The sequence below is a fragment of the Lethenteron reissneri genome, unplaced genomic scaffold (genome assembly GCF_015708825.2).
Source record: "Lethenteron reissneri isolate LAM-NWPU_2019-01 unplaced genomic scaffold, ASM1570882v1 scaffold_1563, whole genome shotgun sequence".
Classification (NCBI taxonomy): Eukaryota; Metazoa; Chordata; class Hyperoartia; order Petromyzontiformes; family Petromyzontidae; genus Lethenteron; species Lethenteron reissneri.
The window spans coordinates 11,941-84,029 of record NW_026891293.1 but is presented as its reverse complement, the minus strand read 5'-3'; the positions used below and the strand labels follow the sequence as shown (position 1 = coordinate 84,029).

Below are 72,089 nucleotides of genomic sequence, written 5' to 3'. Positions count from 1 at the left end.
ATCTAACCACGCTACGGCAGAACTAGACACGGTTCGCTATCCCGGCCCAGACCACAAGCTGGGTCCCGGACCGCGTTGCTAGAGGCTTCTTTTCCCCGACGTGGATCTTCTTCACACCAGCACACGAAGAACCCCGAGCCCCTCACAGGGCCCCCATTATATCCCCCTGGGCTGGGGCTGGCTCCGCCCTTCGCCCCGCCCACCTTCTAGATCTCTCGAGCTCTTTCTCGAAGGCTCCCGAGAGCTCTTTTAGACCACGTGACCGCCCAGCGGTCCCGTCCAATGGTGGCACCCCTCCAATATCATCCAGTCACGTGTCAGCAGGTCAACCGGCGTATCATGCCCCAACGTAACCCTGGCTGGCTGACGCTCCCTCTCGCTCCCTCACCGGGAGCCCGCACCGCACACTGCTCGCGGTGCCTCCGCGCTGACCAGCGCTCACCCAAGCCCCGCTAGGGCTGGTACTACGCCCCGCAAGCGGGCTACACATGTCAACACATTATCCTCCATGGCTTCGTAAGCCCGGCACCACACAGTGACAATCACAGTCACTACACATGTATCGATATTATTATATTATTGAGGGATTGTGCGTTGTCGTGATGTGGTATGGGACTGTTCTTGCTGTTGTTTGTGCTGCCTTGCACAAGCTTGGGAATTGTAAGTACGTACGTATGCTGAACTTATTTTGCGCCGTACATAGCCAACTCTGCAAATCGGAGGTGTGGGACTTGGTGTACTTATGCAATTGGAACTTGTATACTTAGAAGTATATCGTTTTATCGATTTGCTTACCTTTCCTATACTTTGCACTCCGATCGTTATTTTTGTATTGTTTGTTGTTGCAACTTTCTGACCCACCCCTACTGGACATCTGTGAAAAAGAGCTTCATCCACACCTCCAATCAGCACAGTTGGCTACGTACGATCAGGATCTTTATTTAGGACTGCAGATTTTTGCAGTCCTAAATAAAGATCCTGATTCTAATAACCAGGGTTAATCGGGTCGGCAGGTCCACACATATCCCTGACCTCTTCGACTGCGTCCTCTCCACGCTGTGCCTGGAGGCTGCGTGCGACTCGGTCGAAGGCTTCGGCGCTGCGCTGGGCCGGATGTGCGGGCGCCTGCGTCCGGGCGGGTAGCTCGTCATGGCCACTGTGTTGCAGGAGACGTTCTACCGCGTCGGCGTCGAGACCTTCGGGGTGCTGCCCGTGGACGAGGGCAACGTGGTAGACGCCGTGAGGGCGGCGGGGTTGACGGTCTGCCGACTGACCAAGCACGGGGCGCCTGATGTCGCTGGAGGGGAGAGGGCCTCTGACTTCAAGGGGTTGCTCTTAATCGTAGCGCAGAAAAAATAACGTCCGTATTTTTTGTGTTTAATTTAGTTTCCCCCCCCCCCCACGCACCTCCGATTAGCATGGGTAGCTTTGTACGGTGCAAAAGAAGTTCAAACTACATCAACTAATTTCATTAGAACTGCATATTGTGTTTAGTTTGCTGTACTACCCTCGCAACTTCGATTAGCACGGTTGGCTACGTACGGTGCGAAAGAAGTTCAACATACATATGTAGAGTAGTCGGGGACATTACTTCACGCTCACCTTCCGGTGTGATGACGTCACAGGATGTGACGTCCTGCACAGGGGGTGGGGCGATGATGTCATGTTTCCCTGGGGTACTTATTCTAGAGCCCGTGACGTGAGCGTAGTCGTCGCAGGAGCCCGAGAACGTGAAGGGTGGAAGTTAGACCCAGGGGTAGGGCTGATGGAGTAGAGAGGAACCCAGCACCTAGCGATAGGAGTGGCTGCTTTACCCAGTCGGCCGATGTTGGTTTATCCCTCGGCCGGCGCAGTGGGAAGAGCCCAGGAAGCTAGTTGGGCTTGGGAGCCTAGGACCCCTAACCCTGGGAACAAGTGTATTACCACTTAGCCCATTATTGGCGTAAGCCCCTAATAACCCCTGGCGTACACCCCTAATAAAACCCTGGCGTAAGCCCCTAAAAATATCTGCCTCAGAGTCGTCTTTCCACCGCAACACATACATAAACTAATTTCTTTAGAACTGCTTATACTGGTAGGAACCTCCTGGTTACACCAGCCCACAGGGGATTATTGTGTCCATCCGTCCGTCGTGCATCCAAAAATGGGAGGGGTGTGGCTGGGTGGAGAGGGGGGGTGGGGACGGGCTGAGTGGGGAGGGTGGAGAGGGGCTGGGTGGGGCTGGGGGGGGGTGGGAGGGGTGGGGCTGGGTGGGGAGGGGCTGGTCACCCTTAAACGTTTAACCTACTCACGCCGGCTTGTGCCTGCCCTCACAGTCGGCGATATTTGCGGAATACACCACGCCGCCGTTGACCCTGGCCATTGACCAAGCAACCCAACGTTCCTACCAGCTCCCTCCGCAGGAATGTGTTTAGTTCGTTGTCCTCGCATTGTAAATGTTGTGGCTTGGCTCCCGAACACACCAGTGTGCTATACTAGTGACTTGCTTGGCATGTTCTGTTTACATGACAACCCTTACTAGTTGGCTGTGTTGAGTGGTGGCTGGTTTTAATGACACATTTATATATGTATGCCTTCTAACCCAAAAAATCTCTGTTATGTTTGTTGTCCTTCCCCCCGCACCTCTGATTAGTACAGTTGGCTACGTGCAGTGTGAAAGAAGTTCAGTATACATACTGCATGTCAGTCATTGCGCATCTCCTTCATATGGCTCATGTTCATGTAGAGCAACAAGTATGATTTTACATCGGGGTGGTTAATTAACCAGACAATTGCGTCCGGAGTAGCGGAATGTGTCGCTGCGATGCTTCCTTATACATTTGCGAATCGGATCATCGAGTTCCTTGGTCTATCCTGGGTTACCACAGTCGCACACTACAGAGTTACACCATATTTCTGTTTGCACACATTCACCATGGTTTTGTGAACTCCATTCGGCTTTGCAAACAACGTCATCAGGGTTGAAGTTGCATTGTTGAAGGTTGTACGCGTGCATGGGTCCAAAAAGGGGGTTTGCGTGACTTCGAGTGGAATCAGAATCTTTACTTTGGACTGCAGGAGCAATTCCCATGAGCTATGAAACTCTTATTTCACAGGTGTCCAGTATAGGGCAGGGGCTCGGAAAGTTACAACAACAATACAATACAAGCGGTGATGAGGGACGTGATTGAGATCCTAGTGGATGGGGGAGATGTCGGTTTTGTCAGCACACGAGTGAGGACGGGGCTTCATCTCATGTACATGCGTAGTGACACCCGATAGAGTAGCGTCCTCTGGTCTAACACCGTTTGAGATGAAGCTCAAGAGAAAGCTGTCTCTGGTGTGGACCAATCAGTTTCAAGGACAATGCATATATTATCAGAGTATTTTTTTTTTCATTCCGACCACAAGCATTGTGGTTAATGTAGACATGATTCCTTGTGAAAGGGCTAAGTTTGGTGTTGTCAACATGACTGCTGCTTCTGCTGACTCGCTGTCAGCCAAATGCAAAGCTAATCTGATCTCTAAATTCAACCTCCTATCAAAGAAGAAACCAGAGCCACACATCACAAAGCTGGATGTCAACAAGACCGTTATTAATCAGAGTAACATCCCAATTTCTGACAATTTGAAAACGGTACTGGCCAAAGGACTAAATTTCGCTGTCACCCTAAACATATACCAGTAGAGGATGTGATTTCTCAGGTTGATGTAGCCCTCAGAGGCATATGACACATCCATGCGGATATAGCAAGAGCTGAAATAGCCACTATCCTTAAGAGCGCTAAGAAACCCATTAGCAACATTAGCAAAAACGAACGCTCTGAACTCGCGAACCTAAAAAAGAGAGATATAGTCATCCTCTCGGCCGACAAGGGCAATGCTACGGTCATCGTGGATAAAGGCTCATATAACAACACAATCCTGGATCTACTCAATGATGGGAGTTACTCCAAAATTAAAAGCGATCCTACTAACAGCCTAACGACAAAATCATCACGAGTTCGACTTCCCTAATCGAACCAACCAAACGTCCCTTCCTAAAATCCTCGGCTGCTAGACCTCCCAGATTCTATGGTCTTCCCAAGATCCATAGAGAAGGCACCCCACTATGGCCCATCGTGTCCATGATCAACTCTCCTACCTACAAACTAGCCCGTTTTCTATCAGATACTCTGCTTCCCTTCACTGGCAAGACTTCTTCAGCAGTACTTAACTCAACCCAATTGGTCTCTATGGTCAAGGACATGACACTATCTCCTGACGATATCCTCGTTAGTTTTGATGTGATATCTCTGTTTACCAAAGTCCCAGTACCTGACACCCTAACAATAATTGAAGACTTGGTCCAACATGGATTGAATTCGGATGTACCTGTACTGGTTAGGCATTGCCTCACCAACACTTATTTTACCTGGAATGGCACCTTCTACAAACAGAATGAAGGTACCCCTATGGGCTCCCCCTTGTCACCAGTGATAGCCAATGTGTTCATGGAAAAGTTTGAATCAGACGCCATCCAGACGTCCACCCTGCGTCCTTCCTTGTGGAAGAGGTATGTGGATGACACTTTCGTCATTTGGCCACATGGCCTCCCAGCATTGAACCACTTCCTGTACCACATAAATTCCAGACACCCATCCATCAGATCCACCATGGAAGTGGAGAAAGATGGCAAACTACCATACTTAGATATTCTGTTTGAGAGGAGACCTGATGGATCCTTGGGACATTCTGTCTACAGGAAAGCCACCCACACAGATTCCTACTTGAAACCTGATTCCCACCAGCACCCGTCTCAAAAGAATTATCTCATCAAAACACTATACCACAGAGCTCATGGCATTTCTGACCAACACCACCTGCCAGTGAATTAAGACATGTACATCGGGCCCTCAGGATGAACGGATACTCTGACCGCACCATCCGCCAAGCAGTTTCTCCACACATACAGAACAGCCACTTGAAACTCCGATCAAAACTATCACGTTGCCATACATAGCAGGCGTGACCAAAAAGATCTCCAAAATTCTAAACGAACATAAGATCCAAGTCCGATTCAGTACAGTACATAAAATACGTGATTTAATTCCATCTGTGAAGGATGTATTTCCTGACTTGCAATACCCTGGAGTCTATAAACTGAGTTGCAGCTGTGGTGATTGTTACATTGGGGAAACGAAACGTCATATCTCTGATTCGTGTCCGCGAGCACAAGTCAGATCTGAAACACGGCAAAATTGAGTCTTCTGCCGTTGCCGATCATTGCTACAACGCTGTCGGTTCCCATGAGATTGTCTTTTCCGAGACCAAGGTGCTCTGCAATCCTTCTGGCTACCATCAAAGGTTGTACACGAAGCCATCCAGATATACAAAACAGACATAACTTCAACCGTGATGATGGGTACAAACTGAGTAATCATTGGAAAGATGTTATTAACCATGTGTAGAGGTGTAATTGCGCATGGTTACGAATGTTGAGGTGTGATTATGCATGGCCACGGATGGCCAACAAACACAAGGGGCGGGGTTACGGCCGTAACACAAGGTGGCGCTCGCACCGACGTCCGAATGTGCGTCCCCCACGGGCCCCCCCTCTGGGGGAGTCCTATAAAAGGTGATGAGCTCGAGGGCTCGAGGTGGGGACTCAGCTTTAACCAGAGAGACAGAAGACCTGCTAGTGTAGGCCCCAGAGCTCCCCTGGCTCGCTGTCCTTATAAGGGCCGACCAGGGCAAGCCGGTGGCGTGGCCCCGAGAGCCCAGACGAAGCTGGTCTGGTGACTCAGGGAGCCGGGATCCCAGCTTAACCAAGCTGGGACAGATAGCCTCCCCTAGTCCCGTAGTGGAGGAATTGGTATAGGTTTAGAGGGGTTAGCTGTCGAGAAATCCCTGTAGCCCAGTGACCTGTAATAACTTGTGTTGGTGTAATAAATAAGTGTGCCTCCGATCCTGTCGTCAAGCCTCCATATACTTACTACATCTGGTGTCAGAAGTAAAAACGTCCAAACGATGGACACACGAGGGACGACACGTACCAAGGAGTCGGAGATGGAAGACGCCGCGGCCGAATCAACACCAGAGATGGCCGGGGTCGGATCGGAGCAGAGCCGGGGCCGAGTACGGCCCGCGCCGCTACGACAAGAGGGGGGGATGCGTCGGCTGAAGGACTCCGGCTGGCCCACTCCCGCCTGGCGGAACTGCTCTACGCCGCGGCCGCCGCGTTGGAGGAGATCACGCGGCTGGGGGCTGGAGGGGCAGCGCGGGTCGACGACAGCAGCCGGCGCGCGGCGACGTTTCCCGCCACCCCCGACGCGGCTCGCGGTTAAATTTCCCGCCATCTCTACAGTGCGAGCGGACGGCGGGGCCGGCCCGCGTCACGTGACTGCTGAGCGCCAAGCACAAGCCGTGACATCATCAACACCGGCCGGCGCGTCAACATCGGAGCGACCGGCGATGCCATGCGCACAGCCCGCCCACACTGTATCATCGGCGGGGAGCGACGGAGAGCGATCTGCAGCCACGGACGTCGCCTTGCAGCAGCGTCTGCCGCCTCTGAAAGAATTCGTAGGCGCAGACGGAGACTGGGGCGGCTTCAAGAGGCGGTTCATCGCTCATCAAGAGATGGCGAACTGGACGGACGCCGAGGCTCTACGCGCGCTGCCGGCGATGCTGGACAACGACGCTCTGGCTACCCTCACCTCGGCGCCTAGGGAAAAGCGCGCCACTCTACACCTGGCGTTGCAGCTGCTGTCGGCCGTCTATGGGCCGCCTTCGGACTGCAGGCAGCTGTTCCACGATCGCATCGGGGCGCTAACGAATCGCCCCTGGCCTTCCGGACGGCTCTCCTAGCCCTGGCAAAGGCTGCTTTTCCAAGGATGGACGAGGAAGGAGTGGATGCCATGGTAGCTGAGAAGTTGCTGCTACTCGCTGATGAGCTGGACGTCAACGTCCTGGCTCAAGACGACGCGGAGATGTCGTCCCTGCTGATCGCGCGCCACATACACGGGGGCTTGCGGTCCCTACGTCGGAAGGCGGCAAAGGGAGCGGCCGGCCATGCCATGGCGGCCACCGCCCTCCCGTCGGAGGAGGTCTGCGGGGTGGAGCGGCTAGGGGAATGGAGATCGGCGGCGCCACAGGCTCGGAATGGACCGAGCCGCCAGGAGCAGCCCAGGACATCTGGGGCGCTCACACGCTGCTACAACTGTGGCCTGCAAGGCCACGTTGCGTCAGGATGCCGGGCTCCCCGTCAGCGCGGGGCGACACCTCGCCAGGACGCCACGCCGTCTCTCCCAAGCTCCAGCAGAGAAATACGGCGAGTCGCGGCACCTCACACGTTTGGCCCACACACACATCCGACACACACTCACGCGCTCAACTAAACAGGGCTCCAAATTCCCCGTCCGTCGCGCGCGATTGTTCGGTAATGCGGCGAGCGCTCCAACCAGGTCAGTGGTCGGAGCTCGCCCATCGTGTCGTTGCTGCGTCGGCGGGATCATCGGTTGTGGTCGGTCACATTGATGGGGTAGAGGTGCGGATTTTAATTGACACAGGGGCATCGGCGACCATTATATCTGATTTGATTTATAACATCCTTCCCATTCAAAGTCGTCCCTTGCTCCCTGTTGACGTGCCATGCTATGCTGCTAACGGGGGCTCGCTGGGAATTATTGGGCAAATCCGCGCCACTATCTGCATCGGAGACATTACATTATCCGGCCCTGTTTTGGTTTCCTCCTCACTCGCGGTTCCGTGCCTGTTGGGGACGGATTTCTTGGCCAAAATGCCCATCCGTATCCTGATTGACCAGGGGTGCATTGAGCTCCCATCGGGCCGACGCGTTACTTTTTTGTCTTCCCCCACCACGGAGCGTCGGGCGTTTGCCACTGTGCAGGCGCTCGTGACAAAAACTGTGCGCGTACCTCCGGGGGCTCAGATGCTCGTCCCCTCTTAGGTTGCGTCGGCCGTTTAACGAAGGGGTTGCGGATAGGGGGGTCTTGTTGGGACCATCTCGGGCCGGGGTCAATGGACCCGATTTGCTCGCGGCTCAGACCATGGTGAGAGGGGATGGGGACCCCTTCATTGCAGTTCTTAATGTGGGATCGCGAACGGCCGTGGTTCCTCAAGGGACCGTGCTTGCACACGCAACGCCGGTACCCTATGAGGAACCACTCGTGGGTCAGGTATCCACCGATCCTCCGTCGCGACCGCATTCGGACTGTGATGACGGATGGCTGGATGCGCTTTGCGCGGGTTCAGTGGACCTGTCCGACTCGCAGCGCGCGCAGCTGCGAGTTCTCCTGAGCGAATTTGCTGACGTTTTTAGTCAACACAAATTTGATATTGGTTGTACCAAATTGCTGCGACACCATATTGACACGGGTGACAGCGCGCCAATCCGCCAAAATCCCTTTCGGTTGAGTCCCGCCGAAAAGGATCATGTCAAATCGGCTGTTGATGACATGCTAGCCGCCGATATCATTTCCCCTTCCAACAGTCCGTGGGGCGCGCCGATCGTTTTGGTGAAAAAACACGACGGCTCACTGCGGTTTTGTGTCGACTTTCGCCGTCTGAACAAAATCTCTGTGGCAGATGCGTACCCGCTTCCTCGAATGGATGAGTCGCTCGATGCCTTGGCGGGGGCGCGATTCTTTTCCACCCTCGATTTGCTATCTGGATTCTGGCAGCTTCCTCTGGATGACGAATCAAAACCTAAGACTGCTTTTCGTACGCCGCAAGGTCTCTTCCAATTTAACCGCTTGCCGATGGGTTTACATTCTGCGCCGGCAACTTTTCAGCGGTTAATGGAATTGGTCTTGGCAGGTTTGCAATGGGATTCGTGTTTGATTTACTTAGACGATGTCATCGTCTTTAGCAAATCCTTCGAGGAACACCTCCAGAGGTTGCGTGCTGTTTTTCTCAAAATGCGGGCTGCCAATTTGAAATTTAAACCGCAGAAGTGCCATTTACCTCCGCGAATCGGTGCGATATTTGGGTCACATTGTTGGGCGCTCGGGGATATCCACTGATCCCGCCAAAACGGAATGCGTCAGCTCCTGGCCGACTCCCACCTCGGTGGGAGAGGTCAGGAGTTTCATTGGGTTCGCATCGTATTATCGACGATTTGTGGCTGACTTCGCTACGATTGCGAAACCATTACATGCCTTGACGTCCAAGGGAGTCAGGTTTCATTGGGGGCCGGAGGAGGAGGCTGCTTTTCGCGCCCTCCGGAATGCTTTGGTGGGGGCTCCGCCGTTGAATTACCCCGATTTTTCACAACCCTTCTTGCTCGATACTGATGCGAGTAACACGGGCATCGGGGCGTGCTGTCCCAGCTCATTGGGGGCGTAGAGCATGTGGTGGCTTACGGTAGTCGGGTACTGTCTCCAGCCGAACAGCGGTACTGCGTTACCCGTCGGGAATTATTGGCGATTGTTTATTTTATTCAGCAGTACCGCCCGTATCTGTACGGTCGGCGATTCACCGTCCGTACAGATCATGCGGCACTACAGTACGCCCTGCGGGTTCAACAACCATCGGGCCAGTTGTCTCGATGGTTGGAGATTCTCCAAGACTATGACTTTGTCACCACATATCGTAAGGGTGTCCGCCACACGAACGCTGACGCCCTGTCACGATTGCCACCCACTTCGGAGTGCGCGTGCCTCCTGGGTTCGGGGCGTTGTAGGCCCCCGAACGTCACCACCGATTCGGTCCTCGTGGCCGCTACCGATGCGCCTTCAGCTTCGGGTCCTATCGAGCAAGAAGGGAGGGATTCGTTGCTAGGGTTGTCGGTCGCGGAATGGGGACGCCTCCAAATGGAGGACACCTCCCTCCTCGCTCTGCGCCGTCGCGTCGGGGGGGCTGGTCAGGGGGTGGCGAACGTTGACTCGTGGGGGTTGTTCCAGGGTCTTTTAATGCACTGGGATGGGAAAACCCGCCGCCAGCGGCTCGTGGTGCCTGCAGCATTAAGGGGTAAGGTGGTATGGGCTGTTTCATGAGCGGCTTCTGCACTTGGGGGTTCACAAGACCTTTGCCACGCTCCAGCTAGATTTCTTCTGGCCGGGCATGGCAAAGGACGTGGGGGATCTCCTGGGGTCGTGCGCGCAATGCGCGCAGAGGAAGCCACCTGCTAGGGGGTCCAACCCTCCGCTGCAGTCCATAAAGGTTTCCCGGGTTAACGAGCTCGTCGCTCTGGACATACTCGGCCCATTTCCCCGCTACGCCAGGGGCAATAGGTATTTATTAACGGGGGTCGAGTACTTCACGAGATGGCCTATGGCCTGGCCCCTGGCCAACCAGTCGGCAGCGGCCATCGCGGAGGCCTTTGTCCAGGGCTATGTCCTCGACAAGGGTGCTCCGGAACGGCTGCTTACTGACCAGGGTAGGAATTTTTCTGGTAAACTCCTACGCGAGGTGTGCGACCTCTTGGGTACGGAGAAGGTTCGGACCTCTCCGTATCACCCACAAACTGACGGGATGGTGGAACGGCTGCATCGGACCATCTCGTCTATGCTGTCCCAGCAGGTGTCTGTATCCCAGACGGATTGGGACCTTCGTATAGCCGGGGTGTTGCAGGCCTACAGAATGGCTCCCCATGCAGCCACCGGGTTTTCCCCTTTCTTTTTAATATATGGGCGCGAGGCAAACCCCCCTGTGGCGACCCAGCTCAAGCTCTCGGCGCCCCAGGCGAAGTCTAACTTGTCCGAACACGTTTAATTTAACATCAGCAAATTGTCTGAGGCGCGGGAAGCGGCCGCGCAAAATTCTGATCTCCGCCAGAAGGCGAACGAGAGGCTTCGGTTGGGGCGGGTACAGGTGGTCAAATGGAAACCGGGGGACAAGGCGTGGTTGCACTGTCCCCAGGTGCCGCTGGCAACCTCGTCGAAATTGGTACGGCCGTGGCGGGGGCCAGTGGAGGTCGTACAGGTCTTGCGGCCGCAATGTGTTCGCGTCAAGTGGGGGAGGCGCCGGTGGTATGTGCACCCCTCAAGGTTGAAACCATTCATCGCGCCGCCCCGGGGTTCACACGCACACACGCATGGCCAAACGTGTGAGGATTCCGCCGACTCCCCGGCGTCGCTGCGCTCGCCTAACTTGACATCAACTGTTCCGTCCCCAGGTGCAACAGGAGTAACGGGTCCACACCCACCAACCCCTCCCGGAGGGGTCGGGGGTCACTCGGCAGCGACGCCTGATTCTCTTGTACCCGGACCGTCAACAACCGTCACTGAGCGTGCCGGGACGGGCCCTTGTGACGGGCCCGCCGCGAGAACGCGCGCCAAAACGCGCAGACTGTTGTGAGGTCGGCCGTTGGGGGGCCTTGGGGACAATGGGAGGGGTGGCGTCCGGAGTGTGTATATATGTTGGTTTTGGGGTGTTATTCGGTGGGAGCGCGTCGGGTTATTTTTTTTCTCTCTCTCTCTCTTCCTGTTGTTATTCTTGTTAAGATTCTCTTGTTCTTGTTAAAAATTACGCGAGGCACACACACGGGGTTTTCGCGAGGAATGCACCTTTATTCACGTTTTTTTTGCAGCCAGGGACGGCTGCGAGCTGTACAAGGGGGGGGGGGTGATGTAGAGGTGTAATTGCGCATGGTTACGAATGTTGAGGTGTGATTATGCATGGCCACGGATGGCCAACAAACACAAGGGGCGGGGTTACGGCCGTACACAAGGGTGGCGCTCGCACCGACGTCCGAATGTGCATCCCCCACGGGCCCCCCCTCGGGGGGAGTCCTATAAAAGGTGATGAGCTCGAGGGCTCGAGGTCGGGACTCAGCTTTAACCAGAGAAGACGGAAGACCTGCTAGTGTAGGCCCCAGAGCTCCCCTGGCTCGCTGTCCTTATAAGGGCCGACCAGGGCAAGCCGGTGGCGTGGCCCCGAGAGCCCAGACGAAGCTGGTCTGGTGACTCAGGGAGCCGGGATCCCAGCTTAACCAAGCTGGGACAGATAGCCTCCCCTAGTCCCGTAGTGGAGGAATTGGTATAGGTTAGAGGGGTTAGCTGTCGAGAAATCCCTGTAGCCCAGTGACCTGTAATAACTGTGTTGGTGTAATAAATAAGTGTGCCTCCGATCCTGTCGTCAAGCCTCCATATACTTACTACACATGCAAAAATAGATTTAACTGCACATATTTGGACCATCTTATTTGACAGGCACTATTCTACTTTACCGAGTGTTGACATCCCCAGCGTTTAACAGCACTCTGCTCTCCTTTTTTGTATTTGGATTGTCAACCAACATCGGGTAAAATATCAACAAGATGCACCTACTGTTCTCTTTTAGCCCCGCCCACCCCCCCAACACGTTCCACTCATTGGCTTCCACATTCAGCAAACCCCCTCCCCCTTTCCTCCCCCCTTAAACTTGTATTTAAGAGCTTGACTCTTGGAAGTTTGCCTCACTTGAGACAGTAAATCTAGTTGTGACGGTCCCACCTGATGATGGAGATTTCTGTTGCCTCCGAAACTTCGTGATTTATTATTTTATTTCTATTATTTTTACCTACGTGACTTTACCGAAAAACCTAAGAGTAGGAACCACCTGGTTCCACCAGCCCACAGGGGATTATTGTGTCCGTTCGTCCGTCCGTCCGTCGTGCATCCAAAAATGGGAGGGGTGGGGTTGGGTCGAGAGGGGAGGGGCTGGGTGGGGAGGGGAGGGTGGGGAGGGGCTGGGTGGGGAGGGTGGGGCTGGGTGGGGGGTGGGAGGGGTGGGGCTGGTCACCCCGTGGTGCCCTTATAAAACTCAACGTTTAACCTACTCACGCCGGCTTGTGCCCGCCCTCACAGTCGGCCATATTTGCGGAATACCCACGCCGCCGCTGACCCTGGCCATTGACCGAGCAACCCGACGTTCCTACCAGCTCCCTCCGCAGGAATGTGTTTTTGGTTGAATAAAAATGGTGACTGTGCAGTCGAATAAAGAATCACTGGTTGAATAATGATTAATAATAAAAGTGTTTTCGGTTAGATTGCGTTATTTATAAATGTGTTGTAACCCTCCACCACAAGACATGGCCAAAAAGTAAAGAATGTGTCACGTTTACAAAAGACAAGTAGTTCATTACTTTAGCCCACCGGTGTGTTGAAGTGTGAATCAACATCATTTACAATTTTTGAGTATGACGTTTCTCTGGTAATTACATCCAGCATCATCGGGCAATTTGCCAGAATGGTGAAGCCCTCCACTTGCTCCCGGTCTTAAATAGACCATCATTTAACCCAATTAGGTGCAGTGATTTGAGGCAGAGAGGGGAAGGGTATTGTAATTATATAATAGACTAGCTTTACTACCCGGCTTCGCCCGAGACTTGGATTCTTGTCTTGGATTAATACACGGCGTGAGGGGGGGGGGGATGCGTGATGTCAGCAGGCACACTGCGTGACGCTGCCGCATGCGGGTGTCATCACAGATGTGACGTCACCGCTCACTTGCCGTGCAAAATATATCCATTATTGCGCCCCCCCCCCCCCCCCCCCAAATAAAATTAAAATCTATTTTTATACTTTTTGCATTGTGTACAGTCTGGATGCTACCCGCATGCCAAATTTCAAGTTTGTCGCATGTCGGGAAGTATGCTAAACATTTCGAACAGACACACATTCACAAATTTATCTTTTTTATATATATAGATTGGTAATTATTCAATTGTTGTTAATTAGTATTTGTTTCCCCTTTAAGGAATTGTAATATATATTGTATTTAATAATACGCTTCCAGGCCGCACTAAGCCTGTATCTGTCAGAGCGATGAAAGTAATTTGTATTTCTCTCAATTTCAATGGATTCTCTAATTAGTATTGGCCAGTAATAATTAGTTTTACACAACACTTCAACGTTATCAAAATCAATTGAGTGTCCTTGTTGATGTTCTGCCACTGCCGACAGTTGTGTTTGAGATAATTTAGTATTTCTTTGTTGTTCTTTTAGTCTTATGCTGATGTTACGTCCCGTCTGACCAATATAGCATCTGCCACATAAACAATTAATCCGATATACACCTTCTGTTAGTAATTTAGGTAATTCGTCTTTAGTGTAAGATACTAGTTTTTGAATTTTGTGTACTGTACTAAATCTTTCTTTAATGTTTTGCTTTTGCAAATCACGGGCTAATTTGTCAGTTACTCCTGAGATATATGGTATTTTGATTGTTTTAACAATCTGATCGCTTTCAGCAGTGTTGCTTTGCGTTCATGATTTGGCATTCAGTGCTCTGTAATGTGAGCATTATTGTAGCCACTCTGCCGTAGTGCTTCTTTAACATGTTTAATCTCTCTCACTAGACTTTCACCATCTGACACTGTTTTAGGCCATTGTATGAGTGTCTTGATAAGAGAGGATTTCTGAGCTGGGTGATGATGTTAATCTGAATTCAGATAGGCATCAGTGTGCGTTCGCTTTCGGTAAACGCTGTGTGTTATTTTGCCATTTAGACCATGTCCAAGCAAAATATCTAGGAACGTGAGTGTGTTACTCACCTCCATTTCCATGGTGAATTGGATGGCCGGGTTTTGTGCATTGAGATGATTTAGAAAATCATTAAGTGTATCTTTACCATGTGGCCAGACAACCAAAGTGTCTTGAACATATCTAAACCAAAAATATGGTTTTAATGTACGAGGCGAGTGCTCTTGTTTCAAAGTTTTCCATGTACAGATTTGCTACAGCAGGAGATAAAGGAGAGCCCATTGCAGCTCTTTCCTTTTGTTTAAAGCAATCACCTCTCCATAAGAAGTGTTATTTAAACAATGGTCAGCGAGTTTCGGGATGTCTTTTGGTAAACCTGTATTCTTTACGAGTGTATCAAGTAATTTAAGCGACTCGTTCACTGGAACCTTTGTGAATAGAGAAATCAAATCAAAACTTACCAGAATATCATTAGGGTGAAGTTTAATATCTTTAATCACATTCACAAGATGTTCTGAATTCCTTACGAATGAAGATGTCCTACCGATGTAGGGCTGTTTTGTTTAGTCATATATGTTGCTAATGTATATGTGGCAGAGCCAATTGTACTGACTATGGGTCGTAATGGGATGCCGGTTTTATGCATCTTTGGTGGCCCATACAGTCTCGGTGGTGTTGAGGCCCTTGGCTTAGTTTGGTTTTGCTCAGTCTTAGGGATTAATGCATTTGCAGTGATTGTAGTAGTCTTACTTTGAAAATTTTAATGTAGGTACTTTCCTCTAGTAAATCTTTAATTGTATTATCATAATCGGCTCGTGACATCACTGCAGTAGTGCGGCTCTTATCAGCTGCCAGGATTTGAATATCTTTATTTAATCGGAGCTCTCTTAAGGCGTTTGCTTCGTTCGAGCTAATATTTTCTTTTGCTACTTTGCTATTCTCAATTATTTTGGCAACCTCGTGTCGAATCATCTCTGCCTCGTTATGTGGAAGGAGTCTTACCGCTGATTCCACCTCAGCAATGATCTCATCCACTGGAATCGTGCGTGGGGTAACGGCAAAGTTAAGGCCTTTGGAAAGGATGGAAATCATGTCACTGGTGAAAACAGTATTAGTTCAGTTCCTTCCGGTTTTGTTTTTAAATTGTTCGTTTTTAGTAGGGAATAGTTTATTATGAAGTCTAGAAATGTATTCATTTGGCTAGTTTTTGTTAGATTAAACACATTATCAGCCGATTGTTGTTATAGTATCAATTATATTCCAATAATGCATGGATACACTATTGCTTATATCTAAGTGCAACTTGCCTTAGAAATTCCGAAATATATGACAATTCACTCCTGTTGTGCTGTATTCTCTCTAATTATAATAATTCGATAGCTTTGTGTAGTAGTTGGTTAGCTTTAGCATACTTTGTGTGATGTTATTTAACTGCGTTTGGTATTACCTTCGAATCTCTGCACCTTTTGAGGAACGCGAGTGAATATATCAATTTCATCCGCTTGATGCGGAGCTTCTCCAATTTCTGGTTTTAAGAAAAGTATCCTCCCCATAGAAGTTAGTCAGTTTAACACGTAGGCTTTCGCGACCAATATTATTCATAACACTGGTCAACACACTTTTTCTGGCATAAGGTATTCCAACGGTTTTAATGTAATTTTGGGGTGCTAATCCAAATCTGGCATCAGTTTTTGTCTATCACATCAGGTTTTTGAGATATCAAATATAGCATTTTCAATAAAAACAGCAAATTTATGCTCATATACGAATAGCTAAACAGACATCCATACAAGATAATATACAATAACTAGATTGACTACCCGGCTTCGCCCGGGTCTTGGATCCACGACGCCAGGCCGCCTTTGTCTCCCCAGTGAGGATGGTCACACACGACACCAGTTATGCGTTTGAGGCTGAGTCTACCTAGGGGAGGCCCAGGTCGGGTTGAAATAATCGTCACCGGTGGTGGCCGTGAGTGGGAATCGGCGTACGTGTTACAAATTGACTAACTTTACTTCATAGCCAGGCTACAGTGTACATTCTAGACTGCCAGTACACGCAGCCAGCTGAATAAGCAGGCTGCAGTCTACATAATAGACGGGCAGTACGCTAAACCAGCTTAATGACTATTTGTACAAATAACATTTAAAGAATCGATTATAATAACCAGGCTACGGTCTACATTATAGACTGCCAGTACACCCACTCAGCTTCATAAGCAGGCTAGAGTGTACATGATAGAGTGGCAGTACGCTCACCGAGCTTAATAAGCAGGCTACAGTCTACATTATAGACTGCCAATACACTCAGGCAATTTAATAAACAGGCTACAGTCGACATTATAGAATGTCAGTACGCTCACCCAGCTTAATGACTATTTGTACAGTGACCATTTAAAGAATAGAATGTTGGCGCGTTGGGTTTAAAAGTAATATTAATTGCACACAATGTGGTGGGGGGGGGGGAGTGAAGAGTATGTGAAAGTTTGATGAATTTACCTCAGAGTAGCGTGGTGGGTGTGGAGGCCTAGTAGCGTGCAGAGCCTCCGGCCTCGCCCAAATTGGCCACCCGGCAGAGGCAGGGTACGGGTGGCGTTCCCCCCCCCCCCCGCGCTACAATAATACTGTGTAATCGCTATTATTTAATTATCTACGGAGCGTATAATAGTAATTGAAGACATTGGGGTGGGAGGGGAGTGAAGAGGACGTGAAACTGTGATGAATTTACCTCAGAGTCGCGTGTTAATGCGTGCGCCTATTTTTAACGGGAATTAAAAATGGCGAATGCGTCGCTACCCGTTGCCAGGGGCAACGGCCGGACCAATCGTGTGTCGCAATGCAGGGGCAACCGCCGGACCAATCGTGTGTCGCAAATCCCTGACATTTCGTCCAATGAAAGTGCGTATGGTCCGGCGACACACAGACACACAGACAGACAGACAGATTCACGATTTTATATATATAGATAATGAAACAAACATTTAATGAGCCGTAGCACAAAGTTGTGAGAGTGACTGCATATCAATGTGAGTGAATGCATATTACCATGTAAGAATTGAATTGTGAAGATACGAAAAATATGTACAAAAAGGTCATTCACAATAGTGATGTTACATCTGAAAAAACGACCTCTTTGTTTACAATCTCCGATGTACAGCTTGTGGAATGTCTCTCATCAAAGACCAGCAGTAATCTGCCATCATGTTTGAGTCCCGTCAGCCTTGGTAACGTTCTTCCATAACTTTAATGTCTTGATGAAAGCATTCACCTTGCTCTTCGCTCACGTGACCCATGTTCTCTGGAAACTGGGCCAAGTGAATATGTAAGTAGTGAACCTTGATGCTCATTCTACATCCAAGTGCTTGGAAACTCAAGAGCAGCTCCTCCACAATCTCTCGATAGTTGTCCGCTTTCCTGTTCCCAAGGAATTCCGCACCACATCAGAGAATTCATTCCAAGCTCTAGCCTCTGCCGCAGTCATTTTTGTAACAAAGTGTGGATCCCTGATGAGTGTTCTTTTTTGAGGGCCATCAAATATTCCTGCCTTTTTCTTCTCGGCACTGAGACTTGAAAAGGTTGAACATATATAGCTGAAGCAGTCTCCAGTGTGATCAGGAGCTTTGAAGAATTGCTTCATTAACCCAAGTTTTATGTGCATTGGGGGAAATACAATTGTATTCCTATCAACCAGAGGCTCATTCTTGATGTTCTTGTCACCAGGCATCAAACTGATTCTTGGTGGCCAGTTATTTTTAACCCAGTGTTCTAATGTAGCCCTACTCTCCCAGTAGCACAGGAAACAAGGGTATTTGGTGTGACCTCCTTGCTGACCCAGCAGAAAATTAACCATTTTCAAATCAACACAAATTAGCCATCCATGAACATGGTATTCCAATCTATCCAGAACAATCTTGATGTTGGCATACTCTTCATTCATTTTTACAGAGTGTCTTATTGGGATTGAACCATATATATTTCTGTTGTGAAGTAACACACATTTCAAACTCCTTTAACTACTGTCAATAAAAAGTCTCCATTCACTTGAATCATATGCGGGCAGTCCCATATTGAGAAGAAGCCCTTCAACATCTTTACAATAAACAAGTTGACCATCTGAATGGAAGTACTTTCGCAGTGCTGCTTCTCTGTTACGATAAAAGGAGACACTAGTGCCAGGTCTGAGTAGTCCTTTCTCTTGCAGCCTGGAAGCCAACAATTCAGCAGACTGCTTTGGCAAATACAAATCTCTTACAAGATCATTCAATTCAGGCTGACTAAACAGAGACATTTTATCACAATCTGCATCAGATGGCGTATATTCGATCTGAGCATCATCATCTGTAGAAGCAGGTAAATTGAGGGATTCAACATCAATCTCTGGTAGCTCAGTAAATACAGGCACAGGTGTTTCCTCACAGTGCTCAACTGGTCGTCTGGCAGATGGGATATCTGGGTATTGTAAGTGTTGTTTGTTTTTCTTATTGAAACCTTTTACATTGACAAGGCAGAAGTAGCAGTTATCCAAACGGTTGTAGGTTCTCTCCAAACCATTGGCACACCAAACTTCAGCTTAGCATTTTTTCCTTTAGACCATGATCGCAAAGTTTTAACACAGGGATTACACACTTTGTGAGGAGCCCAATTTTTGTCTTGGTCTCCAAGTCGTACTTTAAAGTAGGCAAGATAAACCTTCTTGACAAAGGTATTGATGTTGCGCCTTTGATCCTGCAAAGTGAAGCTGCCACAGATGTAGCAGAAGATATCTGGGTCATTACTGCATTTCCTTCTTTCGGATGTTGTGGCCATTGTTAGATCACGCCCTGCAGAAGAAAAAATATTAAATAAATGTGGATATCTACATAAAATGATATTATAAACACACTATCCTAAAAATAAAGCACCATATTTTAACACTAAAGCAGTCACTGACTCGCAACAACTTCATAAGTTACAGAGTTAATTTCGGGTAAAATCAATGAAAATGGGGTTTGCCGATAGCATAAAAATGAGATGTGATAGAGCAAATCTGAGATCAGATTTGGAATCAGCACCCTGAAATTAGTCTAAAATAGCTGCAAAAGTCCAGGCCAGAAAAAAATAGTTGACCAGTGTAATAAAGTGTTTTTTTGGGTTAGATCGCGTTATTTACAAATGTGTCGTAACTCTCCAACCCTAGCCGACACGGCCAAACAGTAAAAAAATTGTGTCACGTTTACAAAAGACAAATAGTTCACTACCGAATAATGATGCTGACTGGTTTGAATAATGGATGACCAATTGCATGTAGGATGATTACTGTGTGGTAGAAAAGGATAGTGACGGGTTGAATAAAGAATGGATATTATGTGGTTGAATAAAGTATTAGTGACCGTGTGGTTGATTAAAGGATGGTGGTGTTTGCGTGGTTGAATAAAGGATAGGGAGTTTGGTTGGCTAGAATATGACCGGTTGCATAAAGGATGGAGACTGGGATGTTGAATAAAGGATGGTAAAGGATGGTGGTGTTTGCGTGGTTGAATAAAGGATGGCTGCGGTTGATTAAAGGACGGCTGCGGTTGATTAAAGGACGGCGACCTTGGTTGAGGTCCAATAAGGGACGGCGGCTGTGTTGAACCGAGGCAGCGCGCTGCTGGAACGACGAATGCGGTGGGATCGAGGGGGACGACGCAAAATGTTCCTCCTGTAAAGTTGTCACCTGTAGGGGGGTGGGGGTCGAGGTTGCGGGGGGGAGTTGAGTTGGCGGTGGTTGCGGGGGGGGGTGTTTGGGGTGTTGGGGTTGGTGGTGGTTGGGGAGGTTGGAGGGTGGGGGCGTTGGGGTGGTGGGTTGGGGGGCTTGGGGGTGAGGGGGTGAGGGGGTGGGGGGAGTTGGGGGAGTTGGGGGAGTTGGGGGAGTTGGGGGAGTTGAGGGGTTGGCTGGTGGTTGGGGGGGGGGGTTGGGGTTGTTTGGGGGGGGGGTGTTGGGGTTGGTGGGTTGGGGGGTGAGTGGGTGAGGAGGTGGGGGGCGTTGGGGGGAGTTGGGGTGGGGGGCGTTGGAGGGTTGGGGGGCTTGGGGGTGAGGGGGTTAGGGGGTGGGGGCGTTGGGGGGCGTTGGGGTGGGGGGCGTTGGGGTGGGGGGTTGGGGGGCTTGGGGGTGAGGGGGTTAGGGGGTGGGGGCGTTGGGGGGCGTTGGGGTGGGGGGCGTTGGGGTGGTGGGTTGGGGGGCTTGGGGTGAGGGGGTGGGGGGCGTTGGGGTGGGGGGTTGGGGGGTTTGGGGGTAAGGGGTTAAGGGGGTGGGGGGGTTGAGGTGGGGGACGTTGGGGTGGGAGGCCACGTGACCGCGCTCCGCCAATCGGGACGCGCCCGCGGGCGTGCGGCTGTGCGGACGTGGCGCTGGTTTGCTGGCGCGGGAAAACTGACAGTCGACGAAGCAGAGAACGCGACACAGTCCACAGAGAGGGTACTACACACAGTCTACACAGTCTACACACAGTCTACACAGTCTACACACAGTCTACACACAGTCTACACACAGTACACAGTACACACACAGTCTACACACAGTACACACACAGTCTACACACAGTCTACACACAGTCTACACACAGTACACACACAGTCTACACACAGTCTACACACAGTCTACACACAGTCTACACACAGTACACACACAGTCTACACACAGTCTACACACAGTACACACAGTCTACACACAGTACACACAGTCTACACACAGTACACACAGTCTACACACAGTCTACACACAGTACACACAGTCTACACACAGTACACACAGTCTACACACAGTACACACAGTCTACACACAGTACACACAGTCTACAGAGATACTACACACAGTCTACACACAGTCTACACACAGTCTACACACAGTACACACAGTCTACACACAGTCTACACACAGTACACACACAGTCTACACACAGTCTACACACAGTCTACACACAGTCTACACACAGTACACACAGTCTACACACAGTCTACACACAGTCTACACACAGTACACACAGTCTACACACAGTACACACAGTCTACACACAGTACACACAGTCTACACACAGTCTACACACAGTACACACAGTCTACACACAGTCTACACACAGTCTACACACAGTACACACAGTCTACACACAGTCTACACACAGTACACAGTACACACACAGTCTACACACAGTACACACACAGTCTACACACAGTCTACACACAGTCTACACACAGTCTACACACAGTACACACACAGTCTACACACAGTCTACACACAGTCTACACACAGTCTACACACAGTACACACAGTACACACAGTCTACACACAGTCTACACACAGTCTACACAGTACACACAGTCTACACACAGTACACACAGTACACACAGTCTACACACAGTACACACAGTCTACACACAGTACACACAGTCTACACACAGTACACACAGTCTACAGAGATACTACACACAGTCTACACACAGTCTACACACAGTCTACACACAGTCTACACACAGTACACACAGTCTACACACAGTCTACACACAGTCTACACACAGTACACACACAGTCTACACACAGTCTACACACAGTCTACACACAGTCTACACACACTACACACAGTCTACACACAGTCTACACACAGTCTACACACAGTACACACAGTCTACACACAGTCTACACACAGTCTACACACAGTACACACAGTCTACACACAGTACACACAGTCTACACACAGTACACACAGTCTACACACAGTCTACACACAGTACACACAGTCTACACACAGTACACACAGTCTACACACAGTACACACAGTCTACACACAGTACACACAGTCTACAGAGATACTACACACAGTCTACACACAGTACACACAGTCTACAGAGATACTACACACAGTACACACAGTCTACACACAGTACACACAGTCTACACACAGTACACACACAGTCTACACACAGTCTACACACAGTCTACACAGTCTACACACAGTACACACACAGTCTACACACAGTCTACACACAGTCTACACACAGTCTACACACAGTACACACAGTCTACACACAGTCTACACACAGTCTACACACAGTACACACAGTCTACACACAGTACACACAGTCTACACACAGTACACACAGTCTACACACAGTCTACACAGTCTACACACAGTACACACAGTCTACACACAGTACACAGTCTACACACAGTCTACACAGTCTACACACAGTACACACACAGTCTACACACGTCTACACACAGTACACACAGTACACACAGTCTACACAGTCTACACACAGTCTACACACAGTACACACAGTCTACACAGTCTACACACAGTCTACACACAGTACCACAGTCTACACAGTCTACACACAGTCTACACACAGTACCAGTCTACACACAGTACACACAGTCTACACACAGTACACACAGTCTACAGAGATACTACACACGTCTACACACAGTACACACAGTCTACACACAGTACACACAGTCTACACACAGTCTACACACAGTCTACAGAGATACTACACACAGTCCACACAGTCTACACACAGTACACACAGTCTACAGAGATACTACACACAGTCTACACACAGTACACACACAGTACACACAGTCTACAGAGATACTACACACAGTCTACAGAGATACTACACACAGTCTACACACAGTCTACACACAGTCTACAGAGATACTACACACAGTCTACACACAGTCTACACACAGTCTACAGAGATACTACACACAGTCTACACACAGTCTACACACAGTACACACAGTCTACAGAGATACTACACACAGTCTACACACAGTCCACACACGTACACACAGTCTACACACAGTACACACAGTCTACACACAGTCTACACACAGTACACACAGTCTACACACAGTACACACAGTCTACACACAGTACACACAGACTACACACAGTCCACACAGTCTACACACAGTACACACAGTCTACACACAGTACACACAGTCTACACACAGTACACACAGACTACACACAGTACACACAGTCTACACACAGTACACAGAGATACTACACACAGTCTACACACAGTCTACACAGTCTACACACAGTACACACAGTCTACACACAGTACACACAGTCTACACAGTCTACACACAGTACACACAGTCTACACAGTCTACAGAGATACTACACACAGTCCACACAGTCTACACACAGTACACAGTCTACACAGTCTACACACAGTCTACAGAGATACTACACACAGTCCACACAGTCTACACACAGTACACAGTCTACACAGTCTACACACAGTCTACAGAGATACTACACACAGTCCACACAGTCTACACACAGTACACACAGTCCACACACAGTCTACACAGTCTACAGAGATACTACACACAGTCTACACAGTCTACACACAGTCTACACACAGTCTGCACACAGTACACACAGTCTACACACAGTCTACACACAGTCCACAGAGAGGGTACACACAGTCTACACACAGTACACACAGTCTACACACAGTACACACAGTCTACACAGTCTACACACAGTCTACACACAGTCCACAGAGAGGGTACACACAGTCTACACACAGTCTACACAGTCTACAGAGATACTACACACAGTCTACACAGTCTACACACAGTCTACACACAGTACACACAGTCTACACACAGTCTACACACAGTCCACAGAGAGGGTACACACAGTCTACACACAGTCCACAGATAGGGTACACACAGTCTACACACAGTCTACAGAGATACTACACACAGTCTACACAGTCTACACACAGTCTACACACAGTCTACAGAGAGGGTACTACACACAGTCTACACACAGTCTACACACAGTCTACACAGATACTACACACAGTCTACACACAGTCTACACACAGTCTACAGAGAGGGTACTACACACAGTCTACACACAGTCTACACACAGTCCACAGAGAGGGTACTACACACAGTCTACACACAGTCTACACACAGTCCACAGAGAGGGTACTACACACAGTCTACACACAGTCTACACAGATACTACACACAGTCTACACACAGTCTACACACAGTCCACAGAGAGGGTACTACACACAGTCTACACACAGTCTACAGAGAGTCTACACATAGTCTACACACAGTCTACACAGTCTACACACAGTCTACATAGATACTACACAGTCTACACAGATACTACAGAGATACTACACAGGGGACAGAAAGTCTGCAGAGAGGGTACGCCTAACGACACGTGCGCTGCGGTCTGTACGGTCTGTGAGCAGTGCACACACCACGCCATGCCACACCACCAAACCACCACCACCACCACACCAATACACCAACACACCACCACACCACACCACCACACCAACACACCAACACACCAATACACCAACACACCAATACACCAACACACCACCACACCAACACACCACCACCCCAACACACCAACACACCACCACATCACCACACCAACACACCAACACATCACCACACCAACACACCACCACACCAACACACCAACACACCAACACACCACCACACCAACACACCACCACACCACCACATCACCACACCAACACACCAACACATCACCACACCAACACACCAATACACCAACACACCACCACACCACCACACCACCCACACCACACCACCACACCACCACACCACCACACCACCACACCAACACACCAACACACCAACCACACCACCACACCAACACACCAACACCACCACACCACCACACCACCACACCAACCAACACACACCACACCACCACCCCACACAACCACCACACCACCACACCACCACACCACCACACCACCACACACCCCCTACCAATACACCAACACACCACCACACCAACACACCAACACACCACCACACCAACACACCACCACACCACCACCAATACACCACCACACCACCACACCAACACACCAACACACCACCACACCAACACACCACACACCAACACACCACACCAACACACCCACCAACCACCAGACCACCACACCAACACACCACCACACAACACACCAACACACCACCACACCACCACACAACACACCAACACACCACCACACCACCACATCACACCAACACACCAACACACCACCACACCACCACACCAACACACAACACCACCCAACACCAACACACCAACACACCACACACACAACCACCACCACAAACACACCCCACCACACCACACACACCACACCACCACCCACACACCACCACACCACACACCCCACACCACACACCACCACCACACCACCCACAACACCCACCACGCCATGCCACACACACACCACCACACAACACACACACACCACCACACAACACCCACCACACCACCACACCAACACACCACCACCAACACACCACCACACCACACACCATACACCACCATACACACACCACCACACCAATACCCAACAGACCACCACACCACACCACCACACCAACACACAACACACCACCACGCCACCACACCAGCACACCACCACACCACCACCGCACCACCCCAACACACCACCACACCAACACCACCACCACCACACCACAACACACCACCACACCAACACACCACCACACCAACACACCACCACACCAACACACCACCACACCACCACACCACACACACCACACACCAACACACCACACCAACACACCACCACACCACCACACCAATACACCAACCACACCACACCAACACACCACCACACCACCACCCAACACACCACACACCACCACACACCACACCACCACACCAACACACCACCACCACACACACCCACACCACCACACCAACACACCAACACACCACCACACCAACCACACCACCACACCAACACACCACACACCACCACACCAACACACCACCACACCAACACACCACCCCAACACACCACCACACCACCACACCAACACACCACCACACCAATACACCACCACACCAACACACCACCACACCAACACCACCAACACACCACCACACCACCACGCCATGCCACACCACCACACCAACACACCACCACACCAACACACCACCACACCAACACACCACCACACCACCACACCAATACACCAACACACCACCACACCAACACACCACCACACCACCACACCACCACACCAAACACACAACACACACCACACCACCACACCAAACACACCACCACACCACCACACCACCACACCAACACACCAACACACCAACACACCACCACACCAACACACCAACACACCACCACACCAACACACCAACACACCACCAAACCAACACACCAACACACCACCACACCACACACCAACACAACCACCACACCAACACACCACCACCACACCAACACACCACCAAACCAACACACCAACACACCACCACACCACCACACCAACACACCACCACACCAACACACCACCACACCAACACACCACCACACCACCACACCAACACACCACACACCACCACACCACCACACCAACACACCAACACACCAACACACCACCACACCAACACACCAACACACCACCACACCAACACACCAACACACCACCAACCAACACACCAACACACCACCACACCACCACACCAACACACCACCACACCAACACACCACCACACCAACACACCAACACACCACCAAACCAACACACCAACACACCACCACACCACCACACCAACACACCACCACACCAACACACCACCACACCAACACACCACCACACCACCACACCAACACACCACCACACCAACACACCAACACACGCGTGCACGCCGCGGAGACTTTACGCGAGTTTCAAACGCCGTGCGCGTAACTTTGTATGGAGTTTTTGTTGTTGCGCAGTCTATGTGCAGTCTATACACAGTCTATATATACAGTCTATACATACAGTCTATATATATACAGACTGCATTGGTGTATAAACCCGCTACATTACGGTACTTGCCATGGTATTACACGCAGTGGGTATGAAGGATTCCCACGCAAAGTCTTGGCTGCATTGCAGTTTACACGCCTCTTGCAGTATCTATGGACTGCATGTAGCACACAGTACTTCTACAGTACTTCTACAGTACTTCTACAGGACACAGATCCCCCGTGTAGCCTTAACATTGTAGGGGCAAGTGCTTTCAGCGAGTAGCAGCGGCACACGAGGGGGTGGGTGGCCAGCACCACCGCCTTTGTCTCCCCAGCGGTGATGTTTACGCACCGGGTACTTATTTGAGGCTGAGTCTACCTAGGGGAGGCCCAAGGACCGGTTCAGATAATCGTCACTGGGTGTTGTTGGCCGTGAGCTGGAGTCGAACTCGGGGTCGCCGGGTTCGTAGCGCTAACCGCTGCACCACCGCTCCATACACATAGTACACACACATAGACACACAGTACACACACACACTTACACACACACAGTACACACACACACACTTACACACACACACTTACACACACACAGTACACACACACAGTACACACACAGTACACACACACAGTACACACAGTGCACACAGTACACACACACAGTACACACACAGACACATAGCACACACACACACAGTATACACACACACAGTGTACACACACAGTACACACACACTTACACACACACAGTACACACACACAGTACACACACAGTATACACACACAGTATACACACACAGTGCACATAGTACATACACACAGTATACACACACACAGTACACACACACACAGTACACACACAGTACACACGCTTGACAAACCTGAGTGCAGCAATGAAGCAAATGGACAGACAGTGGTGAGATGTTTGGATATAGAACAAGTGGCCATCATTTGATATCTTACAGAGAGAGGGTCCTTGCAGACATCTGACATTTGCGCCAGCATTGATTGAAAAGTTTTTAAAATATTTTCAGAATGGTAATATTTGTTTATACCAGAGGAATCCGATGAGCTATAAAGCTACTTTTTTCACAGATGTCTGGGAATGTAAACTTAATCTTTTTAAAATGTTACCAGGTAAGCCCTCCACTGAGTTAACTATGTACATCTTTTTCAGAAGCGACCTGCCAATCACAAACGATAGCAAGCTCAGTGAAGTGGCTTATAACGTGAAGATTTACAGCAGCCAGATAACTCTAAACGCCTGACGCTGATCCTAAATGTGGAGCGAATAACCGGAGGATCCGGAGAAAAAATCCACGTGACCACGGGAAGAGAGAGACACACAAATACACAGCAGCAGGCGTCAGGGTCGGGATCGAAGCCACGACCTCCTGTATACCAGGCGAGGTAGTTAACATCTCCTTGTCACCCTGATGATGATGGTGAGAGAGAGACACGCAAACTCCCAATATACAGCAGGCGTCAGGGTCGGGTTTGAAGCCATGCCCTCCTGCATACCAGACGAGGTAGTTAACATTCTAGCCACAGTGGCACGATATTAATCCCCCCTGAGGGCACAAATATTTTACTGAAACACCTCTGCTACTGGTGGAACAGGTAATTTGGAGAAACCATACCTGTCAACCCCTAATCAGTGCCCTACCTAATTACAGACCAATTCAGACCTTATTGGTCACCCCGTGCCCTTATACATCTCAACGTTCATCTTACAAAGTCCCATCGCAAGGGAGAAACACGAACAAATAGACATCTTTTTTGCTCATCATTGAAACGGCTGTACGCCGTATGGACCTGAAAACTCTATTTCTCTGAAACAAGAATACGGGGTAAACCGTGTGGGTTGACACAGTATGATTATTCATCCTTGATTCAACCACAGTCACCATCTTTTATTGGACCACAATAAACAACCTTTATTCAGCCCCACAGTCTCGATCCTTCATTCAACTTATGAGTCGGCTGTGCCGCGCTTGTGCGTAGGCGCCGTGGTGATGGAACACACATACACCATCCTTTATTCAAGCCCACAGTCCCTATTCTTTACTCAACGCGTGAGTCGGCTCTGCGTGTGTGCGTAGGCCCCACCGCGGTGGTGATGGGCCGATGGATCTGGAGGAAGCTTTCGTGGTCGTTGGCGCCTGCGGTCCCTACCAGCGCCGTCGCTGTGGCCTGCTGCTGCTCGTGCAGGTGCCAGGACGACAGCGGCGTGGCTCCCACAATCATCGCCGTCATCGTCGTCATCGTTATCATTATCGTTGTCATCGCCATCATCGTCGTCATCGGCATCGTCGTCATCGTTATCGTCATCATCAGCATCATCGTTATCATCGTCATCATCGTTGTCATAGCCGTCGTCATTGTCATCGTCATCATCGTTATCATCGTAATCGTCATCATCGTCGTCATCATCGTCGTCATCATCATCATCATCGTCGTCATCGTCATCATCGTTATCATCGTCATCGTCATCATCGTTATCGTCATCATCGTCATCATCATCATCATCATCGTTATCATCATCGTTGTCATCGCCGTCATTGTCGTCATCGTCGTCATCATCATCGTCATCATCGGCATCGTTATCATCACCCTCACTGTCATCCGTCGTGATCATCTTGATACACCTTTATATTTTACACCTCCGAACTCTACCCCACCTCCATCAGGTTAATCATTAAGAAACAAACGATTTATTTTTTCTTTTACCAGGTAAGGCCCAGCTGAGCTCTTTTGTAGCTCTTTTTCAGAAGCGGACCCGGCCATCACAAACGATAGCTCAACAGAGAGTGACTTGTCATCATCACGTGGAAATTTATAGCAGTAGCCAAAGACTCTAAACGCGTGGTGACGTTGATTCTAAATGTGGAGGGGAAAAACCGGAGGACCCGGAGAAAAATCCACGCGACCAATGGGGAGAAAGACGCAGCAAACTCCAAATATACAGCAGCAGGCGTCAGGGTCTAGATCGAACCCACGACCTCCTGCGTACCAGGCGAGGTAGTTAACATCTCGCCACTTCGGCACCCAGTTTCTAACTCGCTGTGCCGGATGGAATTCAGCGTAAAGCAGCAATTGATTTAAGTGGTGAGCCCAGCACTCACCGATTCACCCTCCAGTCTCTCGCTCACTCACCGGCGGTCAATCACCTTGTCACTCTTCTATCGCTACTACTGCTACTACCGTGGTTAGCGTTCGCGTGAGCTTCAATCACCGATTCACTCCACCCATGGTGAGCCGAGGACTGGGATGAGCAAGTCGGTGAGTTGCTGTGACCTGCAGCGTGACGGTTGAACACGGTGTCGATGAGATTAAAAAACAGCCAGTGTCTGGTCGTCCCGAGTCCTCCACGCAGGGTGGAAGAAATGAGCGAGCGAAGTTGTCGGGACCGGTTACTTCGTGGCGAGATGTTAACTCCGTTGCCTGGTACGCAGGAGGTCATGGGTTCGATCCCAACCGTGACGCCTGCTGTACGTTGGGAGTTTGCGGTGTCTCTTCTCCCCCTCTGGTCGCGTGGATTTTTCTCCGGGTCTGCCGGATATTCCCTCCACATTTAGAAACGTGCGTTTAGAGTGTTTGGCTGCGATCAATCTACACGTGAGAAACTACTTCGTTGAGCTATCATTTGTGGCCAGGTCGCTTCTGAAAAAAAATAGTTGATAGCATTGGCACTTCCAATAAGCATGGTTTTGCGATGTACAGTGCGAAAGAATTTCAACATACGTACATACAGAATGAGAGTGCTATGGCTACAGCGCAATAACACGAACCATTGTCCCAAGCTATTGTAAATACGTATGTATGTTGAACGTCTTTCGCACCGTACGTAGCCAATCGTGATAATAAGAGGTGCGGAAGATGAACAACAAACTAAACACACTAAGGAGTTAAATAGAAATGAATTTGTCAATTTAGATTTAAAAGTGCATAGCTCCCAGCGGCTTCCTAAGGGGCCGTCCATAAATGACGTCACGCACCTGGGGGGGGGGGGGGGCAGACATTTGTGACGATGTGTGACGAGGGGGGGTGGGGTTTGTGAATTGTGACGTCACATCAAAATGCACAACTTGAAATAAATATAGACAACACGTTCTACTTAATTAAATAGACTTTTTAATAAATGTTTTCTCCTACAACATCAGAGTGCAGCGGCACATTAAATACGCACTACAATGACAATAGTTTAAAGCGATTTGAAGCATGTTTTTTTTTTGGGGGGGGGGGGGCAGAGCTTTGTGACCTCATATTTGAGGGAGGGGTCTGACTTTTTGTGACGCCGTGTGACGAGGGGGGGGGGGGGGGTCAAAAATCGTCCAAAATTGCGTGACGTCATTTATGAACGGCCCCTAATATCGGAAGGAAAGAGTGTTCCAGACGGCCGCCGATGCGCTTCTGAAAGCGTGCGACGAATGTGTCTTTGTTTCACGGCCAGTCAAAAGAACCGCCGTCGCTGCGAGTGATGACCGGAGTTCGCGTGGCGATGGTTCAACGCCCCTCGACGAGACCAGCGGGCGAGGTAACGCGGTGTTGGGAATCTCCGTGTCCCTCCGCAGGTGTACTTGGCGTTCCAGGCTGTGCTGATTATCCTCATTGGACAAATCCCGTCCGCTGGCCCCACGCGCCCACGCGCCGTCTCCCCGGAGGCCTCCCGCAGGACCTCGCCTCCCTTACCAGCCGCCAACGGCTCTTCTGTAGTCACAGAGGTAACGCGACACAGCTCAGCGGCAAGCCTCAGGGGCACGCCTCAGGGACACGCCTGTTGTGGATCTGTAAATGTTGTGGATTTGCTCTCCAACATACCCCGGGATTAGCACGCACGGTTGGCTACGTATGATGTGAAAGAAGTTCAACATGTGTAGATGCTGCACTGGTCGTCCGTGGTTCCTCCTCCGGGCGCCTCTTGAGTCGTCCTCTCTCTCGCAGAGCGAGTGAATCCTGTGCGGCAGTGGCGGCGGCGGCGCAGTGTTGCGAGTTAAGAATCAGAATCTTTGTTTAGACTGCAGATGTCCAGCAGGGGCACGGGGGTCAGAGGGTTACAAAAACAGTTTAGTGAAGGTAAACGCATCGCTTCACAAATATGTACAAATACAGTTATACCTCGGTATACCACCGCTTTGGAATACGTCGAATTTGGTATACGTCGTGTTTTGACGAGAAAAACACATCTTGGGATACGACGTCTTGCTTGGGATATGACGTACTTGCTAGAACTTGTATGGGTCGGGATGAGTCACCGCGTAGACCCCGTTCACCACTCCTCCCCTCCCTCACCACCATCCTCGTAGGCTATCAACTCCTCTCAGCAAGGTAAAGTGATGTTACTTTTTATTTTTATTTCAATTTATTTTAATTTATGTATGCATTTTAGTAATAAGTAGTGTCTAAATTATTTTAAACAACACCATTAATGTATAATGTCATACAAAATATCATTTCTTATACTCTGGAACGGATTGTTTCCTTTCCGTTTATTTCTTATGGGAAAAATTAGTTTGGTATACGTCATTTTCGGTATAAGTCCTACCTTCTGGAACGAATTAACGACGTATACCGAGGTACCACTGTGAAACTAAACCATATTTTGTTTTCTTGGTTCTTTCGATAAAGTCACGTAGAAGGGAAGTAATAAAATAATAAAAATAAAAACATAATAAAATAATTCTCACGACGTTTCGGCCACAACGCAAGCAGCCGAGAAGATGAATCCCTGCAGTCACGAAAGCTTTAAATCGAAACATATTTTTTTTTACAATATATAAAGGAAACAAAACAATTGTCTGTATTCTTAATAATCCACGGAGATTGCATGAGAGATGTTTTTTTATCTTATTGCATCGTGGTGTGTGGGGAGCGGCAGTGAAGCGGTTAGCGTGCTGCCCTATGAACCCAAGTTCGATTCGTGCTCACAGCCAACACCAGTGACGATTATCCGTACCGGTCCTGGGCTTCCCCTAGGTCGACTCGGCCTCAAATGAGTACCCGGTGCTACGTGTAAACATCGCCGCTAGAGACGTAAAGGCGGCCGTGCGTGGTGCTGGCCAACCACACAGTAGGGGGCACGGGTGGTGCATCAGCCAGTCATCTCAGTCAATCGACCCTTGGCACCTGGGTCTGCCCCGTGACCTCCTGCCAGCGGGCGTTCGACACTTCACGTGGCCTCAAGGTGCACATGGCCTGGCACAAGCGTCGTGGTGACGTCACCGCCACTTAGTGGCGAATGGCGGTTGGTTGGTTGGTGTTTATAGAGGTGGTGTGTATATGTACGTGTGTCTTCTTGGTTCTTTCGGTAAAGTCACGTAGAAGGGAAGTAATAAAATAATAAAAATAATAAAAAAAAATGTTGTTTTATTTTTATTATTTTATTACTTCCCTTCTACGTGACTTTACCGAAAGAACCAAGAAGATGAATCCCTGCAGTCACGAAAGCTTTAAATCGAAAAAAAATGTACGTGTGTGTGTGTGTGTTTATAGAGGTGTGCGGAGCGGTAGTGTAGTGGTTAGTGCGATGCGCTATGAACCCGGCGACACGGGTTCGATTCCTGCTCACGGCCAACACCAGTGACGATTATCTGAACCGGTTTTGGGCCTCCCCTAGGTCGACTCGGCTTCAAATGAGTACCTGGTGCGGTGTGTAAACATCGTCACTAGGGAGACAAAGGCGGTCGGGCGTGGTGCTGGCCACCCACCCCCTCGTGTACCGTTCCGGCCTTCATAGGTGCTCGATAACAGCACTTGCCCCTAAAGTCTGTTAAGGCTATATGGGGGATCTTTGTTGTTTATAGAGGTGGTGTGTATATGTACGTGTGTGTGTGTTTATAGAGGTGGTGTGTGTATGTACGTGTGTGTATGTGTATAGAGGTGGTGTGTGTATGTACGTGTGTGTGTGTGTATAGAGGTGGTGTGTATATGTACGTGTGTGTGTTTATAGAGGTGGTGTGTGTATGTGTACGTGCGTGCGTATGTGTTTGTGTGCAGTGGGCTCTGGGAGATGACGCTGCCATCCTGGTGGGGCTGGCGTCCTCGCTCTACTTCTGCGGGGTGCTGCTCGGCTCCCTCGTCTTTGGCCAGTGCTCCGACCTGTACGGCAGGAGGCGCGTCTACCTCATCGGTACAGAATACGCACAGAAACGTCGCGTTCTGCTCGCTAACACCTCTTGCTCCCCCCCCCCCGACAGTTTGTTAAGGCTATGCGGGGGATCTTTGTCTTTGGTTGGATGAGATGTTAACTACCTCGCCTGACGATGCGTGTTTATTTGGAGTTTGCGTGTCGCTCTGTAAACTATGAACTGAACTCTTTTCATTTTACCAGGTAAGGCCCACTGAGCTACCAGGATCTATTTCAGAAGCGACCTGGCCACAAATGGCGGCTCAACAAAGTTGGTTATTGTCGTGTGTATATTTATAGCAGCCAAAGATAATTGTTTTTTTACCCTTCTATCTGGCAACAAAACTGACACCTTTTTCATGTTTGCATAGACCACAATACCTGCAGCCATAATGCAAACAAAAACATAACTCTGATAATCTATGCAAATATGACTCCTTGTAAAAAAGGTGTCAGTTTTGTTGCCAGATAGAAGGGTAAAAAAACTATTATATTTTTTACTGGCAAATGAGGTTCCAATGGAGCAGCCAAAGACTCGATTAATGTATGTTTCTAAACATGGAGGGGAAAAACCGGAGGAGCCGGAGAAAAATCCACGCGATCACGGGGAGAGAGAAATTAAATCTACAAATATGCAGGAGTCAGGGTTGAGATCGAACCCACGACCTCCTGTATACCGGGCAATGGAGTTAACATCTCGCCACCACGAGATAAACGTACCCCCGGATAGCCTTTAACTCTTTAAGGCTACACGGGGTATCTTCATCTTTTTTTGTCCTGCCAGCCTTCGTAGTTGCTACTCTCTCACAGCACTTGACCCACACAGTCTGTTACGGCTACACGGGGGATGTTTGTGTTTTTTTTTGCCGTGCCAGCCTTCCTAGGTTCTGCTTGCTAGACAGCACTTGACCCCAACCGTCTGTTAAAGCTACACGGGGTATCTTTGTCTTTGTATTTGCCATGCCGGCCTTCGTAGTTGCTACTCGCTTACAGCACTTGCCCCCAACAGTCTGCTAAGGGGATCTTCGTCTTTGTGGCGGCGTCGTGGGCGCAGGGCTGCTGGTGGATGTCTTGGGCGGCCTCGCGTCGGCGCTGTCGCCCACGTGGCGCTGGTTCTGCGCGTCGCGACTCGTCGTCGGCGTCGCCAACGGCGGCACCGCCCTCGTCTCCTTCGTCCTCCTCCAGGAGTACGTGGGCTCCGCCTACTGGGGTAGCACCGGTAAGTCGAGCCACCGCGCGCTCGCCACGCCACCCCCCCCCCCCCGACACACGCAAATTTGTAATGGCGTCGCGGTTGTAAAACGAGCCGGCGAAAACGTTCGCAAAGGGGACCGCATCGTGTGCAAAACTTTTCTGTGGTGCGCTGCCGTGACAGGAGACTACGAGATCCGGCCGTGTGCCGCGCGGTGGTGAGTGAACGTTCATTTGTACACGGAGGCTTCCATGGCCAAATATTACGATTCGCAATTGGTCACTTTTTTCGTTACGTTGGTCACTTTTCAGGTTATTTTGGTTACTTTTTTAGTAACTTTTTTGGTTACTTTGGTAACTTTAGAGGTAACCTTTTTGGTAATTTTTTGGTTACTTTAGTTGCTTTGTTTGTTACTTTGGTAAAAAAAAATTGGTTACTTCGGTTACTTTTTTGGTAATTTTTGGTTACTTTTTTCGTTACTTTGGAAACTTTTTTGGTCACTTTTTAGTAACTTTTTGGTTACTTTGGAAACTGTTTTGGTTACTTTTGCCGAGTTTGCATTGGCTTCCGGTTGCCGAACGAACACATTGTGAGGTCGCGCTCATCACACGCACGCAAAGTGATCGCCACGAATGAACCACGATACCTCGCTGATCTTGTTAAGGAGGACACACCCATCACCATGCGAACTCCGGTCATCCTCGCAGCAGCAGCAGCAACGGCTTTTGGCTGACCGTCGAACAAAGACGGTGACCGCATCGCACGGCGCTTTCAGACGTGCTTCTGGGGCCGTCTGGAGCGCTCTTCCTTCCTATAACACATTCCTGCGGAGGGAGCTGGTAGGAACGTTGGGCTGCTCGGTCAATGGCCAGGATTAACGGCGGCGTGGTGTATTCCGCAAATATGCCCGACTGTGAGGGTGGGCACAAGCCGGCGTGAGTAGGTTAAACGTTGAGTTTTATAAGGGCACCACGGGGTGACCAGCCCCTCCCCAACCAGCCCCTCCCCACCCTCCCCTCCCCACCCAGCCCCTCCCTCCCCACCCAGCCCCTCCCCACCCTCCCCTCCCCACCCAGCCCCTCCCTCCCCACCCAGCCCTTCCCTGCACGACGGACACAATAATCCCCTGTGGGCTGGTGTAACCAGGTGGTTCCTACCAGTATTATCTGTTCTCTGTCAGATGAACCATTCCCGTCAGGAAGATGGAGAAAAGAGTTGGTGCAATAACGCAGCCTTGCTTCACACCTTAACTTCGATTGGCTCTGAGGTTTCACCATCAGAGAGGATGACAGCCTTCGTACCGTCACGCAACAGACGGAGGGGGTTAACACATTTTGTTGGGCAGCCATGTCTCAGAAGGATTCTCCATAGTGCATCACGATTAACAGAATCAAAAGCTTTAGTAAAATCAAAGAAGGCCATGTACAATGGTAGTCTCTGCTCCTGGCACTTGTCTTGGAGTTGACGGGCTGAGAAGATCATGTCCGAGGTTCCCCTGCCAGGTCGAAAGCCAGTCTGCGACTCAGCAAGGAGTTTTTCAGCAAGTGGTGGAAGTCTGTTTAGTCGGATTCTTGCCAGTATTTTTCCAGCAGTGGCACGAAGAGAGATTCTGTAGTTGTCAAAGTCTGACTTGTCACCTTTTTTGAAGACTGTGACAATGGTGGTTACATGTTGGTCTTTTGCGAGTTTCATAGAGGCATAAAACGCTCATTGATACCAATTGGAAGCTCACCTAAGCTGCCGATGAGCACGTTGTCTATTGCAAACCCTACGCCATGCAGGTGTCGTTCATGCGCTGATTTACCCTTCCACAAGAAGGTGTAGCCTCCACTTAGCTCGGTCAGTTGGCCTTCATCTGCCAGACGGGTTTCGCTGAGGGCGGCAATTTGGATATTAAATTGTCTCGGCTCGCGCGCCACAAGAGCTGTTCGGCGCTCTGGACGTTGCGAGTTTGGGTTGTCTGTGAGGGTCCTGACATTCCAGGATGCAATGTTTAGGTTATTTTTCTTTTTGTTTCGACCGCAATTATTGATGCTCCCTCTGGTCGTGGTAAGCCAGACAGGATGTTGCTCAGAAGGCTACGTTTAGGGCACCTTTTCTAGCCCCCTCCCCATTTGGGGTGAGCAGAGTGGATCCTCGTGGGCTGCTCAGTCACAGCTACAGCTGCCGGGATGCACTGCTGCCTAAGCCGAGTGTGTGGCGACCTTCTAATAGCCGCAGTTTTGGTTCTGTGTTGTGTCTAGGAGCTTTTAGCTGCATAGGCCTGCCCCGCTCGCCACTTGCCAATCGCCCAAGGGCTTTGGGTGCGTAGTGTTGTGGTGCGATGGTACAGTTTCCTTGGAGGGTGCCAGTGCGTGAATTAATTTATGTGCAGTGTCTGTTGCACACCAGCCTACCGCACGGGGCTTAACCAGGAACCAAGCCTGGGTCCAATGGTGAGGCAGAAAACCAAGACGAGTGGAAGGCTTGTCCTGAAGCACCAGACATCCAGTGGCTCCTCCGTCAAGTGGCCAACGCCCCACCTAGGTGGGCCGTTGGCCACTTGGTATCCACCCGGGATTTTATCGGGGTTTACTCCCTTAGCCTAAGTGGCTAACCAGAGCCCCGTTAGGCTGCGCGTTTCCAGGTGAGTCCAGACAGGCCTCGTTGGTTACCGAAGCGGCCCAGGTGGTCGAACCACTCACCATACCTCGCCCTGTCTGGCAATCCTGTACTTTACCTGTTACCACCTCCCACGATGTGGACGAGGGGTTAGTTTTTGGGAGGCATACATACACTACACTATACACTACTATAGTACACTACACTGCTATACGCCACACTATACACTACATTACTATACACTACACTACTTTGTACTACACTACACTAATGTAGTGGGTCCCACGGAGGCAGACACTGGTAACGTGGAGGCAACACGTTTATTATACACCCCAACAGGGTAACTACATAAACTACATAAACACTCGGGATAACTAACTACGTCGTAACTACCACGGAGCTAGACCCCAACAAGGTTACCATATAAACGCGGCAGGTCAGTAAATTACTGCCTGACCCACGATGTTGAATGTGACGACCGAAGCCCGAAGAGCATAAGCCGAAGAGCGTAGCGCGGGGGGTTGATTCCAGAAGACAGCCCAGAACGCTCCCGGGACTGCCCTTTTATCCTCCTGGGCGTGGCCTCACTCCGCCCTCCGCCACGCCCCCTTCGGGATCTTCCCAGAAGGTTCTGCAACTTTACTTAACGTATCCCCCCTTCGGTCCCCTTCTGGCCCCCGTCCTTATCCTCTGCTGGTCACATGCCCTCTTGGGTTCACCGAGACTGTCCCGTATGCCATAGGTGACAGAGAGAGGCTCTAAGACGCACAGTTACACTCTTCTCTCTGGCGCTAACGCCATAGTGACTCAATATACATCACTACACTACCATACACTACGCTACGATACACTACGTTACTATTTACACGGATGGCAACATACGGTGAAAAAGAAGTTGAACATACACACATACAAATGAGTACCTGGTTCCCGTGTGTAGTAAACGTCGCCATTTTGGAGTCTGTCCGACCTTCAGAGGTGCTCACGAACAGAACTTGCCCCATCAGTCTGTTCAAGGCTATACGGGTGGTCTTTGTCTTGTGTGTGCGTACGGGGAGCGGTGGCGCAGCGGTTAGCACTGCGTCACGAACCGGGCGACCCGAGTTCGATTCCCGCTCACGGCCACCAACACCAGTGACGATTATCTGAACCGGTCCTGGCCCTCCCCTAGGTCGACTCGGCCTCAAATGAGTAGCCGGTGTGATGTGTAGTAAACATCGCCACTGGGGAGACAAAGGCGGCCGGGCGTGGTGCTGGCAACCCACCCCCTCGTGTGCCACAGTGCCGACCTTCGTAGGCGCTGCTGCTCGCTTCTAACAGCACTCGCCCCAACGGTCTGTTGAAGGTTACACGGGGGATGTTTGTGTTTGTGTGCGTGCGTGCTCAGGGTCCCTGTACAGCGCGTTCTTTGCGCTGGGCCTGGTGGTGTTTGCGGCGCTGGGGGTGGCGGTGAGGCCCTGGCGCTGGCTCACGCTGACGGCCAACGTCCCCGGGGTGCTGCTGCTCCTCGCCTCGCTGTAACCACCCCCACTACACGCCGCCCCGAAAGCACAATCGTTTAACACCATCCTAAACACAATCCTATAACACATTCCCTATTACACAATCCTATAACAATTCTATAACACGGGTGTGCATGTGTGTGCGCGTGTGTATGCGCGTGCGCGTGTCCGTGTGTGTGCGCGTGTATGTGTGTGTGCGCGTGTATGCGTGTACGTGTGTGCATGTCTATGTGTGTGTGTGTGCGTGTGTGTGTGTGTGCGTGTCTGTGTGTGCGTGTGTCTGTGTGTGCGTGCGTGTGTCTGTGTGTGCGTATGTCTGTGTGTGCGTGTGTGTGTCTGTGTGTGCGCGTGTCTGTGTGTGTGTGCGTGTATGTCTATGTGTGTGTGCGCGTGTCTGTGTGTGCGTGCGTGTGTCTGTGTGTGCGTGCGTGTGTCTGTGTGTGTGTGCGCGTGTCTGTGTGTGCGTGTGTGTGTCTGTGTGTGCGTGCGTGTGTCTGTGTGTGCGTGTGTGTGTCTGTGTGTGCGCGTGTCTGTGTGTGTGTGCGTGTATGTCTATGTGTGTGTGCGCGTGTCTGTGTGTGTATGCGTGTCTGTGTGTGCGCTCGCCCCCCAGGTGGCTGCTGCCCGAGTCCCCGCGGTGGCTGCATTCCCGTGGTCGTATCGTGGAGGCGGAGAAGACGCTGTCCCTCATCGCCAGGGGCAACGTCGGAGCCACGGCGACCGGCTCCCTCCCCCCGCCCCAAGTGCAGCTGCGCCCGCTGCGAGGCTCGGGGGAGGTGGGGGCGGCGAGGGGGGGGGGCGCGGCGGGGGGATCGCTGATGGATGTGGGGACTCACCCGGTTCTGCGCACGCGCACGCTCGTCATGATGTACACGTGGTGAGAGAGAGAGAGAGCGACACGCGGTCGGAGAGCTTCGCTCGCACACACGTGACGTATGTATGTACTCCTCTGCTTATGAACATTCAACTTACGAACTTTCAGAGATACGAACAAACCCCGTCTGTTTGTCCAGTTGCCCGTTCGGACCGAGAGTCGTAAGTTCGACCGCCGCGCAATAGATGGCGGTGGTGGCATCTACATCTGCAGAACGTGAAGAACCAGTGTCATCTACATCTGCAGAACGTGAAGAATCAGTGCCATCTACATCTGCAGAACGTGAAGAACCAATGGCATCTACATCTGCAGAACGTGGAGAACCAATGGCATCTACATCTGCAGAACGTGAAGAACCAGTGTCATCTACATCTGCAGAACGTGAAGAATCAGTGCCATCTACATCTGCAGAACGTGAAGAACCAATGGCATCTACATCTGCAGAACGTGGAGAACCAATGGCATCTACATCTGCAGAACGTGATTAACCAGTGGCATCTACATCTGCAGAACGTGAAGAACCAGTGGCATCTACATCTACAGGATGTAAATAACCAATGGCATCTACATCTGCAGAACGTGAAGAACCAATGGCATCTACATCTGCAGAACGTGAAGAACCAATGGCATCTACATCTACAGAACGTGAAGAACCAATGGCATCTACATCTGCAGATCGTGAAGAACCAGTGGCATCTATATCTGCAGAACGTGAAGAACCAGTGGCATCTACAGAACGTGAAGAACCAGTGGCATCTACATCTGCAAAACGTGAAGAACCAGTGGCATCTAAATCTGCAGAACGTGAAGAACCAATGGCATCTACATCTACAGAACGTGAAGAACCAGTGGCATCTAAATCTGCAGAACGTGAAGAACCAATGGCATCTACATCTGCAAAACGTGAAGAACCAGTGGCATCTACATCTACAGAATGTGAAGAACCAGTGGCATCTACATCTGCAGATCGTGAAGAACCAGTGGCATCTATATCTGCAGAACGTGAAGAACCAGTGGCATCTACAGAACGTGAAGAACCAGTGGCATCTACATCTGCAAAACGTGAAGAACCAGTGGCATCTAAATCTGCAGAACGTGAAGAACCAATGGCATCTACATCTACAGAACGTGAAGAACCAGTGGCATCTAAATCTGCAGAACGTGAAGAACCAATGGCATCTACATCTGCAAAACGTGAAGAACCAGTGGCATCTACATCTACAGAACGTGAAGAACCAGTGGCATCTACATCTGCAGATCGTGAAGAACCAGTGGCATCTATATCTGCAGAACGTGAAGAACCAGTGGCATCTACAGAACGTGAAGAACCAGTGGCATCTACATCTGCAAACGTGAAGAATCAGTGGCATCTAAATCTGCAGAACGTGAAGAACCAATGATGTGCACGTGGTGAGAGAGAGAGAGAGCGACACGCGGTCGGAGAGCTTCGCTCGCACACACGTGACGTATGTATGTACTCCTCTGCTTATGAACATTCAACTTACGAACTTTCAGAGATACGAACAAACCCCGTCTGTTTGTCCAGTTGCCCGTTCGGACCGAGAGTCGTAAGTTCGACCGCCGCGCAATAAATGGCGGTGGTGGCATCTACATCTGCAGAACGTGAAGAACCAGTGTCATCTACATCTGCAGAACGTGAAGAATCAGTGCCATCTACATCTGCAGAACGTGAAGAACCAATGGCATCTACATCTGCAGAACGTGGAGAACCAATGGCATCTACATCTGCAGAACGTGATTAACCAGTGGCATCTACATCTGCAGAACGTGAAGAACCAGTGGCATCTACATCTACAGGACGTAAAGAACCAATGGCATCTACATCTGCAGAACGTGAAGAACCAATGGCATCTACATCTGCAGAACGTGAAGAACCAATGGCATCTACATCTACAGAACGTGAAGAACCAATGGCATCTACATCTGCAGATCGTGAAGAACCAGTGGCATCTATATCTGCAGAACGTGAAGAACCAGTGGCATCTACAGAACGTGAAGAACCAGTCGCATCTACATCTGCAAAACGTGAAGAACCAGTGGCATCTAAATCTGCAGAACGTGAAGAACCAATGGCATCTACATCTACAGAACGTGAAGAACCAGTGGCATCTAAATCTGCAGAACGTGAAGAACCAATGGCATCTACATCTGCAAAACGTGGAGAACCAGTGGCATCTACATCTACAGAACGTGAAGAACCAGTGGCATCTACATCTGCAGATCGTGAAGAACCAGTGGCATCTATATCTGCAGAACGTGAAGAACCAGTGGCATCTACAGAACGTGAAGAACCAGTGGCATCTACATCTGCAAAACGTGAAGAATCAGTGGCATCTAAATCTGCAGAACGTGAAGAACCAATGGCATCTACATCTGCAGAACGTGAAGAACCAATGGCATCTACATCTGCAAAACGTGGAGAACCAGTGGCATCTACATCTACAGAACGTGAAGAACCAGTGGCATCTACATCTGCAGATCGTGAAGAACCAGTGGCATCTATATCTGCAGAACGTGAAGAACCAGTGGCATCTGCAGAACGTGAAGAACCAGTGGCATCTACATCTGCAAAACGTGAAGAATCAGTGGCATCTAAATCTGCAGAACGTGAAGAACCAATGGCATCTACATCTGCAGAACGTGAATAACCAGTGGCATCTATATCTGCAGAACGTGAAGAACCAGTGGCATCTACAGAACGTGAAGAACCAGTGGCATCTACATCTGCAAAATGTGAAGAATCAGTGGCATCTAAATCTGCAGAACGTGAAGAACCAATGGCATCTACATCTGCAGAACGTGAAGAACCAATGGCATCTACATCTGCAGAACGTGAAGAACCAGTGGCATCTACATCTGCAGAACGTGAAGAACCAATGGCATCTACATCTGCAGAACGTGAAGAACCAGTGGTATATACGTCTGCAGAGCGTGAAGAACCAGTGGCATCTACGTCTGCAGAATGTGAAGAATCAGTGCCATCTACATCTGCAGAACGTGAAGAACCAATGGCATCTACATCTGCAGAACGTGGAGAACCAATGGCATCTACATCTGCAGAACGTGATTAACCAGTGGCATCTACATCTGCAGAACGTGAAGAACCAGTGGCATCTACATCTACAGGACGTAAATAACCAATGGCATCTACATCTGCAGAACGTGAAGAACCAATGGCATCTACATCTGCAGAACGTGAAGAACCAATGGCATCTACATCTACAGAACGTGAAGAACCAATGGCATCTACATCTGCAGATCGTGAAGAACCAGTGGCATCTATATCTGCAGAACGTGAAGAACCAGTGGCATCTACAGAACATGAAGAACCAGTGGCATCTACATCTGCAAAACGTGAAGAACCAGTGGCATCTAAATCTGCAGAACGTGAAGAACCAATGGCATCTACATCTACAGAACGTGAAGAACCAGTGGCATCTAAATCTGCAGAACGTGAAGAACCAATGGCATCTACATCTGCAAAACGTGAAGAACCAGTGGCATCTACATCTACAGAATGTGAAGAACCAGTGGCATCTACATCTGCAGATCGTGAAGAACCAGTGGTATCTATATCTGCAGAACGTGAAGAACCAGTGGCATCTACAGAACGTGAAGAACCAGTGGCATCTACATCTGCAAAACGTGAAGAACCAGTGGCATCTAAATCTGCAGAACGTGAAGAACCAATGGCATCTACATCTACAGAACGTGAAGAACCAGTGGCATCTAAATCTGCAGAACGTGAAGAACCAATGGCATCTACATCTGCAAAACGTGAAGAACCAGTGGCATCTACATCTACAGAACGTGAAGAACCAGTGGCATCTACATCTGCAGATCGTGAAGAACCAGTGGCATCTATATCTGCAGAACGTGAAGAACCAGTGGCATCTACAGAACGTGAAGAACCAGTGGCATCTACATCTGCAAAACGTGAAGAATCAGTGGCATCTAAATCTGCAGAACGTGAAGAACCAATGATGTGCACGTGGTGAGAGAGAGAGAGAGAGAGCGACACGCGGTCGGAGAGCTTCGCTCGCACACACGTGACGTATGTATGTACTCCTCTGCTTATGAACATTCAACTTACGAACTTTCAGAGATACGAACAAACCCCGTCTGTTTGTCCAGTTGCTCGTTCGGACCGAGAGTCGTAAGTTCGACCGCCGCGCAATAAATGGCGGTGGTGGCATCTACATCTGCAGAACGTGAAGAACCAGTGTCATCTACATCTGCAGAACGTGAAGAATCAGTGCCATCTACATCTGCAGAACGTGAAGAACCAATGGCATCTACATCTGCAGAACGTGGAGAACCAATGGCATCTACATCTGCAGAACGTGATTAACCAGTGGCATCTACATCTGCAGAACGTGAAGAACCAGTGGCATCTACATCTACAGGACGTAAAGAACCAATGGCATCTACATCTGCAGAACGTGAAGAACCAATGGCATCTACATCTGCAGAACGTGAAGAACCAATGGCATCTACATCTACAGAACGTGAAGAACCAATGGCATCTACATCTGCAGATCGTGAAGAACCAGTGGCATCTATATCTGCAGAACGTGAAGAACCAGTGGCATCTACATAACGTGAAGAACCAGTCGCATCTACATCTGCAAAACGTGAAGAACCAGTGGCATCTAAATCTGCAGAACGTGAAGAACCAATGGCATCTACATCTACAGAACGTGAAGAACCAGTGGCATCTAAATCTGCAGAACGTGAAGAACCAATGGCATCTACATCTGCAAAACGTGGAGAACCAGTGGCATCTACATCTACAGAACGTGAAGAACCAGTGGCATCTACATCTGCAGATCGTGAAGAACCAGTGGCATCTATATCTGCAGAACGTGAAGAACCAGTGGCATCTACAGAACGTGAAGAACCAGTGGCATCTACATCTGCAAAACGTGAAGAATCAGTGGCATCTAAATCTGCAGAACGTGAAGAACCAATGGCATCTACATCTGCAGAACGTGAAGAACCAATGGCATCTACATCTGCAAAACGTGGAGAACCAGTGGCATCTACATCTACAGAACGTGAAGAACCAGTGGCATCTACATCTGCAGATCGTGAAGAACCAGTGGCATCTATATCTGCAGAACGTGAAGAACCAGTGGCATCTGCAGAACGTGAAGAACCAGTGGCATCTACATCTGCAAAACGTGAAGAATCAGTGGCATCTAAATCTGCAGAACGTGAAGAACCAATGGCATCTACATCTGCAGAACGTGAATAACCAGTGGCATCTATATCTGCAGAACGTGAAGAACCAGTGGCATCTACAGAACGTGAAGAACCAGTGGCATCTACATCTGCAAAACGTGAAGAATCAGTGGCATCTAAATCTGCAGAACGTGAAGAACCAATGGCATCTACATCTGCAGAACGTGAAGAACCAATGGCATCTACATCTGCAGAACGTGAAGAACCAGTGGCATCTACATCTGCAGAACGTGAAGAACCAATGGCATCTACATCTGCAGAACGTGAAGAACCAGTGGTATATACGTCTGCAGAGCGTGAAGAACCAGTGGCATCTACGTCTGCAGAATGTGAAGAATCAGTGCCATCTACATCTGCAGAACGTGAAGAACCAATGGCATCTACATCTGCAGAACGTGGAGAACCAATGGCATCTACATCTGCAGAACGTGATTAACCAGTGGCATCTACATCTGCAGAACGTGAAGAACCAGTGGCATCTACATCTACAGGACGTAAATAACCAATGGCATCTACATCTGCAGAACGTGAAGAACCAATGGCATCTACATCTGCAGAACGTGAAGAACCAATGGCATCTACATCTACAGAACGTGAAGAACCAATGGCATCTACATCTGCAGATCGTGAAGAACCAGTGGCATCTATATCTGCAGAACGTGAAGAACCAGTGGCATCTACAGAACATGAAGAACCAGTGGCATCTACATCTGCAAAACGTGAAGAACCAGTGGCATCTAAATATGCAGAACGTGAAGAACCAATGGCATCTACATCTACAGAACGTGAAGAACCAGTGGCATCTAAATCTGCAGAACGTGAAGAACCAATGGCATCTACATCTGCAAAACGTGAAGAACCAGTGGCATCTACATCTACAGAATGTGAAGAACCAGTGGCATCTACATCTGCAGATCGTGAAGAACCAGTGGTATCTATATCTGCAGAACGTGAAGAACCAGTGGCATCTACAGAACGTGAAGAACCAGTGGCATCTACATCTGCAAAACGTGAAGAACCAGTGGCATCTAAATCTGCAGAACGTGAAGAACCAATGGCATCTACATCTACAGAACGTGAAGAACCAGTGGCATCTAAATCTGCAGAACGTGAAGAACCAATGGCATCTACATCTGCAAAACGTGAAGAACCAGTGGCATCTACATCTACAGAACGTGAAGAACCAGTGGCATCTACATCTGCAGATCGTGAAGAACCAGTGGCATCTATATCTGCAGAACGTGAAGAACCAGTGGCATCTACAGAACGTGAAGAACCAGTGGCATCTACATCTGCAAAACGTGAAGAATCAGTGGCATCTAAATCTGCAGAACGTGAAGAACCAATGATGTGCACGTGGTGAGAGAGAGAGAGAGAGAGCGACACGCGGTCGGAGAGCTTCGCTCGCACACACGTGACGTATGTATGTACTCCTCTGCTTATGAACATTCAACTTACGAACTTTCAGAGATACGAACAAACCCCGTCTGTTTGTCCAGTTGCTCGTTCGGACCGAGAGTCGTAAGTTCGACCGCCGCGCAATAAATGGCGGTGGTGGCATCTACATCTGCAGAACGTGAAGAACCAGTGTCATCTACATCTGCAGAACGTGAAGAATCAGTGCCATCTACATCTGCAGAACGTGAAGAACCAATGGCATCTACATCTGCAGAACGTGGAGAACCAATGGCATCTACATCTGCAGAACGTGATTAACCAGTGGCATCTACATCTACAGAACGTGAAGAACCAGTGGCATCTACATCTACAGGACGTAAAGAACCAATGGCATCTACATCTGCAGAACGTGAAGAACCAATGGTATCTACATCTGCAGAACGTGAAGAACCAATGGCATCTACATCTACAGAACGTGAAGAACCAATGGCATCTACATCTGCAGATCGTGAAGAACCAGTGGCATCTATATCTGCAGAACGTGAAGAACCAGTGGCATCTACAGAACGTGAAGAACCAGTCGCATCTACATCTGCAAAATGTGAAGAACCAGTGGCATCTAAATCTGCAGAACGTGAAGAACCAATGGCATCTACATCTACAGAACGTGAAGAACCAGTGGCATCTAAATCTGCAGAACGTGAAGAACCAATGGCATCTACATCTGCAAAACGTGGAGAACCAGTGGCATCTACATCTACAGAACGTGAAGAACCAGTGGCATCTACATCTGCAGATCGTGAAGAACCAGTGGCATCTATATCTGCAGAACGTGAAGAACCAGTGGCATCTACAGAACGTGAAGAACCAGTGGCATCTACATCTGCAAAACGTGAAGAATCAGTGGCATCTAAATCTGCAGAACGTGAAGAACCAATGGCATCTACATCTGCAGAACGTGAAGAACCAATGGCATCTACATCTGCAAAACGTGGAGAACCAGTGGCATCTACATCTACAGAACGTGAAGAACCAGTGGCATCTACATCTGCAGATCGTGAAGAACCAGTGGCATCTATATCTGCAGAACGTGAAGAACCAGTGGCATCTACAGAACGTGAAGAACCAGTGGCATCTACATCTGCAAAACGTGAAGAATCAGTGGCATCTAAATCTGCAGAACGTGAAGAACCAATGGCATCTACATCTGCAGAACGTGAATAACCAGTGGCATCTATATCTGCAGAACGTGAAGAACCAGTGGCATCTACAGAACGTGAAGAACCAGTGGCATCTACATCTGCAAAACGTGAAGAATCAGTGGCATCTAAATCTGCAGAACGTGAAGAACCAATGGCATCTACATCTGCAGAACGTGAAGAACCAATGGCATCTACATCTGCAGAACGTGAAGAATCAGTGGCATCTACATCTGCAGAACGTGAAGAACCAATGGCATCTACATCTGCAGAACGTGACGAACCAGTGGTATATACGTCTGCAGAGCGTGAAGAACCAGTGGCATCTACGTCTGCAGAACGTGAAGAACCAGTGGTATCTACATCTGCAGAACGTGAAGAACTGGTGGCATCTACATCTGCAGAACGTGAAGAACCAGTGGCATCTACATCTGCAGAACGTGAAGAACTAATGGAATCTACATCTGCAGAACGTGAAGAACCAGTGGTATCTACGTCTGCAGAGCGTGAAGAACCAGTGGCATCTACATCTGCAGAACGTGAAGAACCGGTGGCATCTACATCTGCAGAACATGAAGAACCAATGGCATCTTCAGAATGTGACGAACCAGTGGCATCTACGTCTGCAGAAGGAACGAAACAAGGGGATTTATCCACAGATGTGGCTGTCGCCTGATGAAGCTAGTTGTAATTACGCGATCTAACCCAAAAAAAACCTGTATTATGGATATTGGCCACGAAAGCCTACGTGTTAAGCTGTGTGCACTGTGTGCCATGTGTACTGTGTCGTGTGTACAGTGTGTACAGGTTTCTTGTGCAGCCTCATGTACTCCAGGCTGTGTGTACGATGTGCCGTGTGTAGTATGTGCCGTGTGTACAATGTGTCGTGTGTGCTGTGTGTACTGTGTGTGCTGTGTATGCAGGTTTGTGTGCAGCCTCGTGTACTACGGGCTGTGCGTAGTATGTGCTGTGTGTACGATGCGCCGTGTGTACTGTGTGTGATGTGTGTGCTGTGTATGCCGTGTGTACGATGCGCCGTGTGTGCTGTGTGTGCAGGTTTGTGTGCAGCCTCGTGTACTACGGGCTGTGTGTAGTATGTGTCGTGTGCTGTGTGTGCTGTGTGTACTGTGTGTACGATGTGTCGTGTGTACGATATGTCGTGTGTACTATGTGCCGTGTGTGCTGTGTGTACGATGTGTCGTGTGTACGATATGTCGTGTGTACGATGTGTCGTGTGTGATGTGTGTGATGTGTGTGCAGGTTTGTGTGCAGCCTCGTGTACTACGGGCTGTGTGTAGTATGTGCCGTGTGTACGATGTGCCGTGTGTACTATGTGCCGTGTGTACGATGTGTCGTGTGTGCTGTGTGTGCTGTGTGTGCCGTGTGTGCCGTGTGTGCCGTGTGTGATGTGTGTGCTGTGTGTGCTGTGTGTGCTGTGTGTGCCGTGTGTGCCGTGTGTGCCGTGTGTGCTGTGTGTGATGTGTGTGCTGTGTGTGCTGTGTGTGCTGTGTGTGCCGTGTGTGCCGTGTGTGCCGTGTGTGCCGTGTGTGATGTGTGTGCTGTGTGTGCTGTGTGTGCTGTGTGTGCAGGTTTGTGTGCAGCCTCGTGTATTACGGCCTCACGCTGGGCGTGGGAGACCTCAGCCGTGACGTCCACATGGGGCTGGCGCTCTCCGGGCTGGCGGAGCTGCCCTCGTACCCCCTGTCCCTGTTTCTCATCAACGCTTCCTGGTACCCACCTAGTGCATCGTGCACACAGTACACACCACGCACAGTGCACGCAGTACACACAGTACACACGACACATACTACACACAGTGCACACAGTACACACAGTACACACAGCACACAGTCCACACGGCACACAGTACACACAGTACACACAGTACACACGGCACACAGTACACACAGTACACACCGCGCACAGTGCACGTGGCACACACAGTACACACAGTACACACAGTACACACGGCACACAGTACACACAGTACACACAGTACACACGGCACACAGTACACACAGTACACACGGCACACAGTACACACAGTACACACGGCACACAGTACACACAGTACACACGGCACACGGCACACAGTACACACAGTACACACGGCACACAGTACACACAGTACACACAGTACACACAGTACACACGGCACACAGTACACACAGTACACACGGCACACAGTACACACAGTACACACAGTACACGGCACACAGTACACACGGTACACACGGTACACACAGTACGCACGGCACACAGTACACACAGTACACACGGTACACACCACGCACAGTGCACGCAGTACACACAGCGCATAGTACACACAGTACACACGGCACACAGTAGACACAGTACACACAGTACACGGCACACAGTACACACGGCACACAGTACACACAGTACACAGTACACATAGTACACACAAGCACATAGTACACACGGCTCATAGTATACACGACACCCATCTACGCACGTCTATAAAGGTACAGTGGTACCTCGGTATACGTCGTTAATTCGTTACAGAAGGTGGTAGGACTTATACCGAAAATGACGTAGATACCAAACGAATTTTTCCTGTAAGAAATAAAGGGAAAGGAAATAATCCGTTCCAGAGTGTAAGAAATGGTATTTTATATGGCATATTATACATTAATGGGGTTGTATAAACAATTTAGACACTACTTATTACTAAAATGCATATGAAGAGAATATTTTGAAGCACTTCTTTAGTTCACCAATGCACAGCTACACTCGTTCCACAACCAACCCCGGTCCCACAGCGCCCTTTAACCCATCCCCAAGACACATTCCCGTCTGGCACGCCTTGGTCCGGGTGACGTCACTGCCCTTTGACCCCTGACCCCTGTCCAGCGCATTCCGCCCTTTAACCCATCCCCAAGACACATTCCCGTCTGGCGCGCCTTGGTCCGGGTGACGTCACTGCCCTTTGACCCCTGACCCCTGTCCCGCGCATTCCGCCCTTTAACTCATCTCCAATACACATTCCCGTCTAGCGCGCCTTGGTCCGGGTGAAGTCGTGTTTGCGTGGTGCGTGTCCGTGAGGGTGGCTCGCAGATCCCCTACACATACGTAAATTAAAATAAATGTAGAAATTAAAATAAATACATAAATAAATTAAAATAAATGCATAAGTAAATTACAATAAATTGAAATAAAAAGTAACATCACTTTGCCTTGCTGAGAGGAGTTGATAGCCTACGAGGATGGTGGTGAGGAAGGGGAGGAGATGTTATTTTTTGGAAGGAGAGTCCCCTTCCATTAAAACTTCAGGAAGCTGAAATTCTGAGGTTTTTTCTCTTTTTTGTCTCTTTTCTTGGCTTGGACCTGGTTGAGGCTCACCGGGTTTGAGTTTTACTAAAAACCTGTCCATTGAAGTTTGTTTTTGCCTTGTTCTAAGAATGTTCCTGAAGTGTGACATTGTCTGGTCATTTCACACAATACTGTTACGGCTTGTTAGAGCTTTATTGGGGGTGGGGCATACGCGGGTACGCGGTGACTCATCCCGACCCATACAAGTTCTAGCAAGCCCGTCGTATCCCAAGACATTTTTTCTCGTCAAAACACGACGTATACCAAATTCGACGTATTCCAAAGCAGTTGTATACCGAGGTATGACTGTACAGACGGAGGTTCATCTGTTTCGCCTTAAGAGGCTGTTGGAGCAAGTGCTGTTAGCGAGCACCTGGCCGCCTTTGTCTCCCCAGCGGTGATGTTCACACACCGGACCAGGTATTCATTTGAGGCGGAGTCGATTTAGGGGAGGCCAGGACCAATTCAGATAATCGTCACTTGTGTTGGCCGTAAGCGGTGGTTTGCCGGATTCTTAGCACGGCGCGCTAATCGCTACACTGCCGCTCCCCACACACACACACACAACAACAACAACAACAACCGCCATTCGCCACTAAGTGGCGGTGACGTCACCACGATGCTTGTGCCAGGCCAAGTGCACCTTGAGGCCACGTGAAGTGTCGAAAGCCCGCTGGCAGGAGGTCACGGGGCAGACCCAGCAGGTGCCACGGGTCGACTGACCGAGATGACCGAGATGACTGGCTGATGCACCACCTGTGCCCCCTACTGTGCCAACTTGCTGTGCTTTAGCCACCCGGCGCTCCGCTCGTTGTTGTGAGCGTCGCTCCTCCGCCCTCCGTTGTTGTTGGAGGGCGACTGCCTCCAACTGCCCAGTAGCGTCCTTCACGAGCCTCCTCCACTGAGGCCGATCTTGGCACCGCTGGTACCAGTCATCGGCAAGTCCACTCAGCTCCACGTCCTCCTGTACCACATCACTCCATCTCTTCTCCAGCCCGTGCCGCGCCCGTCTAGCCCCTCGATCCGGCCGAACAAAAGCTGTTTAGGCATGCGGTGGCTGGGCATGCGGGCTACATGACCCAGCCAACGCAGCCTTGCCTGCCGGAGGAGCTCACTGATGGGACTTTGCCCAGATCTTTCAAGGATTTGTGAGCTCCTCACACAATCCAGCCTGGTTAAACCCAGGATGGATCGTAGGCAGGCCAGCCTAAATGTTTCCAACCGGCGAAGATGCTCCACCAGGGGGGTCCACGTCTCGCAAGCGTAGAGAAGGGAGGGAATGACCGTGGCCGAGAAGACCTGAAGCTTCGTGCGGAGCGACAGACCAGGTAGCTTCCACATAGCGTTACGCAACCGATGAAAAGATATTGCCGCTCGACTGATTCGGAGTGAGACCTCTGCTGATAGACTGGAGCCGGTCATAAGCATACTGCCCAGGTATGGGAAACTCTCCACTCTCTCCACAACTGCCCCATCACCAATTGGGAGTTGTGGGGGTGGAGTGTCCGATGGTACAAAATACCCAGGCAGGTGCTTGGTTTTGGTGGGGCTGATGGTAAGGCCCCACCTCTTAGTGGCACGCTCCAGTCTCAGCAGCAGCGCCTCCAACTCCTCTTCTGAATGAGCAGCTATTACCAAATCATCGGCATACATAACGTGGTTGACCAATAGGGAGCCATCCCTTGATCGCACCCGGGCGTCGATCAGCCTCCCATTATATCTGTACCAAACGGAAATTCCCCCGGTACAGCTATTGAAGGCTTCACGAACTACGCGGTCAAAATAGATGTTAAATAATGTGGGAGCCAGAGGACATCCCTGTCGCACCCCAAGGTTTACAGGGAAAGGCTCCGACTCCCGGCCACGTAGTTTTACCCGGGCCCGCTCACCATCATGAAGGTCCTTAATGATCGTGAGCAGAGGGTCAGGGACTCCGAAAGCACGAAGAACAACCCAGAGTCCAGTCCTACTGATGGTATCATAGGCCTTGACCAGGTCAATAAAGCAGAGATGTAGGTCTTTTTGGAATTCCCTACACCTCTGCTGTAGCAGACGGACAGAAAATATGGCATCTGTGCAGGACCGCCCTTTCCTGAAACCGCATTGGGGCTCCGCAAGCCCCTCCTCAGCGTGCCTAGCAAGGCGATGTTGAATAATCCTTGCCAGGACCTTACCCGGCACACTGAGGAGTGAGATGCCCCTGTAGTTGTTACAGTCTGTGCGGTCCCCCTTCTTAAAGAGGGGGACCACCAGGGCATCCTTCCAGTCCTGCGGAACCCGTCCAGTGGTCCAGACTGTTGTTATGATGTCATATAGGGCAGTCTGTGCACAAACGCCACCCTCCCTCAGCATTTCGCTTGGGAGATCATCTCTGCCCGGTGCCTTCCCTGGTCTCAGACTCCGGATCGCCCTCAGTACTTCCTCTACAGATGGCACCTCAGCCAGCCACTCACAGGGGGTGACCTCTTCCAATATTTGAGGCACCGCAGCCTCAGCAGGGTTATCCCCACTTTGTGCCATGATGTTTTCCACGTACATATACACACGCACCGCTATACGCACACACACACAATTACAGATATGTTGTGCCGCAGAACCACGCGGGGACGTGGAATGCTGTAAGGGCTGTTGCCGTTTATTAAACACTGTTGAAGTCAACACTCTAACTCACACCAGAGGTAGGTGCTCTCTGTCGGGGTCCTTTACCCCGGACTCTGAACAGTACCTGGTCCTGCCTTCGGCTATCCTTTAGGGCTCTCCAACTCGTCTGCCCGGAGCGGGGGTTTATCCAACACCGCCCGGTGATGAGGAGGGAGAGACACCTTGCAGCCGATTCTTGCCCTGGCTCCCCAGGGGGTCCCACTTAAGTTCCCCTTTGGCGGCTCCTCCCCATAGCTCGGATCCGCCTTTGTTCCCGTAGGTACCTCTTCACCATGACGTGATCCCTAACTGTCAACTCGCTCGCACCTCCCTCTGTTCGCCCCCTCGTGGTTGCTCACAATACTCCTCTACATATACATACGCACCACTATAACCACGCACATACACACACAAGACAAATATCTCCTGTATAGCCTGAACCGACTGTTGGAGCAAGTGCTGTTAGCGAGGACCTACGAAGGCCAGAGCTGCACACGAGGTGGTGGGTAGCCAGCACCACGTCCCTGCCGCCTTTGCCTCCCCAATGATGGTGATCTTTACACAAACTGCACCAGATACACATTTAAGGCTGAGTCGTCCTAGAGGAGGCCCACGACTGGTTTAGATATTCGCTGTAACTGTTCCTGGCCATGAGCGGAAATCGAACTCTGTTCAGTGCGCGAAGCACCGCACCACATTGGTACACATACGAAATGGAAAATAGATCCCCCAAATGGCCCACTTGGGCTGTTGAAACACATGCTGTTAATGGGCACCACATTGGAATCCCGGCTTCTCAGTGTCTCTGACATGGCCATTCTAATCTAGGGCATCACGGTGGTGAGACGTTAACTACCTCGCCTGGTATATAGGAGTTCGTGGGTACGATCCTGACCCTGACATCTGCTGTAATTTTGGTGTTTGCATATTCTTCCTGTGGTCACGTGGATTTTTCTCCGGGTCCTCCGGTGTTTCGCTCCACGTTTAAAATCACACATTTATAGTATTTGGCTGCAATACATTTCCACATGATGATAAGCCACTTCGTTGAGCAATCACTTGTGACTAGGTCACTTCTGAAAACGAGCTACGTAGTAAAGTGGGCCTTACCTGGTTAAATACAAAATTATTTTATTTGTGAACCCACAAGGCTGGGATTGGCTGAGCCTGCAGGGCTGTGATTGGCTGAGATTGAGTGGCTGGGCGTGGCCAAGCTTGCGTGGCTGGGATTGGCTGAGCCTGCGTGGCTGTGATTGGCTGAGCTTGCGTGGCTGTGATTGGCTGAGCTTGCGTGGTTGGGCGTGGCCAAGCTTGCGTGGCTGGGATTGGCCGAGCCTGCGTGGCTGTGATTGGCTGAGCCTGCAGGGCTGTGATTGGCTGAGCCTGCGTGGCTGTGATTGGCCGAGCTTGCGTGGCTGTGATTGGCTGAGCCTCTGTGGTTGGGAGTGGCCGAGCCTGCGCAGCTGTGATTGGCCGAGCCTTGCGTGGCTGTGATTGGCTGAGCCTGCGCGGCTGTGATTGGCCGTGCTTGCGTGGTTCGGAGTGGCTGAGCCTGCGCGGCTGTGATTGGCCGAGCCTTGCGTGGCTGTGATTGGCTGAGCCTGCGCGGCTGTGATTGGCCGTGCTTGCGTGGTTCGAAGTGGCTGAGCTTTGTGTCTCCCCTCTCCCTCAGGTGCGGACGCAGACGCGGTCTCTCGGGCTTCCTGAGTTGCGGGGGTATCGCGTGCATCGTCGTTGCGGCGCTGGTGACGCAGGCTGGTGAGCGCGAGGGTGAGTTGGTCTCGTGTGTGTGGTGGCGGGGAGCTGTGGGGCGGGCTGCACTACGAAGCCGGTGATATCCCGAGTTCGATTCACGTTCACGGCTGACACCGGTGATGATTATCTGAACCAGTCCTGGGCCTCCCCTAGATCGACTCGGCCTCAAATTAAGTACAGTAAAACCTTAGATTGCGAGTAACTTGGTCTGCGAGTGTTTTGCAAGACGAGCAAATTTTTTGATAAATTTTAACTTGATAAACGAGCGAGGTCTTGCAATACGAGCAGTGCGTACAGTATACGCTTTGTCTGCCGAGCGTCACGTGATCACAACTGAGCCGATGGTTCTTCTCTCTCTCTCGCTGCGGGATTGTGGGTAATCGTCTCCCATGCTCGGTCTCAGTCGGCGTGCCTCACTCGTAGAGTCAACATCCGTGCGAGCGTAGACTGTTCACTATAGTGTTGTGACCACGTGTGTGTGTGCGTAAAGCATTTTTTATTTTGTGTCCAAGTGTAGTGACTGTTCTTTAGTAACTGTACTGCAACAATGGCCCCCTCCTCCTCTCCTCTCTCTCGTCTTCCTCACACCAGCCACGATTAAATGTAATACATAAATTTGATTACTTTATGTTAAATTTAAATAATAAAAATATAAAAAGGTATTTTGTATTAATTATTTTTATATGAATACAGTATTTTTGGGTTGTGGAACGAATCATCTGAGTTTCCATTATTTCTTATGGGGAAATTGATATACGAGTGCTTTGGATTACACAAAAGCGGCCGGGCGTGGTGCTGGCCACCCTCTCCCTCGTGTGCCGTGCCGGCATTCATAGGTGTCCGCTAACAGCAATTGTTCATCCAGTCTGTTCAGGCGATACATGGGATCTTTGTCTTTTTGTGGTGCGCAGTGGCGCGCCAGTACCTGGCCCTAGCAGGGAAGCTGTGCATCAGCGCTGCCTTCAGCATCGTCTACATCTACACCTCCGAACTCTACCCCACCTCCATCAGGTTAACCATCAAAAAAACTAAAATATTTTTTTTACTTTACCAGGTAAGGCTACCCACCGAGCTACGTAGCTCTGTTTCAGAAGCCACCTTGCCAACGCAAGTGATAGCTCAACGAAGTGGCTCATCATCATCATCGTGTGGAAATTTATAACATTCTAAACGCGTGATGACGATTCTAAATGTGGAGGGAAAAACCGGAGGACTTGGAGAAAACTCCACGGGGAGAGAGACACGCAAACCCAAAATATACAACAGGCGTCATGGTCGTGATCGAACCCACGACCTCCCGTATACCAGGCGAGGGAGCTAACATTTCCCTACCGTGGTGCCGTAATAACGATTTAATAATTTGACAAATTTATCCAGGAGAGTTGCACTCACACTGGTGAGCAATTACACGGCTGGGAGGCAATCAGATGCGCTTCTGTGGCCGTCTGGAACGCTCCTCCTTCCGGTGTTAGATTGAAAAACGAATTTATTTAGCACTAACAAGCTGCATTATAACACCTGCGTTGTAACGAGCTGTGTTATAGCGAGTTCATAAGGTGCAGCGGTATAACAAGCTGCGTTATAACACCTGCGTTGTAACGAGCTGTATCGTAGCGAGTTAATAAGAAGCTGCGTTATAACAAGCTGTTATAATTCCTGTGTTATAACTCCTTTGTTATAACTCCTCTGTTATAACTCCTCTGTTATAACGAGCGGTGTTGTAGCGCATTCATAAGCAGCTGCGTGATAACAAGCTGTGTTATAACGATCCTTCTCGCCTCCGCCCAGGAATGTCGCCCTGGGCTTGAGCTCCACGTCCTCCCGTCTGGGCGGGATCCTCGCTCCATTCATCCCCAGTCTGGTGAGGCGGGGTCACGTGGGGTCACGTAGGGTCACGCGGGGTCACACGAGGTCACGCAGGGTCGCATTCAAAGCCTACATTGGCTGTTGAGACAATTCCTGTCAGCAAGCACCAGATTGGAACCCAGGCTTCTCAGTGTCTCTGACATGGCCATTCTAATCTCGGGCACCACAGTTATGAGATGTTAACTACCTCGCCTGGTATACAGGAGGTTGAGGGTTTGATTGCGACCCTGACACCTGCTGTATATTTGGAGTGTGCGTGTCTCTCTCTCTCTCAGGTCTACATAGCTCAGTGGGCCTTGCCTTGGCATAATAAGAAATAGTAAATAGTAAATAAAAAGTAATGGCAGGGTCACTCGGGGTCATGAGTTCACACGAGGTGATGCAGAGTCATACCCTGGTGACGTTGTTATTGTTGTACGTGTGTGTGTGTGTGATTATGAGTGTGTATGTGTGTATAGGTGTGCAGTGGCACAGTGGTTAGCGCGCTGCGCGGCCTGAGTTTGATTCCCGCTCACGGCCAACACCAGTGACGATTATCTGAACCGGTCCTGGGCCTTCCCTAGGTCTACTCAGCCGTAAATTAAGTACCTGTTGCGATGTGTATTAAACATCTTCACTGGGGAGACAAAGGTTGCCGTGCATGGCTGTGCTAGCAACCCACGCCCTCGTGTGCCGTGCCGACCTTCGTAGGTGCTACTCGCTAACAGCACTTGCCCCAGCAGTCTGGTCAGGCAATACGGGAGATATTTGTATTGGTTACGCACATTGTATGCGAGCACGCGCGCGTGTGTGAATGCACGTGTGTGTGTGTGTGAATGGATATTTGTGTGTGAATGTTGTCTGGCAAAAACAACCCCCTACCTCCTCGTTGGTGCCGGATGGCAACGCTGTGGTGGTAAGTGCCGTGGTGTGAGGGCCACCTTAGATTGGTCATTGCCCTCATGGCGTTTGTAACCACCACAGCGGCCAAATGGAGGCTCTGGACGGGTGTGGGGGGCTGGTAACACCTCCACCTTAAATTAATTACCACAAAACCACAATAAATTTGTTCTACTAAGCTTGTGCTGGAGGCCCCGGGGGGACAGGTGTCTATGATGTCTCCTGGCCAAACCCCATTTGGCAAAGCCAGGAGACTGAATCCTTACCCTCGGGGCTCCTCCAGAAACAACAAAGAACCACCACGGGTGGCCATGTGGAATGTTCAAACGCTCACTGCGGAGGAGAGGCTGCCACTCCTCTGTCGGACCGGTACTGCCTGGATCTCTGTGGTATTCAGGAGGTCCGGTGGACCAGCTCTGGCTCCTGCCACCATGAAGGGTGGACATTCCTCTATACAGTGAGGGAAAAAAGTATTTGATCCCCTGATGATTTTGTACGTTTGCCCACTGACAAAGAAATGATCAGTCTATCATTTTAATGGTAGGTTTATTTGAACAGTGAGACACAGAATAACAACAACAAAATCCAGAAAAACGCATGTCAAAAATGTTATAAATTGATTTGCATTTTAATGAGAGAAATAAGTATTTGACCCCTCTGCAAAACATGACTTAGTACTTGGTGGCAAAACCCTTGTTGGCAATCACAAAGGTCAGACGTTTCTTGTAGTTGGCCACCAGGTTTGCACACATCTCATGAGGGATTTTGTCCCACTCCTCTTTGCAGATCTTCTCCAAGTCATTAAGGTTTCGAGGCTGACGTTTGGCAACTCGAACCTTCAGCTCCCTCCACAGATTTTCTATGGGATTAAGGTCTGGAGACTGGCTAGGCCACTCCAGGACCTTAATGTGCTTCTTCTTGAGCCACTCCTTTGTTGCCTTGGCCGTGTGTTTTGGGTCAGTGTCATGCTGGAATACCCATCCACGACCCATTTTCAATGCCCTGGCTTAGGGAAGGAGGTTCTCACCCAAGATTTGATGGGACATGGCCCCGTCCATCGTCTCTTTGATGCGGTGACATTGTCCTGTCCCCTTAGCAGAAAAACACCCCCAAAGCATAATGTTTCCACCTCCATGTTTGACGGTGGGGATGGTGTTCTTGGGGTCACAGGCAGCATTTCTCCTCCTCCAAACACGGCGAGTTGAGTTGATGCCGAAGAGCTCCATTTTGGTCTCATCTGACCACAACACTTTCACCCAGTTGTCCTCTGAATCATTCAGATGTTCATTGGCAAACTTCAGACAGGCATGTATATGTGCTTTCTTGAGCAGGGGGACTTTGCGGGCGCTGCATAATTTCAGTCCTTCACGGCGTAGTGTGTTACCAACAGTTTTCTTGGTGACTATGGTCCCAGCTGCCTTGAGATCATTGACAAGATCCTCCCGTGTAGTTCTGGGCTAATTCCTCACCGTTTTCATGATCATTGCAACTCCACGAGGTGAGATCTTGCATGGAGCCCCAGGCTGAGGGAGATTGATAGATCTTTTGTGTTTCTTCCATTTGCGAATAATCGCACCAACTGTTGTCACCTTCTCACCAAGCTGCTTGGCGATGGTCTTGTAGCCCATTCCAGCCTTTTGTAGGTCTACAATCTTGTCCCTGACATCCTTGGAGAGCTCTTTGGTCTTGGCCATGGTGGAGAGTTTGGAATCTGATTGATTGATTGCTTCTGTGAACAGGTGTCTTTTATACAGGTAACAAGCTGAGATTAGGAGCACTCCCTTTAGGAGTGTGCTCCTAATCTCAGCTCGTTACCTGTGTAATAAAAGACTCGGACGCTTCTCTCTGACTCCGTGTCCTTTATTTGGGTTCTTCGTAATTACCCTCACGGCACTCTCTTAGAGATACTCTGCTTGCAGCCCCCGGCTGCTATCACTATTGTAGCCTCCTTCCTCTCCTTGCAGACTCGCTGCTAACTCCGTGTGCAGACTCCCGCTGCCAACTCCGTATGCAGACCCCCGCTGCCAACTCCGTGTGCAGACCCCCGCTGCCACCTGCAGCCTCCTCGCTGCTCCGGGTCGGTCACCGTTGGCCGACGGTGCCGAACCTCGTTCCCCGCATACGTGGCGATCTCGCCACTCTCCCGCTCTCGCCCTACGTGGCCTACCTCGTTCTTAGTCTCCCGTCACTCCCCTCCTCTTCCGGTTTCTCTCCCTATAGACCTGACTCCTCTCCCCCACGTGACCTAACTCCTCCCCTCATGACGTCACCTCCGGGAGGTCGTTCACGCCCGCATTACATCACCCTCCCCCGTAGAGAAAATCCAGCCGACCTCGGCTGAACAACAACCTAACAAGTAATGCGAGCGTAAAAGACCAATACATTAAAGGACACGAAGCATACAACAACAATATAACAAGAACACAACACAAGTTAACGAAATGTGAGGGATTTCGAGCGAGTACGGGTAGCCGGACCGTCCCGGACGGTCGGCGGCCCTCCCGCCGAGCGGGAGCGTGGCAGGGTTTTAAGGGCGACAGGAGCAAGTTCGTCCGTCGCCATTGGAGGCCTGCCACCGTCCCGGTCCCGTTCAGAGGCGTCCCGTAATCTCGTCCGTGGCGGGGCAGGAAGGGTTGCAGGTCCCGGAGATTCCGCGGCCCCGGTCGGCACCCCGCGAGCGGAGCGTCCTCCCTCCTGCGGCGTCACGGCCGGCTTGTCTGTAAGGGGTACGACAGGCGCTCTTGCAAGGTCAGCAGGCACAGGCAGGGGCGAGTCGGCAGCAACAGACCCCGGCAAGGCAACCTCAGGAGATGACGCATCAGGTCGCGAGGCAATGTACGGCTTCAACCGAGATGTATGTACGAACCAGCGCCGCGAACCAACCCGAACACGCGCCGACTGTGGGTTGGGAACCGCGATGAGGCGGACCGGTCCTTGCCATGGTTTATGTAATTTAGGAGAGGTACCTGGCCGCACCTGTGGGCAATGAAGCCAGGCCAGGTCCCCCGTTTTCCAGGGGCACTCCCCCTTTGAACGTCGAGCACACCGCTCGTTCCGGGCCTGGGCTTTGGCCGTAGCCACGCGGGCTCCTTCCCTCGCCTCAGTGACACGGCGAACGTTGTCCTGAATATAATCAGGAAGAGGTTTAACAGGTCCCCTCGCTCCGGTTCCCAACTGCTCATTGATTGGCGGCACGTTTTCACGGCCGTACATAAGAAAGAACGGCGAATATCCAGTAGCCGCGTGCGGCGTCATGCGATACGCCGAAAGCACCCCAGGGATATGCAAATCCCAATCTGATTGTTTTTCACTGACCGTATGACACAGCATGGCGGACAGGGTCCGATTTAACCGTTCCACCATACCATCCGTTTGTGGGTGATAGGGGGATGTCCGTATCTTTTTAGTTCCAAGAGCCGCACACACCTCCCCCAACAATTTAGACGAAAAATTCCGGCCTTGGTCTGTAAGGAGCCTCTCCGGCGCCCCCTTGTCCATAACATACCCAAATAGAAATGCGTCTGTGATAGACGCCGCTGACTGGTCCGGCAAAGGCCAGGCCATCGGCCAGCGGGAGAGGTACTCCACCCCCACTAGCAAATACTTATTTCCCCTAGCGGATGGCGGAAAGGGTCCCAAAATATCTAACGCCACCAATTCATTAACCCGAGATACCTGAATAGATTGTATCGGCGGCACATATGGATGTTTAGGTGGCTTCCGGCGGGCACAATCGGGACACGCGCGAACGTGACCGACGACATCTGTCGACATGCCGTGCCAATAATAGTCTCGCTGCAGCGTCAATAGGGTCTTCTGCACCCCCAGATGTAAAAGTGTGTCACAATGCAGAGTCCTGATCAATTTGTACCGCAATGATGCCGGTACAACCAGACGCCAGCGTTCCTGTATCCCTTCCCTCCACATCAGCAACCCATCTCGGAGAGCGGATTCCGGCGCACCACCCGCGCCGAGTCCCCTACTCGCCTTTTCCGATCGCTTTCGTAACGTTACCAAGGAATCATCCAACATTTGCTCCCGAATCCACACAGACCTCGGGAGACGCAAAATCCCATCAGCCGGTCCCCCATCAACTGGTCCCGGCTTAAGCGGAGCTTCAGGCACATCAACCGCCAGCGCGACAGGCTGAGGGGGGTGCTGAATCGGTCCACACCTATGCGTCCCCGACGCACACGTGCAAGGGGATCGCTGCGGCAACCTGGAAAGCGCGTCCGCATTAGCGTGACGCACACCCTTCCGATGTTGAATTTGGAAGGAAAATTCTTGCAGCGTGTCCAGCCACCTTGCCAATTGGCCGGACGGCTGGTCCATCTTAAGAGCATACTGCAAGGCTGCATGGTCCGTGCGGACAATAAACGACCGACCGTACAGATACGGTCGAAATTGGCGGAGAAAAAAAAACAATAGCCAAAAGTTCCCTGCGAGAGTGACGCAGTAGCGGGTTTCCGCGGGAGACAAAACCCGACTACCATATGCCACTACGCGTTCAACTCCACCTTTTGACTGAGACAACACCGCCCCAATGCCAGTGTCACTCGCATCCGTATCCAGAATGAAGGGATGTTCAAAATCCGGATAATCTAACGTCGGTGCCGTAGCCAATAGATCACGCAGGCTTCGAAACGCCGCCTCCTCCGGCGGTCCCCAAACAAATTTGTGTCCTTTCCCCGTAAGGAGATGCAAAGGCCTCGCAATCGTAGCAAAATTTGGAACAAACCTCCGATAATAAGAGGCGAACCCCAAAAACCGGCGCACATCACCCACCGTGGCCGGGGTTGGCCAATCACGGACACACGCAGTTTTCTCCGGATCTGTGGCCACCCCGTCCGCACTAACAATATGCCCCAAGTATCGAACGGAGTGTTGCAGTAGGTGACATTTTTTTGGCTTGAATTTCAAATTAGCAGAACGCATCCTGGTGAATACAGCCTCCAACCGCAGTAAATGCTCATCAAATGTGCGGCTGAAGACGATAATATCGTCTAAATATATCAAACATGTCTCCCACTGCAACCCCGTTAATACCAACTCCATCAACCTCTGAAAAGTGGCAGGGGCCGCATTCAACCCCATCGGAAGACAGTTAAATTGGAATAACCCCTGCGGCGTACGGAAAGCAGTCTTTTCTCTCGAGGGCTCGTCAAGGGGGAGCTGCCAGAAGCCCGAAGAGAGATCTAGCGTTGAAAAGAACTTGGCCCCCGACAAGGCGTCGAGAGAATCGTCCATACGCGGCAGGGGGTACGCATCTGCTACCGACACTTTATTCAACTTACGAAAATCGACACAAAATCGCAATTTGCCATCCTTCTTTTTAACCAACACAACAGGCGCGCCCCATGGGCTGTTAGACGGAGATATTATGTCCGCGTTCAACATGTCATCCACTGCCCCTCGAACATGCTCTCGCTCAGCCGGACTCATCCGACGCGAGTTTAAGCGAATAGGGGCAGCGTCCCCTGTGTCGATATGATGATAAAGCAGCAAGGTGCGTCCCAAGTCCAAATCATCGGAGCTAAACACATCCGAATAACTCGATAATAATTTACGAATCGCACAACGTTGTTCGCCGGAAAGGGCTGAATTCTCCCCACACAATTCAGCAATCCAACGATCATCCACCGCTCCATCGTGTGAAACACCCCCAACCAGCCCCCCGCTGGACAGATCACTGTGAGCCGTAAACGCCGTAGTGGCATGTGCCACAACGGTACCAGCCGGAACACACACGCTTTCGGTACTCGCGTTAAGCACCTGCAAAAACGGCCGCTGATCTGGCCGGACAATAGTTTGCGCCCCCACCAGCGCCGATCCGCCCGTAATAGCGGCGGACGGCGACAGCAAAACCCCAAAAGCTCCCTGCCGACCAGGCACCGGCTTCCGATGTCGTAAGGGAATGAGCATCTGTGAGCCAGGTGGAATATCAACAGAAACTTCCGATAACACCTGCACCTGGGCGACAGGAGCAGGTCGCCCCCAGGCGGACGGTGAAAATGCCATTTTACGGCCCCCCGGCAATTCAATGCAGTTTTCATTGATTCGAATTAGAATGGGCATTTTAGCGAGAAAATCAGTACCCAACAGGCAAGGAACCGCAAGGGACCTCGAAATTAACACAATTCCCGAGGCCGACACACCCCCGATAGATATGTTAGCATCCACCTGCCCCACGATGCCCATGCTACCCCCGTTCGCAGCGACGCAAGAAGCGTAAGCTGGACTCACGGCCCCTGGTGGGATGTTCAAAAGGTGGAATATCACGTCCGAAATGATGGTCGCGGACGCACCGGAATCCACCAAAATACGTACGTCCACCCCTTGGATCGACCCGGGTACAGTGGACGAACCGGTAGCGGCCGCGACAACCTGCCGAGCCAACTTGCGCCACTGCGTTACCGAGCGACAAGGCGCAGATAATGGCCTCCCGTATTTAACAACATCCGCCTCGCACGACAATGGCGATGAGTGAGGTGTCAAGCCTTGCCGGGTGTCTGGTGCGCACCGACTTGCCTGTGCTGTAGAATCTTTCTTGGGAGCGTCCGCTGTCGAGGCCTCCTGCTGGGGCGGACCCGGAACGCGGGCCCAGCAGTCCCTGGCATAATGGCCCCGACGGCCGCAGCGGAAGCACTCGATGTCGCTGCGGCGCGCAGCGGGCACCCCGTCCCGACACGGCCGTATCGGCGGCGCAGCCCGCGGCCCCGGCCCACCCCGGGCCGGCCACGGAGCGGAGGCGGCTGACAGCTCCTGCTGGCTGCTCCCATCCGGCACGTACACGGCCTTTTTAGGGTCCCACCCTAAGGCACCCCCCTCGACGACAGGACCACCTGTCCACGCCGTAACTTGTTTCCAGCGGCGGAGGTTAAACTGGGCGTCCAGACACTTCGCCGCAGCCCGGGACGTGAGTTTTTCATGACCGCACACCGGCATAGGAATGCCGAGATCCCGGGACAACTCCAACATCTTCCCCAGGATGAGAGGTTCCAGCAGGTCAGGCTCCGTCTCCGGGTAAGCGGCCATAGCTAGCTCCAACACCGCGCCCCTATACGCAACCGGTGACTCCTCGGGTGCGCGTTGTCGTTGCACAAACTGGCGATGGGCATCATCCGGCGGCTCGTACGCGTCCGCCATTTCGTCGAACACCCCTCGCAGAGTCTTCTTCTTCGCGGCTTTTATAGAGCGAAAAAAACGAACGGACTCATCATCGAGAAGGGTCGGAAGAACCTCCAGTGCCTTGGCGTCCGTCCACCTCGCTGAGCGTACTGCTGCCAGAAATCTACAGGCGAACGCACTCCAATCGCCCCCGATGGAGAATTCCTTGACAGTTGTTAAGTGACGACTGCGACTCCTTGGCTTGCTCCCTCCGGCCGCTGGCTCCTCCGGTGGCAAATTTAACATGGCGTCGCAACGCGGTGTCGACAAGATGGCGGCTGGCAATCGTGGAGGTCCCAAAATGGCGGCTTCCCGCTTTTCGTCGTGCGCCACGCCCAAGATGGCGTCGTCGTGCCGCGTGGCCGATGGCGGCGACATCAAAGACAACCCGGACTCCTGCGGACCACCAACATCTCCATCCGACGCCGCCCTCGGCGTGACAAGCTCACACAACTGAGTAATGACATTCTTGAGAGTTACAAGTTGCTCCGCCATCTGGCTCCATCTTGAATCCGCGTCCTTTGGAGCAGACGGGTCCGCCGACACGACGACATCTTGGACCCCCGGACCCGCACTCATCCCAGCACGGATCTCTTCTTCTGCCAGAGTCAGGCCGACTTCAGGAGGAAGATCTTCGTCGTCGGAAGATGAAGCCGATGCCGGAGACGGAATATTCTTTTTTCTGAGTTGTTTCGCCATGCCGTTTCACTTCTGACTCCAGTTTAATAAAAGACTCGGACGCTTCTCTCTGACTCCGTGTCCTTTATTTGGGTTCTTCGTAATTACCCTCACGGCACTCTCTTAGAGATACTCTGCTTGCAGCCCCCGGCTGCTATCACTATTGTAGCCTCCTTCCTCTCCTTGCAGACTCGCTGCTAACTCCGTGTGCAGACTCCCGCTGCCAACTCCGTATGCAGACCCCCGCTGCCAACTCCGTGTGCAGACCCCCGCTGCCACCTGCAGCCTCCTCGCTGCTCCGGGTCGGTCACCGTTGGCCGACGGTGCCGAACCTCGTTCCCCGCATACGTGGCGATCTCGCCACTCTCCCGCTCTCGCCCTACGTGGCCTACCTCGTTCTTAGTCTCCCGTCACTCCCCTCCTCTTCCGGTTTCTCTCCCTATAGACCTGACCCCTCTCCCCCACGTGACCTAACTCCTCCCCTCATGACGTCACCTCCGGGAGGTCGTTCACGCCCGCATTACACCTGTATAAAAGACACCTGGGAGCCAGACATTTTTCTGATTGAGAGGGGGTCAAATACTTATTTCCTTCATTAAAATGCAAATTAATTTATAACATTTTTGACATGCGTCTTTCTGAATTTTGTTGTTGTTATTCTGTCTCTCACTGTTCAAATAAACCTACCATTAAAATTTAGACTGATCATTTCGTTGTCAGTGGGCAAACGTACAAAATCAGCAGGGGATCAAATATTTTTTTCCCTCACTGTACCTGGGCAGTGTGCTCATGACCGGCTCCGGTTTGACAACAGAAGTCTCACTCCGAATCAGTCGAGCGGCATTATCTTTACATCCGTTGCATAACCCTGTGTGGAAGCTACCTGGTCTGTCGCTCTGCACGAAGCTTCAGGTCTTCTCGGCCACAGTCATTCCCTCCCTTCTCTACGCTTGTGAAACGTGGACCCCCCTAATGGAACATCTTCACCGGTTAGAAACATTTAGGCTGGCCTGCCGACGATCCATTCTGGGTTTAACTAGACTGGATTGTGTGAGGAGCTCACAAATCCTTGAAAGATCTGGACAAGGTCCCATCGGTGAGCTCCTCCGGCAGGCAAGTCTGCGTTGGCTGGGTCATGTAGCCCGCATGCCCAGCCACCGTATGCCTAAACAGCTTTTGTTCGGCCGGATCGAGGGGGCTGAATGGGCACGGCACGGGCTAGAGAAGAGATGAAGTGACGTGGTACAGGAGGACGTGGAGTTGAGTGGAATTGCCGATGACTGGTACCAGCGATGTCAAGATCGGCCTCTGCGAAGGAGGCTCGTGAAGGACGCTACTGGGCAGTTGGAGGCAGTCACACCCTCCAACAACAACAGAGGGCGGAGGAGCAACGTTCATAACAACGAGCGGAGCGCCGTGTGGCTAAAGCACAGCAAGTTGGCACAGTAGGGGGCACAGGTGGTGCATCAGCCAGTCATCTCGGTCATCTCAGTCAATCGACCCGTGGCACCTGGGTCTGCCCCGTGACCTCCTGCCAGCGGGCATTCGACACTTCACATGGCCTCAACGTGCACATAGCCTGGCACAAGCGTCATGGTGATGTCACCGCCTCTTAGTGGCGAATGGCATTTGTTGTGTGAATGCGCGTGTGTGTAAATGCACGTGTGTGTGTGAGGCTCTGTGTGTACGCGTGTGTAGGGAGCGGTGGCACGGTGATTAGCGCCTACTGCAGCTATGGACCCAGCCAATGAACAGCGGCGAATATCTGAACCAGTTTTGGACCTACCCCTAGGTCGACTCGGCCCTAAGTTAAGCACCCGGCGCGATGTCTCAAACGTCACTGCTTGGGGAGACAAAGGCGGTCTGTGAGAGGCTACGCGGTGGGGGCCGGTGGGGGACCCCCTTTTTGTTTTTCCTTTGCGTGCACAGAGCTGGGTGATGCCCTCTCTGCCCTTCATGGTGCTGGGTCTGGCCGGGGTCTCCGCTGGCTGCCTCTGCCTCCTGCTGCCCGAGACGCTGAGGCAGCCGCTCATGGAGACGCTGCACGACCTGCCGGGCCCCACGGCCACACGCAAGGTGCACTACAATACAGGGACGTGCGGTCAGGGGAGGCAGGGGAGGCAGGGGAGGCAGGGGAGGCACAGCCTCACCTGCCATACTCCAATGAAAACACTGGTCAACTTTTGCAGCTGTTTTATACTAATTTCAGGGTGCTGATCCCAAATCTGATCTCAGATTTGCTCTATCACATCTCATTTTTATGCTATCGGCATACCCCATTTTCATTGATTTTACCCGAAATTAACTCTGTCACTTATGATTGCAAGTTGTTGCGAGTCAGTGACTGCTTTAGTGTTACAATATGGTGCTGTATTTTTATGATAGTGTGTTTATAATATCATTTTATGTAGATATCCACATTTATTTAATATTTTTCTTCTGCAGTTTTTATTGAAAATGCAATATTTGATATCTCAAAAATCTGATGTGATAGACAAAAATGCCATATTTGGAATCAGCACCCCAAAATTACCTTAAAACCGTTGGAAAACCTTATGCCAGAAAAAGTGTGTTGACCAGTGTTATGAATAATATTGGTCGCGAAAGTTTACGTGTTAAACTGACTAACTGGCTCTGACACTAGCCAGTGCCTCCCCAGCCATTGATCTCACCGCACATCACTGCTACAACACACTGTCCACTATGCTACACACTACGCTATACACTACACTCTACACTACATTACACTATACACTACATTACACTACACAATATACGCGTCACTATACACTACTCTAAACTACACTATACACTACACTACTATACACTACACCAAACACTAGACACTAAACTACACTATACACTACGATACACTACACTATACACTACACTATACACTACGATACACTACACTATACACTACACTACTATACACTATGATACACTACACTATACACTACTATACACTACGATACACTACACTATACACTACACTATACACTACACTATACACTACACACTACACTATACACTACACACTACACTATACACTACACTATACACTACACTATACACTACACTATACACTACTATACACTAAGATACACTACACTATACACTACGATACACTACACTATACACTACATTACGCTGAGGCATCCACTCATGGAGACGCTGCACGACCTGCCGGGCCCCACGTCCACACGCAAGTTATAGAGTGGGGGGGGGGCAGTGTCTCCTCCGCCAGGTGGTTGGCTGCTCTAAATTCCCACTGGTGACGATTATCTGAACCGGTCCTGGGCCTCCCCTAGGTCGACTCAGCCCCAACCAGTAGCTGGTGCGGTGCGAGGGAAGAAGTAGAGAGAGAGAGAAGCGAGGTGTTGACCTGCAGTGGTTGAGTGCGTGAGCGAGTGGCGAGTCGTCGCTTAGTCGTCGCGTGGTGCTCGTTGGCGCACTGTGATGTCACTCGAGTTCGATTTCTGCTCACGGCCAACAACAGTTGCAAACATTTGAGCCGGTTCTGGGTCTCCCCTTGATCAACTCAGCACTGGGGAGACAAAGGCGGCCGGGCGTGGTGCTGGCCACCCACCCCCTCTTGTGCCGTGCCGGCCTTCATATACGCCGATCGTGAACAGCACTTGCCCCAACAGTCTGTTAAGGCTACACGGTGGTGGGGGGGGGGGGGGGTCTTTGCCTTTGAATCAGAATCTTTATTTAGACTGGCAGAATCCGGTGAGCTAGAAAGCTCTTTTTCACCGACGTCCTCAACAGTGCGTACGGCATTTGCCTGCCCCAACAGTGTTCAAGGCTACACGGCGGCGCGGTTTCTGTGTGTTTTCGTCCTCAGAGCTACGCGCTGCTCGAAGCCGGGCACCCCAACCGCTCCTTCCACGGCGACAGCGAGGACGAAGAGGATGACGAGGGGGTCCGGGAGACGAGCGGCAAGCCCATCTAGCGCGGCACGGCGGGGCCCCTGAGCCCCGATGCCTGAACTCTTGAACGACGCTTGAACTCTCGAACCCTTAGGTGCCGTCCACACGCCACGAGCAAACGGTGGGCGACACGGTGGCTAGGAGATGTTAATTACCTCGCCTCGTATACAGGAGGATAGTGGGTTGGATCCCGACCCTGACGCATGCTGCCTATTCAAAATTCGCGTGTCTCTCTCTCTCTCTCCCCGTGGTCGCGTGGAATTTTCTCCGGGCCCTGCGGTTTTTCCCTCCACATTTAGAATGGACGTCAGTATTTGGCTGCTATGAATTTCCACGCGACGGTGAGCCACTTAGTCGAGCTCTGATTTGTGGCGAGGTCGCTTCTGAAACAGTGCTAACGTCGCTCAGTCGGCCTTAAACTTGTCAAATAAAACAAAGTTTGTAGTTTTGTAGTTGACTGGTGTGTCGTAGTTTTCACGATGCCCATGGATTTGCGTAAATCCTCGAGATTCGTAGAGCCCAGGGGACAAGGCATCTTTGGATTTTCTTGGCCTGTTACTCTCAAGTCGACATTCGGGCTCCGGCTCCGGCTTGAGCCACTGCCGCTCCCCTCAGTAGCTTCCAAAGCCACGGCTCGCGATGCGTCTCAGCCGAGGCGCAAGCTGTTGATGATACTCAGGACTCGTCTTTGTTCGATGCTTAGCCAAAGGCCGCTGCAGCAGCGGGGATGAACCGGGAGTTTTGCGATGGGAGCGACGCAATCGTACTTGCATGTTGAACTTCTTTCGCGCCGTACGTAGCCTACCTATGCAAAGTGACTGAGGCCTTGGGTGCCACGGTGGCCAGGAGATGTTTACTACCTCGCTCGGTATACAGGTCGTGGGTTCGATCCCGACTGGCGCCTGATGTATATTTGGAGTTTGCGGTGTCTTGCTCTCTCCCCGTGGTTGCGTGGTTTTTCCCCCCCTCCACTTAACTAAGCTATCGTTTTTAAAAAAAGAGAGCTACATGGCTCGGTGGGCCTTTACCCGGTAAAAAAAAAAATAGTTTTGCATGTATCGAACCCATGGCTATGCTGCTGGTAATATGCACAGCCAGTGAGGCTCGTGCGGTCGATGGGATGAACATTAATCTACTTTTGTTGGGAGAGGCAAATATATTGGTAAATCGTGGGCGGGCGGTGTCGGACGATTTCGACAGACTCCAAATCTAAATGCTGTGACGTTTTCCTTTTGTTCACTTCCGCACAACAGACAACATCTTTGTCAACAACAACCAAAGAGAAAGGCTTTTATTGATAAATATAAAAAAGTGCCATGCACAGTCCGCTCGCGTGAACGCTTGTGAGCGAAATAAAGTCGCCGCGCTTCGCTGTGATGATTACCCCGGCGATTTCAGACTCTCTTTGTCCATGCTGGACAGCCCTCACTCAGAGACGCAGAACAATCACCCTCCG

The 72,089-nt window shown here is 50.7% G+C and overlaps 1 protein-coding gene across 6 annotated transcripts; it reads left to right on the top strand.

Moving 5' to 3' along the window:
• The first annotated feature begins 15,576 nt into the window (after positions 1–15,576).
• Positions 15,577–71,626, top strand: LOC133362645 (solute carrier family 22 member 15-like). 6 transcript variants are annotated; one of them, XM_061581569.1, is made up of 13 exons: positions 15,577–17,284; positions 29,329–29,437; positions 31,801–31,950; positions 34,223–34,355; positions 35,407–35,571; positions 39,533–39,662; positions 40,261–40,524; positions 49,973–50,113; positions 56,029–56,126; positions 57,023–57,122; positions 57,900–57,972; positions 68,631–68,777; positions 70,549–71,626. In XM_061581569.1, exons 2-13 carry the CDS (start codon positions 29,354–29,356, stop codon positions 70,654–70,656), a joined length of 1,593 nt encoding a protein of 530 aa, XP_061437553.1. In that variant the 5' UTR covers positions 15,577–17,284; positions 29,329–29,353; the 3' UTR covers positions 70,657–71,626. The 6 variants fall into 6 exon arrangements, with proteins under 6 accessions (XP_061437553.1, XP_061437552.1, XP_061437548.1 ...); XM_061581568.1 differs by lacking the exon at positions 15,577–17,284 and adding an exon at positions 20,756–20,822; XM_061581564.1 differs by lacking the exon at positions 15,577–17,284 and adding an exon at positions 23,761–24,590.
• The last annotated feature ends 463 nt before the right edge of the window (positions 71,627–72,089 follow it).

Bases quoted from the DNA above. Each gene is read 5' to 3' on its own strand.
- LOC133362645 (XM_061581569.1), top strand. From the start codon at position 29,354: ATGGATCTGGAGGAAGCTTTCGTGGTCGTTGGCGCCTGCGGTCCCTAC. The intron at 31,951-34,222 runs GTAACGCGACAC...GTTTGTGTGCAG, and splicing joins GCTCTTCTGTAGTCACAGAG to TGGGCTCTGGGAGATGACGC. The intron at 34,356-35,406 runs GTACAGAATACG...TCGTGGGCGCAG, and splicing joins GAGGCGCGTCTACCTCATCG to GGCTGCTGGTGGATGTCTTG.